Here is a 72,089-nt window from a genome sequence, read left to right on the forward strand (position 1 = left end):
TGATTGTAGTTACAAAATATCCAGGTAACAATATAAATAGGCAAATTGTATAAAATTCAATATTCAACTCCCCTGGTGGTGAGAACAACAACCTGGGTAACCCCAATTCCACGTGCGGAGATGAATACTACAACAGTCATACTATTTATTCAATATCAAGACTATAAACTTGTCGATAATTTCCTCCAAAAACCTTTTCGTGAGGACTGATGACACTAAGATGGCTGTCGATTGCGTCACGCTTGACTGATCAAAGAATCTGTTTGACATGTTGACATGTTTAAGAGCCCTTCTCCTTAGGTATAACCATCGCGAATTTCAATGAAAAAAATGGCAAATCATTCGGAAGATACAGAACTTGGAATTCAGGGCAAAAATGACCTTTTTGGGCACAAAAAAGGTCACAGGACGGCCATCTTGGCATCATAGAGGGAAACAAACATGAAAGATCAAGATAAATGCTCAAAGCGTTTTCAATATTTCCCTTGAAAACTTCAAAATGTGTAAAAAGTGCTGATTTTGGCGAACAACAATGGCTGGCAGTCGGTCATCTTCTGATTGGCCCGATTCTGATCGGGCCAGTTTTCGGGCAGAAGATGTATCTAGGGTAGATACCTGTATAAACCAAGAAGATCCATTGAAGGGTCTTCAAAACTTCCCAAAATAACTGGATTCCGTCTACGGACGGACAGACGAACGGACGAAAAGTGAACGCAATAGCCCGCTGGGACTTAAGTCCCAAGTGGGCTAAAAAGAGGCTTTGTTTAGCAATTGGTAAAATATCCGAATATTTTTTTTAGCTTAAATTTCTGAAAAATTATATAAATTATGCTAATTAGGTCACGTGATGCACATAATTAGAATGAAAATTGATTTTTATATTACCAAAATGTTTGCCCACTACATTGCCCTCTGTGGTATAGTACCCCTTTCATAACACTTACTGTATCTGTATACCAGGGCTCGGTTTTATAGAGTGGTATCAACTTTAACAAGGGGGTTAACTCATTGTAAATGAATTGAGTAAACCCCCGGGTTATAGTTAATACAAGTCTATAAAACTTGCCCCTGGGGTTTTAGTGAAATTACCAAAAATTTCTATTTCTGCTAAGTATGGTGGGTGGGTATATGGTCAGTACTGAAAGGATTAAGATTAAGATTAAGATTAATAATTGTAAGACCAGTGGTATTATAAAGATTTTATGTCCCACCTTACAGCGCGCCCTAAAGGTCAAGTGGGGAAAACGGCTCTATAACTCAGAGATACTAGGGCCAAAGTACCAAAATTGCGGAATTTAGAACGGGGTGTCAGAAAAATTCTCCCCCAGGGAAAATTTTGCGTTTTTGCATCGCCGGAGATGCAGTATCACGATCGGCATCTTTCATCTGAAAATACGACGGCAGGCATTCGTTGTGCTTCACATCCCTCGCTGCCTTCTTAAGCCGCGCGCTATCCGGGTGACGAAGAATATCTTTTTTCCCGCCACTACCGTATTTGACCTGGTCTTTACAAACGACGCAGTACGCCACGCCAGCTAAGTCTAACTTACGAATGTAGTTCGATAAGTAGTCCCCGTTACTGTCCTTACACTCTAGCCAGTGCCAGTTAAATTTATTTTTTATACCGCTGTCAATTGCCTTTATATCGGCCAACTCCCGACTGACAATCTCTCCGTGCGTGCTCATTTTGCAGACCGTCCCGCTTGACAGCTGCAGGCAAAAAGAAAGTTACAAAGCTGCGTGCCTCAGGACACAGCACGCGCATGGTTATAATTAAGATGATATTTATTAAATATCATCTTAATTATTACCACGTGCATCTTCACATTGTTGGCCATCAGCGGGACGATGTACAACGGCGCGTAAAGATAATTGGAAATGGCGTCACAACAGTGGCGCTCCACCTACGCACGCACAGATACCACCACAAGCACACATATATACATTGTAGCAGAACATCCTCGGAAACGGAGACCGAGATAAAATAACACAGAAGCGACGATGAGTACAAGCAAACGAACGCTTTTACAGTCCGTGCCATTACTGGTCGCCGCGAGGAATTCTCACCAAATTTCCGGAATTGACATCGGCGATCCTAAATTTCCGGAATTCCGGATATTTCCGGACAACTAGCATCTCTGATTACTACTTAGTGCTTGGCCTATTTTAGCTTCATACAGTTTGATCAAGATCAGAAAAGAACTGTAGCACTAGTACCAAATTGAAGCAAAAGTTGACGGACGGACGACAACGGATGATCTACCAAACCCATCAGCTCCACTGAACTTCAGTTGCAGCGGCGCTAAAAGTTTTAAGAATGGACAAATGACCTTGAAACTCACAACAACGAGAGAATATGTCATGCGCTACCATTTTGCAACTGATTTTTGTTACATAATTAATACAAATATCAATAAATAAATTCTATATAATTCAATACATTCACTCCACGAACTCGCTTCCACCAGCCCCCTGGCCTCCCGACGAATGATTTCATTACTGGCGCTTTTGCGCATGACGTCATATATCGATTTGCAAAATACTTTGTTGTTTGGTTAAATGTTCGCTGATTGGTCCATTTAACGGGAATTCCAACAGAAGCTTATGTCGTTTGTAAGGCCTACAAGCACTGTGATTGGCCCGAACTGATTCTGGTCTGCTAGTAACGACTCCAACGACTCCTGAGGTCAAGGAGTTCGGGGAATGGCTAAACTAAATCAAGCCGATCCATTGAAGCGTCAACAAAACTTCGGAAAAGAACTGGAATTCCGTCTGCACAGATGAACGGACGAAAAGTGAACGCAATGCCCCGCTGCGACTTAGGTGGTCTAATCAGCAATAAATTCATTGAGATGAAAAACACGTGCCTTTTAACTTAAGCAGCATCCTACCTTCTTCTTCTTTTTGGGGGGTTGATTTAGTTTTGCAATGCTTGTGTAAAGTGCATCCTCTTCATCGATGGTGTAGAAATCATTATATCTGCTGTTAGTCTTTGTTGTCCCAGACTTTCCGACAATAGTTTTTATTCGTTCGTAAGGGACTGATTCCCTGATTGAAGAAGCAAGAATTACTTCACCTTTAAACGGATCGTTTGATATAATTTTGTCGTGCATATCGTGCGAATCATCCTCCTGGCGGTAGGTGATGCCATCATCTTTGAGGAGTCTTGCCAGGTCTAATCTATTCACTTTAAGTGTATTCCTTGCGATCAGTCTTTCTTCTTCTGGCTCTCTAATGTGATCTAAAAGTAAATGAGAAATTCCGTAGTTGTACTTCTGATTGGCTAAGTTTTCATTTCTAACCGCCACAAACACCGATTTATAACACAGGGGCTTGTAAACTGGCTTAGATTTTACTTTGGGGTTGTTGATAATCTCGCGAGAATGGCACTAAAATTTAAACAGCAAATAAATTTGAAATAATACAGAAATACCTTGCTGCATGCGCAGCAACTTTCCGAAGTTCATGATCAGTTCAAGTTCAATTGATTTTTCATTTTAAAAATTATGTGACACGAATACAATTAGTAGAATTACATAGATAAGAAAATCAGCAATTTTTGTATTGACAGCTGTAAGAAAACTATAATATCTGCTACATACTTTGATTGACAGCTCACGAGAGCTCAGAAAGTTGCTGCGCATGCGCAGTGGTATCCACCGCATCAATACACTCACAGGCAAATACGTTTCATGCCTTGTTATTTTTATATAGTAAAGCGTCACGCCCGCCAATACTGGTCCTTAATGGCCAATTGTTTATCGGAACTTTATAAGTTAAAAAAAGAATACCTCATCCAGTTAAAAAAAGTTCACACAGGTTCATTTCAGCAGCGTACTAACATGACCCACTTTTGAAAAACTGACATTCAATGACATGTAGTGACGCCTGCGCACTCGACTGCTTTCTGGACTTTGAGAATTTCAGAGAATTTTCCCAACACATACATCATGCGCATGCGTTAAAAATGGAGACATTGGAAACATTACGGTTTTTGCCCTCAATGCTGCCATGTTTGTCACTTCAACAGTTTTTTGAGGCGACTAGCCAAATGTTTTTAGTTACTACTGTCATCAAAACATACTTTGGATTATAAATGTATGCCAAAACAACAGTCAACATCCATCGGATTACAGAACAGTAAGTTTGAGGGAGGTTGATTGTGTTTTAAGGGCTGAAATAGATGCTCAAAGCTTCAGTCGTCCAAGTAAAAATTCGGGACAAAAATTAACCTCTTTATGACACTTTGCCTGGCCCTAGACGTTGTTTCAGGAACAATGGCTAGATACTAGACTAAGAAATACCTTGTGTTTATATTCTTTAGCCAATTTATCCGCTAAAAAAACTAAAATTACCCGGTTATTGGTCATTTCCTGAAATTTTCAAAAACAAATCAAATCGTCGGAAGGAAAGCCTCGAGCGAATACCAGTGCCCTCTACAGGGAATTCCCACGAAGTAACAATAAACGTACGTAGTACCACAGGCACTCGCCGATGGGCTTGGAATACAGTTTCTGGGGTTTTTGATAGTGTATTTGTGTTTTCATTCGTTATTCTGCAATAAATCCTGAACCGTGACGAGTAGGTCTACGATTATACCCATGACTTACTTTTTTCGAGAATCGCTTCACTGTGTTTCCCTTTAAATCCTGAGAATTTAACCGCAAACAAACCATCGGAGTTATCTTTGGGGGTGGCGAGTGCCGAATACCATACCCCAGTTACCGGATCCCAGGCCTGTATAATATTCTTCATTCTTTTTTTCTGCGTGCGCGTCCTCGCCCTACTGCGTAACTCTAACAAGTGTGCGCGGTAAGCGGCCAATGCAACAGGAGCGTTAAGGCAAACAAATGTTACTAATTGTTTCTCCTACTCGGCCGGGTACGTGTACATCTATTAAGTATGAACTGTAATCAAATTTGCTGTCAGTTAATTTCTATATTTCAGGTCTGTTTTTTGTTGTTCCGACGACAGGCCTACGTATAGGGAAGCTAGATCACGGTTATATAAGGTATGGGGTAGTTCCTACGTGGGCGACCGGAAGCCCAGAAATGAGAAACAAGGAATTAATTATCTTTCGCCTTAACAACGTCGTGTACTCTGATTCGCTCGCCAGAACGAAACGCGCAAAATCGCGAACGCGTCTTTGTGCAGAACGCGTTTAAGTCGCGATTTTTGCAGCGAGAGACGCGCTTAAGGCGCGTCTCTTGTTAGCTTTGGGGATGCACCAAAAATACTTAGTCGCGATTTAGTCGCAGCCACAAGGGAGGTTTTATCTAGGCTGTACCGTATCTAATTTGTTAGATTGTTCAGATGAATTCTTAAAATCATGGATTATATAATCAGTTCGATGATAAAATGAACACAAATAATTACGGAGATTTTTTCCATATAGATCACGTATTGCCGATATTTAAATTTAACGTGAAATATAGCTGCTAAGGGATGAAAATCTTCCGACCATAGTCGGATTTCCGACCTTTTCTAACATTTTCTTTATTCCTGAGAACAGTCTAAATCACCTCAATCGCTTTGATCACCTAAATCGCGGGCGTCACATTGGAGCGCTCCGTAGTTAGGAGTGCTCCTTAAGACGGTTTTCGGCAGTTGTTGGCACAACTGTGGAGTCGGAGAAACCAATATGGCGTCTCATTCAAAAAGCGGCTCTAATTCAGGCCCAAACTATTAACATTTTTACCAAAAGGAAGTAAGTTTTTTGACTCAAAGTTACTGATTTTTGTTCCCCCAAAAAATTCTTTTTTTGAAAATATTCAGGTATATAATAGTCACTAAATTGACAAGTTACTCGGGCACTTGCTCGGCCGAGGATAATTGAAGAAGGTATTTGCTCGGCCGAGTGAGTGGTTAAATTCGGCGGTCTACTCGGCCGAGCTAACAGTATAGTAATTCCTTTACTCGGCCGAGTAAACGATAGAATTCGGCGGTCCACTCGGCCGAGCATCATTTTAAAAAGTGGTTTACTCGATCGAGTGACAGATCCAATTTTGCAATCTCACTCGACCGAGTAATTGAAATCTACTCACCAAGAGTTAGAATATGTTTTGCGCTATATACGGTGCATGGGAAAAACCTATATATTTCGTGACAAAATCAATGATACGATACATTATGTAGGTTGCGCTGTACTACGTTTTGCGTTTTTTTTAACGAATTGACGTGACCTATATTTGCCGTTTTAACGTGAGCAAATCGAGACTACTAGTATTTATTCTGAAAACCTTTTAAGAAAACGCAGTGCTTACGGCGAGACGGTGTCGGTCTTGATAACAGACAGCCACAAAATAGGTCTACTGACGCAACGTTTTTAAAGCTATATTTTCATACAATAATGACCCTCTCGTGACTGGTTTTGAATAGCAGTTACGTACGAGCAGTTCAGTTCTAATAAATGAATACGGGTTTTAATCATTTCTATCTTTTCTAAAGAAAGGGTCGTATAAATATTAAGCTTCTTATTTTGCGTGGCCTTTTATTCAATTATCCGGTCCATGTACGTAGCAAATTGTTGCATCATCACAATTTGTATTAAATAACGAACGATTATAATATAATATTATAATCGTTGCAGGGGCGGATCCAGGGGCATATTTTGACTGCCTTCTAAGAGAAATGAGGGCACCCAAAGGGGGAGCGCGGGGTAACCCCCTCGCCGGTGGGGGTTTGTGGGGTCTGCCCCAAGAAAATTTTTAATTTTCATGTCCTCAGATGCATTTTCCCAACATCTAGGACATATTTTTCTCAATCCTCACAATCCAAAATAAAGCCTTAAACACTGATGTAAGCAAAGTCTCCAACCAAAAATCCAAAATGCAGAAAGACATATGTTCAAGATTTATATATATATATATTTATTTTCAGTTTCATTTTCAGCATTTTTATGGTATGGTTACAACTTACATAATATTACAAGATTGCATAAAGTGAATATTTGTAATACATACTGGAAACAACATTTATGAAAATGGCAATTTAAATATTTCCTTATTTAATATTGCATTTTGAGATAATTATCTCAATTATATTATTATATGAGTACATTGCACTAGGATCCTGTTATATAATGTACAATGTATGCATAAAATACTATTTTCAATACCGATTTATTGCTTAAATACATATTTGAACTTTATATTTTTCAGTTAAAACACACAGACTCTCATAAATTTCAAATGAGACATACCCAGATACCAACAAATTGCACCATATTTCCACTATTTTTCAGTTAGCTCACACATTGCAAATGAGACATTTATGAAAGAAAATAAAACTACTATATACACTACAAAATAAACATTTATCTCATAAAGTTATCAATATCCAATGTTATTTTTATCAAAATAACTTTAATCTACTGATACTGAACTATATTATACTATATAATAATACTGATTGATTCAGCTCTGAATTACAATGCTGAGTAAATCATTCCAGCAAATAAATTCCAAATAATACTTTTCATAATCTGACATAATCAACCATATATTTCAAAACATTTTACCACAAACAGCTATTAAAACTTGTAATTTCTGATATTTAACGGTTTATACTGTACACAAAACCACAAGCAATAAGAATAAATTCATTAAAAAATTCCCATTAATACATATTTTGTCCTGACAGCAGTAAACCAGTCACAAAGGCAAACAACAATATCTGCTGAACACAAAACTCAATCATGTCATGAATACCAGTTCTAGTTTATTATATCTAGCAGCGCCATCTTTCTAGGATGCTGACGGGCAAATATATCAATCACTGCCTGAATGTCAATTTTCTGGGAACTATAGACTGAAAGGAGAGCTAAGCCATTCATGCGGCTTTGATTCATGGTGCTTCGCAAATAAGTTTTGAGACGTCTCAGAAGTGAGACAGAGCGTTCACACTCACATGATGTAACGGGCATAGTCCCCAGTAACACTAATGCTGCCCTGATATTGGGAAACAAGTCAGCATCTACAATGGGTAGGAGTTGTGTAAGATGTTTTGGAACTTCTTTCTTGCTTTCAGCTGTCTTTTTCCAGTAAGATTCCCAAAGATGCAGTTCAACATTCAAAGAACTAGGTGATGGCAGGTCATCAATGTACTCCATACAGAATTCTTTGAATGGCTTCGCCCATTCTTTCTTAGCTAAAACCGTTGCTGGCAACACGGAGAATGCAGAAAGAATAGTTTCCTGACCACTGAAAAAACGATCATTTATCTCGAAATACAAATGATCCAGTATTGGTATAGCAATAGCACGTTTGAAGTACTGTTCTACTGACTCAGCTGGGATGTTGCTTCGCTGAGTCTGACGACCACATGTTCGGGGTTTTTGAATGTCAACTTCAAGCAAACTGGCTAAAGCGGTAGCCTGTTGAAACCATAATAGGTAGTAGGAGTCGAGATTTGATCGATATTTCTCGATAGTATCACGGACAGCTTTTAAGCACAAATATGCACGATTGGAATCCTGGTTCGCGTACTGCAACTTTACGGTCAGACTAGTAGTCACACTCAGACATTCACGTGTCAAGATATAAGCGGCAATGAACGGAAAATTGGTAATCGCATGGTAGAGCCCATTTGCTTTTACCACAGAATCTGGATTCCAATGCTTTTCTGCATTCATTCTTATCAAATCCAGGGTTTCAACGACAGCCACCACTATATCCGAAAACACCTCCATTACATCTAGGCGTTGGACCCATCTAGTTTGACAAATGTACAACAGCTTTGAGCGCTTACTTTCAGGGCACAGTACCTTGATCTTTTCAGAGAGTGCACCTTGTCGTTTTGGGGAATTTGAAAAAAATCTCGACAATTCCCCCAAAGTGTCCATCATGTTTTTCACCTGTGCAACTGATGCAGTTTTCGTGACGCAGAGATTAAGACGATGAGATGCACAGTGTACATATTTCACTTTGGGATACTGTGTTTTAATGCGAGTTGACGCACCCTTACATACACCAGACATATTTCCAGCCCCGTCAAAACATTGTCCTCTACAATCTTTCGTGTCAAGGCCAAGGCCTTCAACTGTTTCTATCAATAGTCGGGCTATTTCTTCCCCTGATGTACCAGAATCACACCAAATAAACTGCAGGAAAGATTCGTGAACTTCACCATTCGAATCAACATATCTCAGAATGAGAGGCATCTGTTCTATGTTGCTGCAATCCGATGCCTCATCAGCTAAAATTGAGAAGTAACGGTTCATTTTTATGTCATCTATAATTGTTTTTTGAATCCATTCTTTCAAACAGTCAATCAGTTCATTCTGAATGGTTTTAGAACGATATGTACTTGTTTTTGAACATTTTTTAAAATGTTCCATCAGTGTTGCATCACCAGCATCGCATCGAAACTCCAATAACTTTTGAAAATTACCAGAATTACTTTCTAAATCCAGATGTTTCGAGTCATCACGGTGTCCACGCAATGGGATATTTTGATTCCCAAGAAATATGACAGTTTTCAAAATGGATTTCAGAATTTTGCGATTTTCAGCAATTCGTTTTTGATTTGTTGTACTCGTTAAATTGTTGACTCCAAGGGTTTGGGATTCCATTACACTGGGAAACATTTTCTCACAGCAAACTGCATCATGATGTACTTTAGAGTTATCCCTATGGGATGTAAATCTAGAACTTGCGCATGTCCAGTCAATAAAGGGAGTCGAAACTAAACGTTCTAACTTGGCATCGTTTTTTTCTAATGTGCGACCAAAGAAAACACATGGTCGACAGAAAGCACCTGATAGTTCCTCGGAATATGCCAACCAATGGAATTGTTTGAGCCAATCAGCATTAAATGAGCGGTTTTTAAGCCATATATGTCCGTTTTGGGAAATTTATACTTTTCTGTCGGCACCCACAAGTTACATAAAGCATTGTACTTTTCAGCATCTTTCATTGTCCTTGTTTTGCCAATTAACAATCCAATATCTGAAAACAAAACAACAGATAAAGTCAAATTCTGTACATGCACACATTCAAACAAGCAAAACAGAACTTACAAATATTCCTGGAAAGCTCCATAACACGCAATATTTGGCAACCATTCATTGGCCTATAAAAGTTATAACTTAATCCAGGGGCGGATTAAGGGGATACGCCGCAATCTTGCCAAATAATTTCTCCAAATGTTTCTTCAGAATAGATAATGGATCCCCCTGTTGACACATGCAGAGAATTAAATAAGAAAATTATCGCATACAAACGTACTCATCATATTATTATTATTTGTGTCACGATTCTCATAGGCAGACATGATTTGATGATGATCATTCGATGAAATCTGGGGTACCGGTACACTATCAGTTGGTACAATTACTGGAGTTTCAATCATCACTGCATTAGATGGTGGTGTAATTGATTCCCTGTCCATGATGTCAGAACTGGATGTCGTGGTTGTTTCGACGATATCATGTGGGTGGTCACCGGCTTCAGCACTCTCCGTGATGTCAGAACTGGATGTCGTGGTTGTTTCGACGATATCATGCGGATGGTCACCAGTGGCAGCATTAGAGTGATTAACTGGTTCCGCTGAACCACCATTGAAAACTAGAATACCGTAACTGCGGACATCGGCAACGGAAAACTGCGGACATCGGCATCGGAAGTTTTGATAACGACTCTCAGTTCATGCGGGTTGTAATGTGCCGGCCTGGGGTTACAGATCGTTATCTCCAGTGCCCGACTCCCCCCCCCCCCCCCCCACACGAAAACTCATCGGAAAAGGTTCACTTCGAATCACGATTATAATCTATATGCTACTTTGCTATTGTAGATTTTTTACTATCACTTAAAAATAAAAAATGCGTTCCTTTAAGAGGGACGCTTGGGATTTTTTGACTGCCTTCCGGAAGGCATGGAAGGCACCCTGGATCCGCCCCTGTATTACATTAAAGTTTGTTTCTTTTTCAAAAATCATTAATAGCATGCACTAAAGTTATTGTTCATATGATTCACGAGATATAAAAGTTACCCCTTCTTTGTTATGATGTTTGAAGGAAGAGTGCAGATGAGTGAAAATGTGTCTACGTTGAATAGTTGTAGTAACCCCTAGTTTGTCATGCATGTAGCTTAGTAGGTAGATTTCCCCTAGTTCGCCTGCCGTACGTATTGTCCCTGCGCCCTTATACAATTATATAAATAGCCTACTGCCAGAACATCTTAAACATTATTGAGATAAAACAACGAGACACACCAACAAAATGAATTCTGCCAGCCTCAAAGCATGGAAATCCGTCGAAAAAGCGATAAAACGGTATACCGAAATATCGAAAGAAGAGGCGGTAGCCGTAGTTATCTACAGGAACGTGAAAACTAAAGATCGAGGAGTTGCGATAACGGGGAGCAATGTTTTAAAAGAGTCGTTGAAAACACGGATATTGGATATTTGTGATGGAGTTACACCTGACGAGCAACCAGGAATAGTTGAAAGTGAAAACTTGATCACTTCGAATCAGTTTCCAAATATAACTGAGGTATACGGCAGAAGTTTAAATTCTCTGCCTAGTGATGACGCCAGAGTCCTGCTCACTAAATAAGTTTATTTGAGCAAAGTTTTAAGTGGAATGAGTTCTACCAGCCCACACTGGGGAGATGAATCATGTCGTGTTCAGTGGTGGCCTGAAAACCTACCGTGGAGGAATCCCCGATGTGATATTCGTCCCGTCGAGGCGCGCTCGGAACCTTACGCAGATGTTGTAAGGAGAATTTTTCAGATCGGCCTATGTTTTTCATAAGTGTGAAAACTTGACAGGTACGCAAAAATAAATTTAATTCTAACCACTAATAAAATTGTTCTAAAGCAAAAATCAAGCAATTAAGAGTATAATGCAACCGCAAAAATGTCCTTTAAGGTAGAAAAAATGGCCTTGTCTATCATTTCATCACTAATACAGTAAATTTACCATAAAAAATACCAAAGAACAAACTTGGGAATTGTGTTAATAAATTGCACACTAACCATCGAAGAGAATTCATTAGGTGACCATGAGCGGGCCTAGAATTTTGGGCATTAACTAATTTTGCCTTTTGAAAACATGTGAACTCAAGCATGATACGTCAAATTTAAGGTTTTAAATGAATAATACAAATAATTAAATCAAAGTAGAGCCATTATTTGTTATCAAATTTTACAGATTTTCCGGAAATGTGAGCTACTGGTTTGAGATAATAAAAACATATGGGTTGCGTCTATTCTTTTTTGAGAGAATTTATCTTTGTTGTTATAAAGATAAATCCTCTCAAACAGTATTATTTTATTTTCAGGAGACCCTGTACATGGTACTGAAGAAGTAGTCAATCAACCTGCAGCAACCACCTATATTACTGAATCAGGTAGTCTAAAATGAAAAATGAATTCAAGTTAATACCCTTAATAATTGAACTAAATTGATTAGCCATCAGAAATATTGTTAACCTGTTACAAATTGTAGTGTTGTTCACTTGTAAATTGTGAACACCAGCCCATTATACCTTAAATGTCAGTTTTCATGCATCAACACTTTTTATATCCAGTTTCTAGCATCGGTGAACTCGAGCAGCCAAACATTTAATATTTCTTAATCAAATTGTTCATTAATTTGTGATTGCTTCGTTTCTTATATTGTAGAAGCTTTAGGTTCATCTCTACCAGCATTTGTCCGAGTCAGTGATCATGAATGCTATCGAGAATGGAGGAATTTCAGATGTCATTGCATTCAACATCACTGGATACCCTGGTATGTACATGTTTAACAATTATTTCATTTATTCATTAGGCCACACCAGAAGAAAACCGTTTCTCAGCCCGACCAACCCGATATTTAGTCGTTTCAAATAATCATTTCAAATTTGTTTTCTATAGAAAAAAATCCCTACCTACCTACCTACCAATTTCTGTGATTGCCCCGCCTGAGAAAAGTTTTTTTCTTATGTGGCCTTACATGTAGCCTCATCCAATATCATTGACTGCATGAAAAAGGGCCAAATAATAACATTATTCCTTTTCCGTCCACATGATGAAGTTTTTTTACCTCTTCCTCTGGAAGATTTGATTTTTGTGGGCAGACAATCTAATTAATGAAAAAGCCTCATTGTTATGATTATGCATGTACTTTAATTGTGAATGTCATACCATATCAATTTCAGATTTAGATGTCTCGGCACTCCACTCTACTGAAATGTCAGAAGAAACGGGCAATAAGACGTATGTCTTGGAAGAGAAGATGGAGAGGACCAAAAGGAAGAGGAAATTGACAGAAAAAAAAGCAGGATTACAGCCAGAAGAAAAAACGAATTCACTAAACCAAATTATTATCATTAACCATATTATTATTAATCATTTATTTTAATAAAATTCAATTTATAGATTCAGATATCAAATTTATTATACTTTCGTTCTTTTATCTCGGTTTTTTATTGCGAGGAACAAAGAAAGTGACGCATAAAGGTCTCAGGCTTCATATATGCTAACTGTGATTCTAACTGTTCGTTGACTTGGCTGTTGATATTTGTGACATCCACATTCGCTTTGTACAAGTCGAGAGAATATCCATCGCACCTGTAATTATAGTAGATTCAACATATCAAAAATGTTTCAATACAGTATGAACTCTTTACAATGATACTGCTTTAACCACAAAGGATTGATACTCCCAAACTAAAATGAAAAGACGTATTCAATTTATTTAGACTCCACTCTGGAATTGTGGGGGACCAAAAATGTGTGTTTATATGAGGATACTATAAATGGCGGAAAAGTGACACCAACTTTATATATCTGTACGAATCAGGCGCAGTAACATAATATTTACCCTGTGTGATTTTTCCAGTGTAAGCGGTCATCACAGAACATTGTATTTCTGAAGAATTCTGGTTCTCTACAAAATAATCAAAACAAGAAAGATGATTCACTCGATTTTTCATATCTATGAATAAGTTTCTTACGGACAATTTGTCAACTGAAGTGAAAACACTTACCTATTTAAACAGTACTGATGTAGTTTACAAGCATTGTCGTACACGATAAGGTTAGGAGGTTTCGAAAACCTTGTCTTGAAGATGCTGAATGGGTGCTTCGGCGATTCGTGGCACCCACGGACATTTTCGAACCAATTGTTTGCTCGACTGACAGGGTCAGAACGAACGAACTACTGATATATTGGCCGAGTGTGACTGCAGAATTTAATAAGTCACTCGGCCGAGTAGATTGGCGAATTCTATCGTTTACTCGGCCGAGTAAAGAACTTAAGTTTTACTGAGCTCGGCCGAGTGGATCGTCGAATTCGAACAATCACTCGGCCGAGTAAACAACTTTCTGACATAATGCTCGGTCGAGCAAATGCCCGGGTAACTTGTCAATTGGGACCGTATTTTATAGCTCAAATATTTTCAGACTTTTTCAATATGGGCCGTTTTCATCCCTGAGATGACGGGTTTTCTGCAAAGCCATTGAGAATGATGGGAATTGAAATAAAAAATGAAATGAAATGAGTAGTAAATTGAAATACCGATACATAGAATAAAATGCATTGACAGATTCGAACCTAATATGCCACCACTGTGTAAACGTCAAATATGATTCAGCTTTGAAACCGAACATACGCGGACGTATAATCAACAAATATGAATTTATTTGACCAGGCATTTATTTTGGCATTCAAACATCATGATACTGTATCATCACCATGCTTAAAAATGGATCCGTCCTATTAAGAACTCATCTTAAGCACCTGCTGAGTCGATCGATTGAGTGAATTTACAGATAAGGACGTATTATGATTTTGAATAGATTTAAGAAGTTAATCTATTTATTGAAATATTTGAATAAATACATATGGTGTAGTGTAGATTCAATCAATAATTTATGAATTGATTTGGTCTGGGTTTCCCGCTGATGTTGATTTCGGCTTTTATGGATTGCAAATTCTATAGTGATAAACAATTTATACCTGCAACATGTGTGTAAATCAAACCTATTCCACTAGTTGCGCGTGTTTCCTTATAAACAGGTGAGTCACTCATGATCTGAGTAATTATGAAAATAATGTTCATTTAGTTATAGAAATTCATTGCCTTTTTGAAAATTCTATAATATTTGTTCCGTCCTAATTTTTATGACTGTATGAACCAATGATATGCTTTGTAAATATTATGTAATAAAATAAATTTGAATTTGAGTTAAATTTGAATATGAGAATCCAGCATAACTTGTGTTTTTAGGGTTTTCTGTTTCTTCACAGAAAACCCTATCGAAATTCGCGTGATTATTATTAGGGTTTTCTGACTTTCGTCGAAAACCCTCTTGTAATTCTGTTGATTATTATTATTAGGGTTTTCTGTTACATCACAGAAAACCCTATTGAGATTCGCGTGTTTCTTATTATTAGGGTTTTCTGTTATTTCACAGAAAACCCGATTGATATCCGCGTGATTATTATTATTATTATTTTCTTCCACACTATTTTTACCAAAAGAACATAGGCTTTGTTACCTTACCGCTGTTTCATATACAATCCATATAATATCGTTCAGCTCACTGAGATCTACAAATAGCCCGCGTGTTTTTTCACGAATCATCGTTACGAAAGCGCTGTCGGGCCGTAAACATCGAAAATTTAGCCCCATTCAATGGGGCGACATGTTTTTCGAGTCGTCATCCCGAAATCAACCCGCAGGCCGACTGTCACTTCGATTATCAATTCAAGTATAAATGAACTCATTTATTGCCGCAGACTTCACATTCAGTCGCGGTCTTCAAACAGTGATTTTAACAATAGCCCATTTTCCTCATCAAATCATATTACCGATATACAGGAAATTTACTACTTTAGATTTTAAAAGCACTGTCGAGCCGTTAACATCGACGAATCGACGTGTGGCACTACATCGTCGTTCCGGGGATCAGCTGCGAGTTTCACCTCATCATGAGAATCAAATCGAGTACAAATTAATTTATTACTACCAGTGATTTGGCTGCGGGCGTCAAGCAGTTAGTTTAGCAATACCTATTTTTCTATATCAAATTAACCGTGTAGCCTATTCAATAAGATAAATCATAAGTGTACCGGGGAGTCGTAGGCCTAAACGAAATACGCCGAAGAGATATAGCGGAGAAAAGCTGTTATGTCGACGAGGTATCAAAATAAAAGAATATATTACTTTATTCGGCCGCGGGCTTCAACCTCTAATTCAATATTTTGGTTTTATCGCCCGCGACAATTCATTATTTTGGTTTTATCGCCCGCGACAATTTTTTTTTCTTTTTGTCGCGGTTTTATCGCCTGCGACACTTCAATATTTTGGTTTTATCGCCTGCGACAATTCATTATTTTGGTATTTGGAAATTTACTCGGTCTGGTATATGTTGGATTACTGTGTATGCCATTTGTCAGGACAATAAACAGAAGACAACTTAGGATACTACCTTGCGTGACTCCACTAGTTTGACAGACTTATTCCAAGATGAGGCGTTCCGTTGATTTTAGCTACAAGTTTTCGTTCAGAGATAACTGCTGAGCCATTTGGGCGACCTATCATTGATACTGTTTCCTAATAGCCTTGCCACTGTTGTCGATACAATTCGTCTGATATCATTCAGCTCACTTCGATCTACAAATACCCCGTGCGTATTTTGAAGAATCATCGTTACAAAAGCACTGTCGGGCCCCATTCAACGAGCCGACATGTTTTTCTAAGTCCTCTTTCCGAAATCTACCGCACGTTTCTTGTCACATCAATTATCAATTCAAGCATAAATTAACAAATTTATTACCCAAATATTGCACATTCTGTCGCGGTTTTTAAAAACTGATTTTAACAATAGCCCATTTTCCTCATCAAATCGTATTACCGATATACAGGAAATTTACTACTTTAGATTTTAAAAGCACTGTCGAGCCGTTAACATCGACGAATCGACGTGTGGCACTACATCGTCGTTCCGGGGATCAGCTGCGAGTTTCACCTCATCATGAGAATCAAATCGAGTACAAATTAATTTATTACTACCAGTGATTTGGCTGCGGGCGTCAAGCAGTTAGTTTAGCAATACCTATTTTTCTATATCAAATTAACCGTGTAGCCTATTCAATAAGATAAATCATAAGTGTACCGGGGAGTCGTAGGCCTAAACGAAATACGCCGAAGAGATATAGCGGAGAAAAGCTGTTAGACGAGGTATCAAAATAAAAGAATATATTACTTTATTCGGCCGCGGGCTTCAACCTCTATATCAATACCATCAATACTCTATATTTCCTACAGTACATACCGATCATTGTCAAATGCACAAGGTATTTACTAAATACAAGTATATAACACACTCCTATCCGTATGCTGGACTCACACTTGACATTCGGAGTAAGCGTTCGCTGTGGGGGAAAGGGATCGTTCGCTGTGTCGCTTGAAGTGTTTATCGAGTTTGACGCGGCTTTAGGCCTACCGGTACTGAGCTTTACTGTATCAAACAAACACTACAATTGTTGCGTTTATTAACGGACTCATTGGATTGAACTTCAAAACAAAATTTACGATATTTAGGTGGGTTGTTAAATTCAATAGGCCTACGACCAATCTGTCCGGATGTTAGGCCTACGCATATACATAGGCCTACATAGGCTAGTAGCCTCTACTAGGTTAAGCGTTCGCTGTGGGGGAAAGGAGATCGTTCGCTGTGTCGCTTGAAGTGTTTATCGAGTTTTACGCGACCTTAAGGCTTTAGTATGGTGGCTGATAAGGGCCATGCGTAAAAAAACACGTATATGCAAATGAGGGCGACATGATGACAAAACGACAAAACTAAAATAACGCGACAAAACAATAATTTTGGTTTTGTCGCCCGCGACAATTCATTATTTTGGTTTCATCGCCCGCGACAATTCATTATTTTGGTTTTATCGCCAGCGACAATTCATTATTTTGGTTTTATCGCCCGCAACAATTCATTAGTTTGGTTTTATCGCCCGCGACAATTCATTATTTTGGTTTTGTCGCACGCGACAATTCTTGATTTTGGTTTTATCGCCCGCGACATTTTGGTTTTATCACCAACGACAATTCATTATTTTGGTTTTATCGCCCGCGACAATTCATTATTTTGGTTTTATCGCCCGCGACAATTCATTAGTTTGGTTTTGTCGCCCACGACAATTCAATATTTTGGTTTTGTCCCACGCGACAATTCAATATTTTGGTTTTATCGCCCGCGACAATTCATTTTTTTGGTTTTGTCGCCCGCGACAATTCAATATTTTGGTTTTATCGCCGCAACAATTCATTATTTTGGTTTTATCGCCCGCGACAATTTTCTTTCTTTTTGTCGCGGTTTTATCGCCTGCGACACTTCAATATTTTGGTTTTATCGCCTGCAACAATTCATTATTTTGGTTTTATCGCCCGCGACAATTTTTATTTTGTCGGGGTTTGATCGCACGCGACAATTCATTATTTTGGTTTTATCGCCCGCAACAATTCATTATTTTGGTTTTGTCGCCCGCGACAATTCAAGATTTTGGTTTTTCTGCCGCGACAATTCATTTTTTGGATTTGTCGCCCGCGACAATACAATATTTTGGTTTTATCGCCAGCGACAATTCATTATTTTGGTTTTATCGCCCGCGACAATTCATTATTTTGGTTTTATCGCCCGCGACAATTTTTTTTCTTTTTGTTGCGGTTTTAGCGCCTGCGACACTTCAATATTTTGGTTTTATCACTGGCGTCCTCATCTTTCAGCAACGCCAGTCACATGGATTCGTACGTGTTCTACTTTCTGCGACGCGACCAACCGACGCGCTCTTGCCACTGGCAGAAACTAGTCGCACACAATCGTATTGCAAGCGACTTGCATCGAAACTTGCGATGCAACGCGAGGATCGCATCGTGTCACAAGAACAACCTACGTCTGGCTTTAAGTTACTGTGGAGCACCAGAAATATCTTTTTTTTCGTTCAAAAGACCTTTCGCTTGAAAATTCTTTCGTCGGAACAAAATTTATTTCGTTCGAACCAATAATATTCTATACAATTGAACCAATTTGAAAAAATCGTTAGAACAAAGTTGAACAAACTTTTTTTTGTCCAAACGAAAGGTTTTTTGTTCGAACAATCATTCAATTGAACAGAATCGTTTTAATTTGAACAGAATTTTCTTGTCAGAACATTAAGTTTTTCGTTCGAACAAGTATATTGAAAAAAGTTTTTTCTCCGAACCGAAAGTATTAAGTATTTCGTTCAATCGAACAGAATTGTTTTCATTCAAACATTCGTTCGAAAAAAATTGTTTTCGCTCAACCAATTTTTTTTTCATTTCAACAATAACATAGCTTTTTATTCGAACACATTTTTGTCAGAATGAAGAAAATTTTTGGTTCATGCAAAAAGCGTATTGTTCGATCAAACAGAATTATTTTGATTGGAACAAGATTTTCTTGTTGGAACATTAAGTTTTTTGGTCGAACAGCATGTTAAGGTCGATTTGGAAATTTACTCGGTCTGGTATATGTTGGATTACTGTGTATGCCATTTGTCAGGACAATAAACAGAAGACAACTTAGGATACTACCTTGCGTGACTCCACTAGTTTGACCGACTCATTCCAAGATGAGGCGTTCCGTTGATTTTAGCTACAAGTTTTCGTTCAGAGATAACTGCTGAGCCATTTGGGCGACCTATCATTGATACTGTTTCCTAATAGCCTGTTTAGTAACGGCTGATGTTGTGCCTTATCAAATGCTTCGTCGAAATCCACCGTTGAACAGGATTCTTAGACTGTGCAGAAAACCCGTTATCGCTGCTTTGCAGCTATATTTATTATTATTTTCTTCCACACTATTTTTACCAAAAGAACATAGGCTTTGTTACCTTACCGCTGTTTCATATACAATCCATATAATATCGTTCAGCTCACTGAGATCTACAAATAGCCCGCGTGTTTTTTCACGAATCATCGTTACAAAAGCGCTGTCGGGCCGTTAACATCGAAAATTTAGCCCCATTCAATGGGGCGACATGTTTTTCGAGTCTACTTTCTCTTTCGACTTGCCGGAGACTACTATCTGCAATGTATTGCACGCTTTGATTTGTCTGGCCTATAGGAGTCGAACGATATTTTCCCATACACAGGCTTGGCTTTAGTGTAGATGAAGGCTAGGCACTGCACATTGTGGATTGACTGGAACTCTTAACTCACAAAATTAAACGAGTCAACAATAAAGATCCAATAATTGGACGTTTGTCTTACTATATTATTTAACAGCTTGAAATAATACATAACACATTCTGCAAGAGTACACAAAGGAAATCAGTTCTTACATTATATCAGAATCAATAGTTCGCTTAACTCTGGCTAGAATTCTGGTTCCATTGCTTCATATTCTAATGAAATCCACTAGCATACCTTAGAATATCGCTTAGGTTAAGACTAAAAATTAGGTACCAGGAAAGACGGGGAAGTAAAGTGGGTGTACTGTACATCCGCAATTGACTTATTTCTCTCTGGTTGAATCAAGTTATTACTGAAATAGCATTCGAATAGCCATTTTATTTTTAAAAATTGTGTCGTTCAGCTATCCTGCTGCAAATTTCGCAGATGAAGTTTACTGGTGCCATCTGATTTCTCAGTATCTAAAAATATTTGCACATTCTTACCCCGAGTCTAAAAATAGAAAAGGGTGCAATTAAGTAGGAAATAAAAGAATAGTGGCTAATACACCCTGGACTATATAGCCTATGGGGTGGGTGGGCCTAGTTTGAGGTCCGAGGGAACAGCACTTTGTAAATAAATACTGAAATTAAACTTACAAAACACCCAGTACTTGAGATGATGTACTTGACAAGAAGTGTGTCCAGCTAAGCAAATCAACTTTGTCTATGATTCCTCCTTTTATAGATACAGTAGCAGTCTAAAAATAAGAATCGGTACATTTTTCTAACAGTTGGTATGTCATTTCTTCAAAAAAAACTAATTATTATCACACCACAGCAAATGAATTATTCACAGTTGTTGAATGGTTTGCCCGATTTAGATTAATTGGTTGACGCTAATTAGTATGACCCATACGTAGGGGCCTAATGCATGCCATTGGCGTCAATCCATTCCATTCCACGGTGAATTAGAAAGAAATTTAATTAGATCCCTTTTGTCCAAAAGCTGCATCATTTATATAACTAGCTGTCAAATTTAATTTACCTCCTTCAGAGAATACCATAGTCCGTCGCCCGTGTTGACAAAAGAAAAGTTGCTCGTGACGTAATCATGTTTTATACATGAACGGTCAGATAAGATTTTTTGCGTCTTGCAGAAGTAAACCATATTCTTGGAATATTGAGCATAGTGTTTAAGTTGGCTTGCACGGCTTGTGAATGGGTTTTCCTCATTATGCTGCCTGAATGCATTTAAACATCCGGATTTCAAGCGAATTAATTTGTCCAACAAATGGCCCTCTAGAAGTATGCTCCATACATACTGTCCATGCATGTCTCTGTAACCGAAGGTAGAGACTAAAACACGGTTCAAGACTCGGCAGCGGACACCGGCGCGGAAAATATTTCAAAACGTGTATTGAAGGTACCTAGCACGATTTCAGCGTTTTTCGGGAATTCCCTGAAATTTCGGCGTTGTTCGGAAATTCCCTGAAATTTCAGCGTTTTTATTTCAGTGTTTCAGCTTTTTCAGCGAAGTTCAGGAACCGGTAGGAATGACCGTCATTAGTTAATGTTATTTTTCCCGCACGGCTGTATCATTTTCGATACTTATAGGTAGTGTTTCATTGTCTAAGCGATAGCTGAAAAATAAGCAATTCTACACAATTTGTGCCTTTGAAGGAATGGGAATCTTATTAGCATGAATCAAAAAGGATTGAAGAAAGAGATTTATTGTATACACCCGATAGATTCTATCACAATACAATAATATACCCCGTGCGGAATTATTTCACTAGTGAAATGGACCCTCACATGGTGAGTACTAATTGAGTTCAAATTATTGTTGATATGTCATAAAGATGATGTGATGCAGCTGGGATTACTGTACGGGAGAGACTCAATACAGATGTATCGTCAGAAATGAGACCAAAAAGAATTATGCAAAAACCTTTTTGAAGGAAGCAACATAAACAATTTCTAAAAACGCTGCTTTTACTCTCATGGTTTAGAATTAGTTAGACTGAAACCCAGGGGATGGCAGCACCAGCTGGATAGTGCCTCTCGGTGGAATAAAGCTGTCTTATCTATATCTATAGCCAAGCTTCGACGGTAATCCACAGGCAGTCAAGTAGATTTACGAAGACATTGATTGACCCATCACTAGGCACCACAGTCTAAATTCAAGAATTGATCGCTTTTGTTCCAAAGATGAGGCACAATTAGTGTTTTTAGGCAAGAGCACGGGAGATTAAAATGCATATAGGTAATCCTCATGAAAACATGTACGGCCCAGTTTCTTGATGAGTACAACTGCAAAAATGGATAGAAAATCAAGGCATATAACTGAAAAAATGTTCTTTCATAGATAGACAAGATCTGTTTATTGTAACATATCTAAAAAATTACAAGCTCATAATTTTCTTGCTTGAGAAATGTATGACTTATGCTTGGAAATGAATACAGGGTTGCCAATCTCTGAAATGTGCTATCAGTAATAATTTTTTTTCTGTAACGTTTCATTGAAAAATGAAAGAAAATGTTCAAATTAATCAGTAATCAACAGCAAGCTCCCCAGTAACATCTCTCACATTTCTGTTAAAATCAATCAATAATCAACAGTGAGATCATCAGTAACATCCTTCAACAACTTTATGCATCAAACAAATCAAATGGGATCATTATATCTTTCAATTCTACAATTTTAAATATATCAGTCCATAAATCAACAGTGTTATTAGGGGCAGAGTAGAGCGGTTTACCTTTCACAGGTGGATAGAAATCGCCGACAGCTATTATACTGACATTACCAAATGGTGAATAATCTGCGCACTGTTTAATCTGTCGCAATCTTCCATGCACATACCCAAGCATTTTATGATCAACCATTGAAATTTCATCAATTATAACAATTCGAAGACTGTTGAATTTCATTCGTAATTCTGATATTTTTTCATCACCTAGAGGAACATATGGTAATTTTGCCCCTATGTTTATAGCAAAAGGTGTTGTGTATAGTTGTAGCCCCTATGTTGTAGGCAGCAACACCTGTTGGTGCGATCAGGCAAACAGTTACATCATCAGGGTTTGTAGCAGTCTTAGCAAGTATTCGTGATGCCTCATAATTAATAGCCTTAATAAGGTGTGATTTTCCTGTACCAGCGCCTCCAGTTAAAAATAAATGAAATGGTTGCGGATTCCTTCCGTTTACAAAATCGATACACCACTGTCTGACTCTGTAAAATACCTCTTTCTGCTGAATGTTTAAAGAGCGAATTGTTTTCCAGGCAGAGTATTTGTTCATTGAATTTGATTTTTCAATTGCATAGTTTCGTGTAGATATTTGTCCATCGGGGTCTTGTAAATCTGGAATATCATTAGGGTCACTTTCATCATCATCTATAGAAGAACGAGATGTAGATTCATCATTAGTCTCAAGTCGTTCATGTTAAGATTCAGGTGCAATTTGGGCCCATGCATCTTCATATTCATCACACATGTTCAACATTTCATAGGCCATGTCAAATGTGTCAATATCTGCTTCAAACCAACTGCGATGTTCATTGACAATTTCTTTGACACTTACTAACGGCCCTAATCCTATACGCACATGTCCTGTTTCATAGAAATTTTCATAAGTTTCAAATCCTGGGGGTTTCAATTGTATATCCTGTCGATACGGCAGAAATAATTGTAGACTGGTTTGAAAGTGTTTTTCTGGTTGTTTCGTTTGAGAAAATCGGGCATATCTGACAACTGCAGGGGCTGTGTTTGTTCGCTCTCTGATATATCCAGTGTCATTTTTCAATGCTATGCTGCTTTCATTCACTTGTGATTTGGCTAAAATTCTGTATTTAGAGCAAAACTGTGCGAGACACATTTTTTCCTCATCATCAGGGCGATTTTGATAGCGTTCTACAATACCTGTCATCCATACGTCATCATCATTCAAATCATGATCAGCGTTACGTGATTGCAATACACTCAAGGGTTTGCTCAATTTAATGATATTGTCACCAGTTGGAATAAACTGAACTTTTCTTGAACCTTCTTTCATTATTAAATTACATACGCGATACACTGCTTCTTGTGCAGAGACTTCACGATTATGTAGGGAGGTTGACCCAAGAGATTTAATGGCTTGTTTAGCGCTTTGATTATCCTCTGCAGCCTCCGCCCTGGTGTGTTCTAACAAAAGACCCATTTCTCGCTCACTCTTTGAGATATATGACACAATAAATACTACGCATGCGAATGCATCAGTCACATATTGGATGTCCATATTTGCTTGCCAGGCTCTCAATAATGCAGGATTGTATTGATTTACCCAACATTCATTTGGTTCTCTTTTCAACACAACACCATTTTTACGCGATAGACAACGATAAGCTTCTTCAAACATATCTTGTGTGATACCAATTGATCTGAATAATGATTCTGTTGTTGTTAACTCAGTTAACTCTGTATTCATTATTTTCCACACAGTACCAAGTATCTATTTTGCTCTAGCTGGGCTCATTGCATTCATAGCTGCATCATGTTGTATTTTCTGAATTTCTTCATCTGGTTCATTGCTTGTTGGAGGGGCTTCATATTTCATTTGAGTTAGAAATGTTTGTAGGGATGGATTTCTGGGGAAATTGAACCTGCATACAGTACCTTTTTTACGACATGTCTTAGAATGTCTTTTACTATGCATTTGGACACTGGTGGCAACCTCATGCAATTCAGGATCTTTGGATTCTTCAGGCAATCTGCAGGTTATGTATCTATCTACAAACTCAGTGACATCAACGTCATCATCGATTCCTGACTTAGGTGCATCTTTCACCCATATCAAAGCATGAACATGTGGGCTGCCGCGCATCTGGAATTCTACACGATAAAAGTAGTCCTGTATTTCACCAATCGGTTGTGCAGGGGACTTGATAACAGTGTTGAGGAACGTACGAAATCTATGATCAAACATCCTGGCTGCAGTTACTGGGTTTCGTCTCAATATACCACATTTCACGGACCATGACATGTCTCTCACAGGCTTATCACAACCATCAACTCCAATTATAGCCTCTAAATGGTCCTCCCATCTCATTTCAGCTGCAGAGAATGACACAAAGAATGTTGGCACACCTAATTGTCTTACCATAGCCAGCAAGTCTTTTTGAGCAGCTTCCCAGAACGGAGGTGTTCCTCTGATAGGTTTTAAAAACTTATAACCGTCATTATGTTTCAACAATTCGTTCATATTTTCAATGTTTTTCAAAGTATTCAAGTCAATATTCAAACTTTTCTTACCATCTTTCACTCCTTTCCGCAATGCAATTGAGACATTTGAGTTGACCTGGTTGATTTCAGACAAACACTGTGCATAAATTATGTAATCCGTGTTTCTCGAGAATCTAGGGTCGGCATTCATTAAACGTGTGTGTAAGTAGCGTGATAAAGTAATCCTGTGTCCTCGAATATCATGATATGTAAATCTACCTGTCGGAAAGAGAGTGGGGAAACACCTGGCCTCCTCATTCTCAGTACCAGTCAAAATGTTTATTGGGCTATTATCTTCAGCAGGAGCCACACACAAAATGTCGTCGAAATGTGCGTCAAGAATTTCCTGGCCGATATTAATTGGTTGCAGGCAGGATTTCATGTACATTCCATGCAGATTTTCAGCATCAGTTTCTTCCTGGTAGTTGACATCATTTTGTCCTTGTGCTGTGGAATTATTGTCAAGATTGGGCAGTTCTTCATTTTCAATTGTTTCTGTATCTAATATCTCATCCTCAAGGGATCATCTCTCAGATACTTCATTGACTTCTTCAAGCGGGTTATTCCACTCATAGTTTAATTTCACATCTCGATAATGCGGATTAATTGATTTCAATGTACACAACGCGTCCATTATCTTTTTCTGCTCAACGAATTGATACTTGTAATGTCCTTTGAATGTAAGTTTTCGTTTCAATTTTACCTTCATTATTTGATCATCAGAAGAATTTCGTGGTAATATGTCTGTTGTTTTTTTTACATTGCTCGGAACACATACGACTGGCCCATGAGATCCGTGCTGACCTTGTTTCGGTAAAGCTATCATTTTAATGAATGGTATGTTTATTGAAACGAGATGAACTTCTAGCGAATTCAGTTGTGTGAGCATATCGGGAATACTTTCTAATTGCAAGTTATTTACAGCAGCTTCACAAGGTACAGTAGCTGACAGTAATTTACTGTGACAACAATGACATATCCATGATTTTCCACAGGGTTGATCTTTCAAGATACATGACTGAGAGCAAGTATTGCTACATGTATGTAGATAGGTATCTGTTATGCATTCTCGCGCAACAGCTTGTGTTTGGAACGTGTTTGGAACTGCGAGTACTATACATGCTAACATCCAATCTTTTCACCTGATTATGAAAAAGTAAACGTTGACAAACAGCACATACATATTCAGGGCCTCTCTTTGCTGTGTCCCGAAATATTGATATCACATAATTGAAATCCAATTTCTTCACCTTTTCATTTTCCCGCCTAAAATTATTTTGGCCTTTGATAAAATTTTTGAATATCGGGTCGTGTGCATACCTATCTATACTGTGGGTTATTCACAATATGTTGATGGTCCAAATTAGTTTTGTATTTGTCAATGCTGTAGCATTTGACCCTTTCTTGATGCTGAATGTCCTTTCGATATTTCCCAATACTGTATGTCTTAACGTGGTCTCGATGCTCAATGTCGTTCCGATATTTCTCAATACTGTATGTCTTAACTTGGTCTCGATGCTCAGTGTCGTTCTGATATTTCTCAATACTGCATGTCTTAACTTGGTTTCGATGCTCAGTGTCCTTTCGATATTTCTCAATAATGTATGTCTTAACTTGGTCTCGATGCTCAGTGTCGTTCTGATATTTCACAATACTGTATGTCTTTACTTGGTCTCGATGCTCAGTGTCATACTGATATTTTGCAAAACTGCATTTCCTGACTTGTTCTCGATGCTGAGAGTCACTTTTATATTTCTGTATACTGTACGCTTTCACCTGATTTCGAAATACATCATCCTGTTTATAGTTCATAGCGGCTTTCCTTTTCAGATTATTACAATAGTTACGATCATCGTGGTATTTCTTAACAGTATTTAATTTAATCTGCTGGCGGAATTCCAAACTGTTGCTGTACTTCATTTTTTTTCCCTGTGTTTTGGTTTTGGCGATAAGATTCATCGTTCTCATATTTTAGAGATGCATACGTTATCATCTTGTTGCGATACAGTTTATCCTGCCGATAGTGCTGATTATCGTAACGCCTTTTGACTGCTTTCCTGTTCCTGATTTGATCTTCACGTTTGTTATTGGTGGCATAATTTATTGAATTATACTCGTTCCCGCACCATGCGCATATTTTATCATATACATCAGAACAGTTTACGCACACAACAACCTCATAGTGCATACCACTACTGTTTCTAAGATAAATATTACCATTGGATTCATATTGATGTTTAACAGTGGCTAAAACTGAACCTGAAAATTGTTGCCATTGGTCATCTATATGCGTATAGATATCTATATGCAGTAAATCAGCTGTGGCCAATGTTTCAACTTCAGTCGCCCATGTCTGTACGTATTTCAACCGGGATGCTTCAATATATTGATCTACAGTAATATCTGGATTTCTCAAATGCGGTTGAAACCTCTTTGCGTTGTGTTTCATGTGGTTTACTACTTTTGTACGTATGACCCTGTGATAGTTTTCAGTTCCACAGATAGAATAAGAGATAGCTCTGAAAAAACAGTTACCATCACCTTTTATCTTATGGGTACTGCATGGTGAGCCGAGCGGTCCAGTATATGCAGGCATACAGTCATATCCTAGTTCAGCCATTGGAATACCTACAACAGATCGTGCTGGTATATCTAGAATAGAGCATAATGACAAACACTGCACTTTTTCTAGAGGTCTGTATACTAGTGAGGTGTGATGTATGGAGCTACCCACAACTATAACATCATCATCAAAGACTTCATTTAAATGGGACGGTTTTGGTCGATTGAGGCTGCGTGTGGTTAATGTTTCTCCTGTAAGATCCTTTTGATCACAGCAGTTTATATCAACACCTGTTATTTCATATTGCATCGGTTCAATTAAATTCATAGAGGCGGTAAGTCTGTGACAATGTTTTTCTAATTCATTTAAACTTCTATGACTTACTATCACGGCAAATCCATCAGCAGTCATCATTCCATTTGAGTCACGTGAATGAGAGTCGAATACCCAGTACACACCATCCTGATTCAAAACACAAAATGTATTACCAGCAAATGTAACAAAGCAAGCATCATATTCATCTAGTATTGTGTGTAAACATTCAGACAATTCCATAATTACACCAAACTTTCCGGCTTTCTTATGCAGAAGGCAGTTTGAATAGGCCACTGAACAGTGTTTTCAATAAGAGCCAGGTCCCAGACCTGTCTGTTGTTTGTAAAGGACCTGCCTGTTTTTCAAACCAGCTTTCATTTCAGGGACTGTGACAAATGGGACCCTCCTCTTTTACAAAGGGACCTGGCTTGTTAATTTCTTAATGAAAACACTACTGAAGTAAGTGGATATTTTGCTGCTGCAACATTATTTTAGTAATTACAACAAAAATTACAGCAAAATGTACCTGTAAATGCTAACTGGAATATTCAGTTTTCAGTAAAATATCCACTACTTGCTCGTAGGGCTGGCAGGCGATGCCTATAGGACATGCATGATCGTTAGAATAAAGCGTTCATAATAATTAGTGTCAACAAGCGTCATCCAGCGTCAACCGATCAGAATTCAACGTCAAGGGGTTGATTTAGGAACCCAAGTCTATCTAAAGTTAGGGACATACGAGTGTATTTTTTCGCCTGATCGCGACGATTAAATTCGCCAGCGAATTAGTACGTCTGATACGAGTGGGTACAGGTAGCGATCAAACCAAAATTCAGTCAGTGACTGCCACTTAGTGCGAGAGAGTTAACAAATCACATGATATCAACAATGCATCCTAGTGGTTGATAAAAATGCCATTTTATGGATCGCTCGGCGAAATTCGCCGAGTGCGGGCAGACGAGCTAATTTGCGGACCATTCGATCGGCGTAAATATCAAACAAGTTTGTTTGATACGGGCGATTCGCCGGGCAATAGTCGGCCGACGAAATCATCATCATCATCACCGTGAGTGGTGACACGAGCGATTTTTTTAGTCGATTTATAAAGTTGCCGTGATCGGGCAAAAAAATACGCTTGTGTGTCCCTACAGCAACATGAATTAAAATTAAAACTGACCAAAATAAGTAATTCGTGGAAAATGACTAACGAACTGCAAGATAAGCCTAATTTGTCAATTGACTTAGGCCTGGTATTGTCATTCCCGGCAGAAAATTTATTTAGAAATGCTAATAAGTTATTAATTTGTCGCTTGTTGACGTTTTTAAATCTTGACACAAAACGTTGAAACTTGGGTTGTTGACGCGCCGCTAATTTAGTAATTAGCATACCCAAAATAAAGTACTATTTTCTGATTAACCTACCTATCAAATTCGAAGGCCCTAATGCGGAGAAAATCTGATGCCAGGTTTATTAACACACGGCGAAGTTAGAACTGCCGAGTTAGACGAGACTAGTTAGTAGAGGATTATATAAGATTAAGATGCCTGCCTTCTCTCTCCAAATTTCGTCGATAACAATTTACCGACTCAGTGGGCCTAGCTGCGGCGCTCGTGCGCGTGTAGTTTACCAGTTTACTGGAAGCTCAGTGAAACGACACGATTGTTCACAGCGACGCTTCGCGCAATCCACAGGGACTTGTCACGATTGATAATGGATGAGACCAATGATGGGGGTACCAGTATCCCTGCTACTGTATAATAAAATAACAAGGGTGGCAACAAATTTTCAATCTGACAATGACTTCTCCACTTCAATCGACTGTAATTCCAAAAATTCTGAACCGATTCACATGAAATAAGCTTTAATACAACCTAGAAGACTTTCTGCTTCGAACGAGCCTTCAACCACCACTCTTGGACAATTATCTCACAACGAAATCACCTTTTTTTGACGAGAGATAGCTCAAAATGGAGGTCTACCGATTCTATGGTGGACAGCAAAATGGTCGTTTTTTTCACTTCAAACGATGATTTCTATGTGAGATCTTAGAGAAAACCCCAACAAACCATACATTTTTTAAAACTACGCGGTCATACTTGTACGCTTATTTCATTTATTTGTATAATCCACGCGATGGGTGAGCTCACAAGCTCAAAATCGAAAATGAGGACGAACACGGCGTTCAACTTGTCATCAACTGGGCGGCCATTTATCACGTGATATCGTAGTAACGGGCTAAATATTTCACGCGCACTGATTGGCTTAGAGATTTCGAAAAACATTACAAAATTTATTAAAAGTTCTGTTAATTAATAAAATATCCGTATTATGAAAATATAGTGCAACATTCGTCTGAGGGGTGGTATTATTAGTAAATATTTCCTTTTTTCAAGTCTACAGACGTAGACTTGTCGCGGTTCTATTAACATAGCCCGAACCTATTCACGTCACGTGATTAATGGCCGTCAGCGCGATAGTGCGAGGTGACTTTTTCGTATATTTGTTCGATTTTGAGCTTGTGAGCTCACCCATCGCGTGGATTATACAAATAAATGAGATAAGCGTACAGGTATGACCGCGTAGTTTTAAAAAATGTATGGTTTGTTGGGGTTATCTCTAAGATTTCACATAGAAATCATCGTTTGAAGTGAAAAATACGACCATTTTGCTGTCCACCATAGAATCGGTACACCTCCAATTTGAGCTATCTCTCGTCCAAAAACGGAGATTTCGTTGTGAGATAATTGTCCTAGAGTGGAAGTTAAAGGCTCGTTCGAAGCAGAAAGTCTTCTAGGTTGTATTAAAGCTTATTTCATGTGAATCGGTTGAGAATTTTTGGAATTACAGTCGATTGAAGTGGAGAAGTCATTGTCAGATTGACAATTTGTTGCCACCCTAGTTTTTTATATTATACAGGGATAGTGGACCTGGTCATTGATATTGGTTTTATTCATTCACTATCAATTGTGACAAGTCCCTGTGTCGCAATCAAACAGAAAGTTAGCATCAGAAGGATGGATCACTTTCAACGTACACAAAATGGCGATCGCCCTTCCGTTGAATTGAATTGCCGTTGTAGGGAATCGGCATACGAAACGGACGGCACTCGGACGATAGTCCGATCCGCGCAACAATCCGACGACCATCGTAACACCCCGAAATTGTTTATAGCATTGCAAACACTATTTTATTTAATAACGTATCATGAATAAAATTTAAAGATTGGGCTTCATGTATCAGGTAGGCTGTATGAATTTTTTTTCAGTTAAAAATGTAGCAAAATTGAAATTCTTGTTGTTGATATAATTCATTTGTTATATAGGCATTTCATTGATCAAATGAATATGAAGATCAGGAGAGCTAATCAGCTGCTTGAAGAAGTTTGTCAGGTAGGGCCTAAATTGTCATTGTTGTTGTGATGACATATTCTATGTCTTCAACATTTTTTAACAGAAATCACTTTTATTCACTGGTATTTTCTGTTTTAGGTTTATGGTTTTACAACATTTATCAGTCATGATGACTTTGATGAATATCTAAATGACTTTTTGTGTGCCGATGGATTTCATTTTAGTCGGCTTGGTATCAAGAAGATGGCGGCTTCTTTATTTGAAAACATGAGATGGTAAGCAGAATAGTATTTAATTGTAACCGCAAACATGGAGTTTTTCATTAAGACCTTTATCTCATGTGTGACCTGTTACTCGGGTTGGTTTTCTATAAGATCAATAAGCAGTAGTGTTTGCAGCTTTCGTTATCTGACTATATGGGTTATTGTGGTTGACAATTCTTCGAAAATACTGTTTGCTAATTATCTACCAACCGACCAACCAGTAGTTTGACCTAATAAAAAACATGCATTTTGTAATACATCGGTTGAGAATTTTTGGAATTACAGTCGATTGAAGTGGAGAAGTCATTGTCAGATTGACAATTTGTTGCCACCCTTGTTTTTTATATTATACAGGGATAGTGGACCTGGTCATTGATATTGGTTTTATTCATTCACTATCAATTGTGACAAGTCCCTGTGGCGCAATCAAACAGAAAGTTAGCATCAGAAGGATGGATCACTTTCAACGTACACAAAATGGCGATCGCCCTTCCGTTGAATTGAATTGCCGTTGTAGGGAATCGGCATACGAAACGGACGGCACTCGGACGATAGTCCGATCCGCGCAACAATCCGACGACCATCGTAACACCCCGAAATTGTTTATAGCATTGCAAACACTATTTTATTTAATAACGTATCATGAATAAAATTTGAAGATTGGGATTCGCTTGGAAATATGACACATATATTTCATGTAAATCGGTCACTTGAAAGAAGAAACAATTAATTAGACCGTTTGAATTTGATTTGTATTTATTTAATTCCGGGATTATAGACTGGTTGCCTGTCCCATTCAAATTGAAGATAGATACCGGTAACCAGTCTACCTGGATTAAAGCTGTATAGGCAACAAACTCCACATTCACGAATTACGTGGCTGTCAGATTGCAAAAACCGTTTAATAAACAGACCGCATTCAAGCAAAAAATGGATGCTGAAACCGATTTTTCAAAATGTACGCCCCTAGTGGTTAAAATAGGAACTAATCATGTGAGGGGTTCGTTCCATTTAGTAACCAGGTACATGTGAATGAATTTTTATAGAAATCCATTGATACTCCTAGTCGATATAGATGAAAATGCGTTTTCCAGGGTATTTATAACTGCTTAAGATAAAGTAATGAAATATCGAATGCTTTCATCTTTTGTCTCTCCAAATAAGAAAATTATCATTTTGCCGTAATCTGGCCAATATTAACACTTGGTGAGAAAATACTTGTGAAAAGATAGTTGGATTTATGCTAACAACTTTTTTATTAACCTTGAATAATGTAACCGAAATAACTGATATTGATTTTCATTACAGGGCCGAAGTCCAGTGAATGTGCGGGATGAGATGGTGTGCCTTTTCAGCAGACTACGATCATTCAACCCACAGTGCCTGATATATGTATCAGGTAGGCTGTATGAATTTTTTTCAGTTAAAAATGTAGCAAAATTGAAATTCTTGTTGTTGATATAATTCATTTGTTATATAGGCATTTCATTGATCAAATGAATATGAAGATCAGGAGAGCTAATCAGCTGCTTGAAGAAGTTTGTCAGGTAGGGCCTAAATTGTCATTGTTGTTGTGATGACATATTCTATGTCTTCAACATTTTTTAACAGAAATCACTTTTATTCACTGGTATTTTCTGTTTTAGGTTTATGGTTTTACAACATTTATCAGTCATGATGACTTTGATGAATATCTAAATGACTTTTTGTGTGCCGATGGATTTCATTTTAGTCGGCTTGGTATCAAGAAGATGGCGGCTTCTTTATTTGAAAACATGAGATGGTAAGCAGAATAGTATTTAATTGTAACCGCAAACATGGAGTTTTTCATTAAGACCTTTATCTCATGTGTGACCAGTTACTCGGGTTGGTTTTCTATAAGATCAATAAGCAGTTGTGTTTGCAGCTTTCGTTATCTGACTATATGGGTTATTGTGGTTGACAATTCTTCGAAAATACTGTTTGCTAATTATCTACCAACCGACCAACCAGTAGTTTGACCTAATAGAAAACATGCATTTTGTAATACAATGATATGTATGTTGTCAACTTTTCAGGAATTTACATGATTGCTATTGAACTGCTGGATGTTTAATTTTTTTTAAATTACTATCTAAAGGAAACCGATGCAAGTGTGTGAGGAGAATTTTGCTGCAGATGACTATGACTTCAACTATCCTCCCTTATCTAATTTCACACGTCCAGTGGAAGTAACCAATGAATTTCCACGTTCATACTCGAGTGTTTGTGCTTTGCAGCCAGCATTATGTAAGTATAAGAATGATACTTAAAATGGCATTTTCAGTTTAACGCATTGGAACATGTAATGAAAAATATTGGATTATTTTCATTGATTTCAAGCTGAACCAAAATCTGAAAGTGTAGTGATCTCATGTAGACGAACGAGAATCATTTCAAGGGTTAAAACTGACAAATCAACGAGTACCCGACAATCTAAGAAGAAACATCTCAGAAGACGACATGTGAGGAAACAGACAACAGTGAAGAACACTGATTTTAGGACTACAAACCGGTAAATAATCATGATTCCAGATACCATTTCTTCAGAATATTCAATGTACCGCAATGTAACCTTTCTATTTTTCAGGTGTGATTGTTTAACTGTGGAGAAAGTAAAGAAGGATATTTGGATTGGTGAGCAGTCTTCAACATATGCAGCTGTTCGTCAACCTGCTAAGAGACTGGAGTGTTGGTGCAACAAATTTCATTATGAAAATGACATGGAATTGTTAGATCATGTGATAGATCACCATGTATCAAGGTAAAAACATTGTAAAGCAAAGCTGAAATTATTTCTAAAACTTATTACTGTATTTTCAATGAATATGAGTATCTTACTTATATTCATTGCCTTACTAAGGCAGAATACGCAACAGCTGCACTAATGAATTACGGAATAATAAGTTATTAGGCTCTTAATAATCTTTTTGGTCATTTTACTGTTAGTATGATGTTGTTTGACTTGTCTACTTATGAAGTTGTGAATATAATTAATGCGAGATTTTAAATTTCCTTTCAGAGAAAAATTGCTGATAGGAAATATAGAACAGAATTGTAGGAGCAAGAAACCTAATGACATTACATCAAGGTAAATATCAATTTGGGTGGTCATGAAACAATAACATTTCCCTGATTGATACTGATGGAAATTATTTTTAAGGTCAAGCGGTGGTGGATATGAAGAGGAAGTTATATTGATCAGCGATGATGAAACCAGCGACGTGAATGCAGAGACTACAACTAATGAGACAACAACACTCAGCGATGGACTTGAGCATTTTTCAACATTCAATATTCCAGAAACCAGATCATCAACTAGTGTCGATTTTGTTATTTGTTCTGAAGAGTGCGAGAAAGCAGATCAGTCAAGATACACACCACCTTTAAACCAGCTAAACCACATCAAAACTCAACTTCAAGATAGACTGACAAGTGGAACAGGGCACGCACATGTAAAACTTGATTATGGATGCTTTAGTTTGGGTGAGATAAACAGGTTTATTTATATTTTAACTATTGTCAAAGCAAAGACAAATGAATTTAAGAAAGTATGTGACTGGTTTAATTCTGAGCCCTCCAACCACCCTCTTACAGAAACAGTCACCAGTGTTAATAATTTAAGATATTTCTTTGAGTGTGTAACTAAAATGGCCGATGAAAGATTCATTCAACTTATGAATTACAGTGCTCAAGTTGATGAATTGCAAACTATGTATTTAGATAAATGGTATGAAGGTTCGATTATGCATGGCTTTGCCAGTTTGATTAATCATACCTCTCCCCATGTGTTTGCTGATATTATGAATCAGACATTTTCCCTGTTAATTTCTGACCGTCTTTTAAAAAGGTTTGGAACTATTGAACAATGTGATAGAATGATTCTTTTCCTTCATGTTGGTTGCATTAATATTACTGTTTTAAATGCTCACAATGCTAATCATTGGGCCCTTGCGGTTTATGATAAGGCTAACAACAAGCTTTTTTATTTGGACACATTGGGATGGTCCTGTCCAATAGCATTAGTGGCTAATATCAATGAATTATGTTCAAATTTAAAACTACCATTGCCCACTCTAATTTGTTGCCATGATGCTGAACAGCATAATACAAGCCGCCCAACTGTCAATTGTGGTAGGTGATGTGCACCTCTTTATCGGATTCAAACATGTGGTTCTGTCTGCGGTCCATCTGCTGTTCTCATTGGATGTCTTGCTGACCAGGATATTGAGGAATTTTCAAACCTAACTAGTTTCAGTCCTGTATCTTCAAAACTTGCGTATTTACGTGATATAAGCAAACATTCACATTTTATACGCAAAGTTCTTATTGACTGGATAATTGGACAATCAATTCAGTTGAGTCATATTTTTTCGACTGAATCTCCAGTGATGCGAACAGAGAATCGTTTAGCATCTAAACTGAAGCGGAAATGTACGAAAATAATCTCAATTCCTGATGATGATGATGATGATGATGATGATGATGATGATGGTGATGGTGATGGTGATGGTGATGGTGATGGTGATGGTGATGGTGATGGTGATGGTGAGAAAAACGTCATTCAAAGATGATGATAAAATTACTCCAGTATGCCATAATATGTCCACAGTAAGTCATTCAGAATATACACACATTGACCTCAAGAAATCTCAAGGCCCTACTAGAAACAGCCCTGTAGTAGATGGAAAATGTTTTAACAAGGTAAGTGACTTGATAAGAGGGAAACCAATGATTCATCATCGATACAGGTACAATAAGCATACATTGGAATTGAAAGTCACTTTGAAAACTGGAAAGCGGTTGCATAAGACATTCTTATGTACAGATGCTGGTAATGATGATAAAGTTTCAATGGATAAAATCAATGAGTTTTTGAACAATGGGGAGGCTTGTAATTGGATTCTAGAATCAAATAAAATTCAGTGGTAAGAAGATGGTGTATTAGAAACTGGTGTAGAAACCAAAAATTATTTCAGTAAATTTACATTTGATATCACCAAAAAAGTAAAAATGTTTGACAATAAAAATGTGCGTGCTGTTTATCCAGGGAATCAAACAGCTATGAAGGTATCGGTTACAGAAAAGGCTGGATGGGGGAAAACTCATAGATTTGATGAAAAATATGAGTTCATATCAGGAATCAATGAAAAACCTGATGGAAAAATTGTTGAATTGATCATAAAATGTTCATCGAAATCAAATGATTGTCGCTCCGCATGTGGTGAATTACTTAGTAGTTTAGACAGATCAACAAAAGCTATGAACTGTACTGCATGTGGTCTAAACTTAGAATTGCCTAATAACATTTGTGAACACTGTGCATCTACGTCGAGTCAGAAATGGATTTTAGATGTTAATGGTAGAAAACTTTGTAGTACTTGCTACAATTATAAATTGAGAACAAACAGGGATCGGCCAGCCCAGATAAGATTAAATAATCAATCAAAACGCTTTCATCACCCTCATCTAGTTTGCGATTGGAAATTAAAGCTTGTCTTATATGGTGATAACCTTTCAATGTGGAAGGTATATAAACATTGCGATAATGATAAATATCATAAGAATGTTCCTGTACAATTAAATAAGCGTCCATCCCTGGCAACCAGAGATAAATGGGATCAACAACGAATTGTACTTAAAGCTACTCCAAAACAAGTTCTTTCTGCTACAAACAATCAACAGAAAGTCCATTTGTCAAATGAAAATGAGGAAAGCTCCTCATCAAATCATACATTAAAGCAAGTAAGTGATCGATTGCGTTATATCGATAGGGAGGCTGTTAGAAAAAGTATGCGAAGCCAAGATGATATCCCTTTGATTGGCTCAGATTGGCGCAATACTGAAAAACTATTAGAGACTGAAGTAGAATCGGTGATTTTATTTCAAAGAGGAGATCGCAGTTTTAAAAGAAATTATCATTTTGTATTAGCTCCTGAAAAAAATCTTTCATATTTATCAAAGTTTGGGCGTTCGGTTATAGGAATGGATGTTAAACATGATTTCAATGCAGTTAGATTTAAAACAAGCTTTATTACATTTACTGATAGTTTAAATGAAGGTCGTATAGCAGCAGCTTCAGTGAGCAATTCCGATGATGCAGATTCGCATGCTCTGTCGCTTCAGATTTTATGTGCTAATACACCTTGTCAAAGAAAAGAATGTCAACATCCTAGAAAGTTCTATATATACAATGATGGCTGTGGTTTTTTCTCAATCCGTCCATGTTCTTTCATTCAAGCCCTTTCTCCTCTGGTTCAACATGACAAAGATACTGCCCTTAAAAGGGGAGCATCATTAAATGGTTTGCTGTCTGTACTGTGTAATTTTCATGCTTTACAGTGAATTCGACGTACTTTGAATGACAATTCACAATTGAAATTGCTTATCAGGCCATTAGAGAAAGGATTTAAATGTGTTATGCGCTCATGGGATGAACCTTCTCGCAATATCCTTGCTAAAGAATTTCTTAAATTTATAAAGAATAATATCCCTTCAAATTTACTAAGCGATGACTCAAAAAAAAAATTTGATAAATTATCTTGAGACAAATAGGTTTTCATCCGAAACATGGTCAGACATATTTAATGCTGCGCCATTATATCGTACCATAGCTACTGAACGTCACAATCCCCTTCTTATGACAGACAATGTTACTGAACGAAAATTCAAAGATATAGATTCAACGTATTTAAGCAATCATCTCAACCGTTTGATTTCAATTTTTGTAGTAAAAATACTCCGTTATGTATTTGATAATGATTTAAAAGCGGCCAATTTAAATTACCAAAAATCTTCAGAGAAGATTCGAACTATACGAAAGAAGACATAAGTGCGAGAAACCTGTGATAGAGCACTTGAATTAGTAAAGGGTGGATTTTTGGTTGCGTGTGATGGAGATGGTTGGGGTGTTTTTGAAAGTCCTCGTAGAAAGTCGAATAGAAATAAATGCGGGTCTGAAGATCTATCAGATGAGCCGCTGCCTGATCAATTTTTGAAAGTGTCAGAATGTTAGAAGATAGATTACCATCAAGTACACCTATAAGTAGTCAGTTTCTCTCCTCCTGTGATTTTAATCAGATCTCTAATGAACACAGTTATGATATGATCAGCAAATGTCGCAGTTATGTTGGAGACTTAGATTCACTTGCTGCGAGACTTTATTTTAAGTATTTATTCACCTTGGTTCCGGATGCAATACAAGAGAAAATAGGCGATAATTCTCATATAGTTAATCTTCAACTAGGTATTTGTAGCAGCGAAGCATTTATTATGAAGGGTCAACCTTACTTCTGCAAACATCTATTTGCCCTAATGGCTCACAACAAGAAACTAAACAGTGTTGAAGCAATCATTTTTTTCTCAGAGTTTAAAAAAAATCATATACTTTGATAGTTCATTTAAAAATGTTGACTGCCTTCCGGAAGTCATGGAAGGCAACCTGGATCCGCCCCTGATAAATTAGGAAAAACGGTACTCGATGAAAAGATTGACTTGTCACAAAATGTAATTAGTGAACCAAAATAAACCAGCTGAAAGTGAATTGCAAGTGAATCATAATAAAGAAAACCCCGACTTAGGTATTGATAATGAAGATGATATTGGTAATGATGACTCGACTGTAGATAAAAAAAACATGTGAAGTTACTTCAGACCTAAAAGAAACAAATAAAAGTGTTCCTGTCAACACAAATAAGACAGTTCTATGTTCGTTATGCGTAAAAAATAATTCTGAATCTCCTTATATTTGTTCAAGTCGTCCGGAGCTTGATAAACATATATCTGTTGTCCATGACCTAAAACTTATCATGTGCTCAATATGTTGGGCATCGGGTGTTACTTTATCTTTTCCTAGTATACCACATTTAGAAAAACATGTTAAACTTGTACATAAATTCAATAGAGTTAAAAGAGTTAAATACTCAAAGACTAGAAATAAGAATGTCACAGAAAAAATATCAGAGGTAAATAAATGTAACAATGAAGTCGATTTGGAGAAATTAACAAACAATATTGGTTCCCCTGGTATTCGAAATATTGCTAAGTTAAAACTAAAAGATGTCTGTAAAGATAAGAAAGAGAAAAGTCCATCTGAGATTATGGCAGAAACAAAAATACAAACACAATGGAGGTGTCCTGTATGCAAACAGAATTGTAGCTCTAACCCAAGTAAACATCAATCAATTGGGTGCGATACATGTGACCAATGGTTTCACTGGAAATATGTTGGTTTGACTGATGAACCATTGACTGAGAAATGGTTTTGTCTTTGCTGTGACCCGAACATGTAAATTCCTTCGATTTTGCTTTGAGAAAGTTGCGGAGCGAGTACCTGGGAATAAAAACGTGGGAAGGGTGATTTCTCTGTGACTTTTTTGAAGTGCAGCAATTCTCTTACAAGAAAAACAAGAAATCAAAGTCTGTCACTCCAGGGCTGACGTTTTCTTTTTTTACCGCATTATGTGATAGTAGATTTCATTGAGTGAAAATTGTTATGTGATAGTAGATTTCATTGAATGAGAGTGGTTAAGTGATAGTAGATTTCATTGAGTGAGAGTTGTTATGTGATAGTAGATTTCATTGAGTGAGAGTTGTTATGTGATAGATTTCATTGAGTGAGAGTTGTTATGTGATAGTAGATTTCATTGAGTGAAAATTGTTATGTGATAGTAGATTTAATTGAGTGAGAGTTGTTATGTGATAGTAGATTTCATTGAGTGAGAGTTGTTATGTGATAGTAGATTTCATTGAGTGAGAGTTGTTATGTGATAGTAGATTTCATTGAGATCTAATGTTTAATACAAACTTGTGGATTCATCAACATCTTTCTTTTTTCAGATGGATTTATCTGCATGTGGGTTTATTTATCCCTTTTCTTATTCTGCCCATCCCTCTCAACATGTACCCTCATGTATTTACATTCCATCACATTGTGTTGCGTAATAGTTATTGAAATAAATATACAGCTGTACAATTTAAACTTTCATCTCTTTTAGCTTTATATGGTATTGTATATTGTATAACAATTATCAAAATTAATATTCAATTTAAACTTTTATCTTTTAGCTTTATATGAAAAGGTAATGAAATTCATGTTTTAACTATATACATGTACTACACATTCACTTGTAAACATTCTTGCACGCGTACAATATTCTTCGTGCTGGTTTCTTACTGGTGCTTTTGTTGCTTAGGTTTAATATCTCACATCTCTATGTACAGTCAACCCCCCTCCTCGATATACTGCGCCCAAATCGGTGCAGGACAATTTTCGCTGTGTAAAGAGTATGGCAGTATATCGGCGTGTGTTTTACTATATATTTGTATGGAGTAATACATAGAGCAAACCTGGTCGTAGGCATGTGTGGCGGTATATGGGAGGGCGGGGCGGTATATAGGGGTAGACTGTACTTCTTTCACTTTAATATTATTTATATGATTTATTCCAGTGGTATTGTTTTCTCTTTACATCTTTGTTGTTCTTGTTTTACTTTGATTATAGACGTATTGTTTTTCTATACATCTGTGTTGTACTTTTTCTACTTTGATATATTATTTATTATAGATGTATTGTTTTTCCCTACAATTTTGTTGTACTTGTTTAAGTTATGTATTGTTTTTATAAATCCTCGGTAGAGAGTCGAGTTAAATAACCATAAAAGCGTAAACATGATGCATCTCATTTTCAAATGAGGAAATAAGTTTATAAATAATGAACGTTTTCATAAAACAAGTGACTACAAATGGATAACAAGATACCTTGTTCCTGAAAACGTTCTTTATTAATGAACTTATTTACTCGATTGAAAATGAGATTCATCGTGTTTATACTTTTATGGTTATTGTTTTTATACTTACATCTTCGGTGTACTTTCTCACTTCAATGCATAAATTGATTCAAGATGTATTGTTTTTTTACATTGTCAGTGTACTGTTGACTTGAATGTATGTATGTTTTCTACGTGTATGTTTTTTAGATGCCCCAAAAGACATGTGTACTTTAAGATCATGTAAATCAAATGATCTTCAACCTTGTAATTATGGCTATTTCCAAAATCTCGATGTATTAATTAGGCAGCCAAGAAAATTCACCCCAATCAGTCGCTTGCCGGTTCAGACTGACTGAAGATTGTTTCGAATGAACCGGAACCGAATTTCCCAATTATGTACTTCGATTTAAACAAAAAATTCTGTAAACTCGACCGCCGATCACACAACTATATCTGTACTTCGATTTCCGATTTCGAAATTAAACCCCCTGTTTCGCTCCCGGCAGGTGTGGTGGGTTTGTCTCAATCGAAAGATCGAACGAAATTTACCAACCAAATAAATAACAGGGACAATCCCTATTTTAAGATAAAAAAATATCATGTAAATCAAAAAATAATCTAAAACCAATTGCTTAAATGATGTGTTTTGGTTTTGCATCAGTGTCTTTGTACACTATAGATAGGTAAACATTGAAGTTACTGGTATTGCTGTTAGCATTTATGTTGACAAAACTATAATGGTATCCCCTAACTATTTTCTAATGTACATGTACTAGAAGTTAAGCTAGAATAATTTTGGAGCTTGGTGCATTATTTTCCACAGATAACTTAGTAGATCATTGTGCAGTATTATGAGAATAAGTTGGTATTATTGCATTCACAATTAATTATGATTAAAATTAATTACAATTTATTAATATTGGTATTATTGCAATCACAGAGGTACTTTTATTTCACTGCTTTTGTGGCTGTTGTGGGGTGAGTACCTGGGAACTAAAACGTGGGAAGGGTACTTTCTTCATGACTTCCTAGAGGTAGTGGTTTAATTTTTACCACTAGAAACTTGTTTGATAAAAACATTCTGTCAACTATATGTCTAGATAATCTCATCTTATGTTTATACGAACAAGTGAATTATTAAAATAAATTGATTCCATTCATATTATATATTTCTCTAGTTATTCAATCAATCAGGAGCCTAGTTCCATAGGTGTGAGTTATGATTCGACCAATTTTAACCCACAACCAACACAACAGGATCACAGCATTCTACGATTTTGCCAATAATTGCTTAAGAGGATCATTTGTATTTTTGAGGATGACAGGTGTTCAAGTGGGCTTCCTGTAAGCTGAAGATATAGGTCTATACCGGTACATTGAAAAAAATGATGTATTTTTCTGTTACTCATTCGGGATTCGAACCTTGCACATACATACACCCTGGGTTTATCAAAGTTTATTATTTCATATTCGGGATGCTATAACATTTTTACACGGCAAACAATAAACCAGTGACACTTACATCATTAAAGTTCATGTCGAAACGGTTTGAAATACGATGGGTAATTTTCGGGATTCGAACCTAATAGCGCCACTTAAAAGATGAACCAGCGCAATAAGATCAATATTTCATCAATATTTTACGGGATTCGAACCTAATAGAAATTGCGTAGAAACTACAGCGACTTATAGTCATTAAAGTTCACATGCTGTTCACATGTAGTGACGCATGCGCCCTCTGCCGATTTCTCGACTTAGAGCAATTTCCTGCACTGACTAATGCACATGCGTCAGCTAGAAACGGAGACTTGGGGAACTTTACGGTTTTTGCGATAACTATAAGATTACGCAGAGCAAAACAGTTCCGTCGGTTCCGCGATGTTTATAGTTCCACTTGATAGTAGTGTAAATTTTATTTGTTTCACAGCTATGATTTTCTAATATTTAACATTAAAAATTTAAAAAAGTAGTTTCACAATAGATGATTTGATAGCAAAGGTAAAGGGAGTAAAAATTCAGTTAGCGTAAGGATACGCAACAGAGTGATGACGCCTTTAGACTGGTTACCTGTCCTATTCAATATCATACTCGCTTGCCAGTGGTCCAGTATGGCTCTCCGAACGAACTCGCTTCCACCAGCAGAATGGCTTTAGCTTAGTGGCCGGCTATTTATACTGTGCTCAAATGTATTTGTAAAATACGTATGGAGGACGATTTTGAATGTCGACCAGTCACTGTCTGAGAGGAATTAAATGTCTTTGCACAGATATTATTGCTATTAGTATTAAACTACCAGTAGCAATTATCAAAAGAAATATACTGTTTCAGGTGGTTTTGCAAAATCATTGAAGACATCATTGAAATCATTTAAAGCCTCTAGAAATATTATTTCTTGAGTTATAGAGGTACCAGTTATAAAGAATGCATACGCCATATATATTAAGGAGTAAAAAGTAAACAAAAAACATTTTCTTTATTTTGAAAAGAAAACATTGCAATATGAAATAAAGTACATGTAGATGTAAATTATAACATAGAATCATGGATGATGAAAAATTGAATTACAATAAATAAATTGTACAGTCATCATGTAATCAAATATCAAACATCACAGTGTTAAAATAGGACAATTTTTACACAAACCAAATTTAGCTAAAGCAACATTCGTGAATCATATAATTAGAACAATTAAATTTGTACGGTAACAGAAATGACATAATGAGTCATAGTCATGTTGAACAATTTCATGTAAAATCAGAGCGGAGTGAAGTAAACATAAACTTACATGTAAAATGAAGAGATTAAAAGTTTAGGAATTTTCAATTTTGCATGTATAAGTCAAAATTGTTTCTATAGAACTTAGAAATTAAGATTGATTTGAAGTTAGAAATTGTGTTACGGTTTCACAAGTCGCAGTTTGGGTTTTTTATACGTTAAGCGTTGTAGTAGGGCAACCAAAAAGAATAACAGTAATAAGCAAGTTTTCAATAATACTTTTGAAGTATAATACAGGTCTTTCTAAAGATAAAGTTTGGACTAAATTGTGTTCTGGCAACCATTTTTTGGTTCATGTGCCTTTTGCATAAGTATAGGTCAGACACAAGCCTAGAAGCAACCAATTGACGTAACAGCTTGTCCTCAGAAAGTAATGTTGATAAATAACGACGGCAAAAATGATTATCACATATCTGCAACTGTTATTTAGTAGGATGCAACATCTTTTTAAATAAATACATATATTACTAAAGGAAATACACACGGAGTAGGAAATGAAAGTGTTGACAATATATAAATTATACAGACACACTATCTAATGAGAATATATATGAATAAAGAAATATATTTGATTAAATATATTTCAATGATGCTAATATTTGATTCTAGCGTATCGACATATTCTTTGTTTTACATAAACTTCTTGTCAGTTGGATTCCTGTGTTCGATGAATAGTTGCAAGAAGTGGCATATTCAGAATACAACAACGAGTCTATAACAGTATTTAAGTAATGCTTCTTAAATGTATATTGTTGAGTGAGCGTTGCAGCTTGTTAATTGCTGAAATGATAAAACATTTTTGTAAATAAATTAGGAATTATAAGGCTAACTAAATCACATAAGTGCATATTAATGTTACATGAATGCAATGACAATTACCTGATTTATAGTCAATTCAGACACATGACTCGAATGAACTCATCTTAGGGATGCGAGCAACATCCCATTTATACAGGAATGCAACAGTTGTTTGTTGAGTTGTAGGTATAGTTGTGTTAAGTTGTTGCAGCAAGTTGTACTTCCACAGTACCAGACAGCGGAGTCAAGCTGGTTGAATCAATTTAAGACCAGCATATATAATTAAAGAAAGCTGTCTCTACATGTATTTCCTGAAAGTTAGCAAGATATTGAAATGAGTAATCATTGAGATAGAAAAATGGAAACTTCTTTATATGCACAGGACTATTTTACCTCTTTTTACCTCTTGAACCATGAGTTAAATATCATTATAGATGTAAATGGTATGTTTTGAAATAACTGTTTCAAGTAATGTTTCTTATGTTTTCTTTTGTTGGGTCTGCATTGCAGCTTGTTAATTGCGAAAATGATCAATATAAAAGTTAACAATTTTTGCAAATAAATTGAGATTTATAAGGAAAAGTAAGAGTATATCAATGAGTAATGAATGAATAAACATTACAAGTACCTGATTTAAATTCAATTCAGACATATGACTCTAATGGGTTGTTAAGAATATGAGCAACATCACATTTATACAAAGCAACAGTACTTTACGGCTGTAGAGTTGTTGGTATACTAGTTGTGTAAACTTGTTGCAGCCTTTGTAGTTCGACAGGAATAGATTGCGGACTCAAGCTGGTTAGAGTAATTGAGAACTGGCAAGTAGAATAATAGGAAGTTATATCTAATTCTTAAAAGTTAGCAAGATACCGAAAATCACTAACAAATGAAATTGAAACATGCTAATTAGGGTTTTCTGTTACATCACAGAAAACCCTATTGAGATTCGCGTGTTTCTTCTTATTATTATTTTATGTCACACTATTTTCACTAAAAGAACTAAGGCTTTGTTACCTTGCCGATGTTGTCGATACAATCCGTATGATATCGTTCAGCTTACTGAGATCTACAAATACTCCGCGTGTTTTTTCACGAATCATCGTTATAAAAGCACTGTCGGGCCGTAAACATCGAAAATTTAGCCCCATTCAATGGGCGACATGTTTTTCGAGTCGTCATCCCGAAATCAACCCGCAGGCCGATATTCACTTCGAATATCAATTCAAGTATAAATGAACTAATTTATTGCCGCAGACTTCACATTCCGCCGCGGTCTTCAAACAGTAATTTTAACAATAGCTCATTTTCTTCATCAAATAATTTTACCGATACACTGGAAATTTACTACTTTAGATTTTAAAAGCACTGTCGAGCCGTAAACATCGACGAATCGACGTGTGTCACTACATCGTCGTTCCGTGGATCAGCTGCGAGTTTCTCCTCATCATGAGAATCAAATCGAGTGCTAATTAATTTATTACTACCAGTGATTTGGCTGCGGGTTTCAAGGAGTTAGTTTAACAATACCTATTTTTCATTACCGAATTAACTGTGTATTTACTAAGATAAATCTTTAGTGTACTGGGGAGTCGTAGGCCTAAACTAAACACGCCGAAGAGATATAACAGAGAAAAGTTGTTATGTCGACGAGGTATCAAAATAAAAGAATAATTACTTTATTCGGCCGCGGGCTTCAACCTCTATATCAATACCATCAATACTCTATATTTCCTACAGTACATACCGATCATTGTCAAATGCACAAGCTTTTTACTAAATACAAGTATATAACACACTCCTATCCGTATGCTGGACTCACACTTGACATTCGGAGTAAGCGTTCGCTGTGGGGGAAAGGAGATCGTTCGCTGTGTCGCTTGAAGATTGAGTTTTACGCGACCTTAAGGTTTTAGGCCTACCGGAAATGACCTTTAATGTCTCAAACAAACACAGTATAATTGTTGCGTTTATAAACGGACTCATTGGATTGAACTTCAAAACAAAATTTACGATATCTAGGAGGGTTGTTATTCAATAGGCCTACGACCAATCTGTCCGGATGTTAGGCCTACGCATATACATAGGCCTACGTAGGCTGGTAGCCTCTACTAGGTTAAAGCTAAGTTCACTGTAAATGAGGAATCAGATTTATTAAAATGCATGTGTAATTAGTGAGTAACTGGTTCTGACTTGCAACGATCAATCACCATTATCAAATTTATTGGCAAAAATGAAGATTTTTTTTAAATTCCGTCTGAGCAGACAGCTTTATAAGCCAATGATGAAAAAACTAAAATGAAAAGTCTGGCTTATAAAGCTGAGTTTTTTCATCATAAATGAAACTGGTATTTCATTAATTCCTTATAACTTAAGCCGGACGTAGGTCGGCTTTGCGACGGCTTGTGACTCACTGGGACGCCATTCACGGCAACCGCCAGCGACGATTGTGTCGCAACTACTCATCGACCTACGCTCCCTTGCGACGGGTTGCGACTGTCAGCAACGCCAGTCACAAGGAGTCGCACCTGTTCTACTTTCTGCGCCGCGACGCGACTGTCACAACCGACCTACGCGCTCTTGCGATTGGCAGAAACTATAGTCGAAAAAAGTTACTGACAATCGTATCGCAACCGACTTGCATCGAAACTTGCGATGCAACGCAATGATCGCATCGCAGTAATAGGGATAATAGGCTTTCAAGCCAAAGGTCGAACGGTCGAGCTCGTAAAAAATGAAAAACATGAAAATAATAACAATTTCTACTTGAATTACTCGCGAAACTCATAAAAATGAAAAATAAATTCTCACACGCTCGAATTTATTTTTCATTTACTCACCCGCCCGTTCAACCTTTAGCTTGAAAGCCTATTATCCCTATTACTCTTAAAATATTTATATACATAAATAAAATATATATGAATAACATATAAATTGATAGATTATTCAATATAAAAGTGTGAGCTCTTATTGAATAGATATAAAAGTATATATTTACAACATTATTTCAATATTCATATTTGTGTGAGTTAGATTTTTAAACATTAAAAGTGTTAGTAAAGTGTGATTGAAATAATGCATAATATAAATCATTGAACTTCTAAAATCAATTTAGTAAAAAAATATGTATAATAAATGGAACCAGAACAACCACAAATTATCAATATTACAAATAACAATGGTGTCATAAATATATGTTACAAGAAGTGTTCTAAATGTGAATTAGATAAATTAGCTATAACAGAATTTAATAAGCGTAAGATTAGCAAAGATGGTTTTCAATATTGCTGTAAAACTTGTTTTAAACTATATACCAAACAATATTGAGAAGATAATAGAGAAGCTTATAATGATTATATGACAGAATATATGAGAGAAAGATATCAAACAGATCTTAATTTTAGATTAAAACAATGTTTAAGATCTAGATTAACACAATTATTCAACAAAGAAACACATTCAGAAACACTATCTAGTTTATTGGGTTGTTCAGATGAATTCTTAGAATCATGGATAATATATCAATTCGATGATAAAATGAATATAGATAATTATGGTGAATACTTTCATATTGATCACGTGTTGCCGATTTCTAAATTTGACATGAGTGATGATTATAATAAGAAGCTAATATGGAACTGGAAAAATTTAAGGCCTTTAGAAAAGAAGGAAAACATAATTAAATCTAATAAACTAGATTTACAGTTATATTTAGATCAACTGGATAAAGCAAAGACATTTGTTGAATTATGGAATAGTATTTCACAGAATCAACCGCATTCTGAGGTTTTGATCAGTGGTTAGAAAGCTGGCAATTCTATTTGAGCTTTGTATGTATATAATACATAGCTTTTGCTTACTACTAAAACATATGTTGCCAAATATATCTTGTTTTCAATTCTAAAGAATTAATTAACTTCATCATAAAGAACATCTGTGCAGAAGTAATTAGTTTGGTCAGGGAAGTGTCATCACACTTCCCTGGTTTGGTCAAACGTGCGCCACGTCGGCAGTTAGAAATCAACTTTCACATAAATAGTACGTATTGGATATTCTCTCTCAAAACACAGTTTACAGTTCTAAATCTAAATATTAGTACATATATTATGAAGTAGGGAAACCTTTAAACATATTTAAGTACAGGAATTCATTTTCACAACATCTTTTAGATTAAAATGGAATACAGAGATCAACCAGAAATTCTAAGCCAACCAACGTATGAGGAACCAGAAACGACGGATAGTGAAACTCAGGAATCAATAGAAATGGAGGATGAAACTCTCGTAATTGACGAACAAACTTCACAAAAATTACAAGAGCATTTGGACTATCATCAAGAAATGGTGAAAATTCTGAGTGATGTAATACATAATAAACAATTACCGCGCGAACTACAATTACCAAAATTACCAGCAACGCGACTTGAATTGCTGTTGGGACTCAAAGAATCGAAAACTAAGAAAATGAGTGGAGATATCAGTGCCGGCTTTGAAAGAAAACTGGGAAGAGTAGGTGGATTAATAAAATATGAAAAATTCAAAATATTAGGATTAGCATTTAGTGAAGTAGTAAGATATTTACCAGAAATTGAAGAAATGATTGGAAACAATCCAGGAATTAAAGAATTCTGGACAAAATTATAGATTATAACACAGGTCTTTGTAATATAGATATCAAAAATGTAATCTCGATTGTATATATTTGTTTTAATATTGTATTGTTTACTGTTAACTAAGTATTGCGCAATAACCGGTCCGATTGGACCGCATTTCTATTGTTCTCCATTGTTCTATTATTGATCGTTGTTGACTGAAACAGCTGCTCAATATTGATTGGTTACAGTTCTATGTTTGAATGTTGTAGTTTACAGAATAAAAATATAACTGTGTATTGCGCAATAACCGGTCCGATTGGACCGCATTTCTATTGTTCTCCATTGTTCTATTATCGATCGCTAAAATTTACATAATAAATATATGTGTTTATGAAATAGAATTCCACCAGTCGTTTCTTTGAGTTTATTTTCAGTTTGAGGATTTATTATCGATGATCCGAAATGACTTATCTGGACAGTTATAATTACTGCTCCTAATAGATAGACAATAGTAGTGAGATATTAAATCCTAATTTAAATAAAATATAATAAAAAAACAATAACTTCAATTAGCTAGTGAATTCTATTATATTTTTAATATTTTCTTTTGGTAATTCTAATTGACATTAGATTGAATAGATTTTGAATAGATTTGAATAGAAATTCTTTAACTTTAACTAACCTAGTCAATTTAGTATTAACCCAAAGAGATACTAGTATCATTTGAAGAATACTTATTATATTTTCTTGTTATTTTTATCCTATATAAATGTCAAAGAAATCTAATAAGAATAGTATTGATATTGAAAAGACATTAGATGATTTGGGTATAAGTGATAATAAAGATACAGTTGTAACTAATTGTGCTCAAGTTAATTGTAATATAGATTATGAATACTATTTATATTGTAAGCATCATCTTGAATTATTAATTGCTGGCGGGAAATCTAAGGATTTCTTGGGAAAAATAATAACTTTTCAAGAATTAGATGCTATGAAACCCGATAAAGTAATAAAATATTTTAAGATTTATGAAGAAGCTAGATTAGCTAGAATAAATGATTCTATTTCAGATGGTATTGTCAAATGTTATTCTAAGTTATGTAACCAGTTAATACCAATCAATGATGAAAATAAATTATATAGTGATTTGAAAAATGACTACTTAGTTATGACTGAATTACAAAAATGGGTCGGTTATGCTTCATTTCAATTAGGATCGGTTATGACATTAATTTCTACTGGTGTCATTACATTTTCGAACATCAAGCCTATGGAATGTAAATCAGGTAAGAATGAAACAGATGTACTACAACCAAACGTCGAAACAGAAAATGAATCAGAACAAAAATTAACTAAAATAAATGAGTGATGGCGTTAAGAAAAAGGCTAGATCCGAGAAACAAATTAAATGGGCAAGAGAATTAGGTAAAAGATCTTCAGAATTAAAAAAAACTAAGAAAAAGAAATTAACTGATATAAATGAATCACAGACTTTATCTGATATTAATTCAAATAATAATCCATCTAATTCTTCTAATAGTGGAAGAAATAATTACTTATATATTACAATTGGTAACAGTTATTATATTATCCGGTGTAATATATAAATCAAAATTCAAATCTGATGATAAAGATGATTCCGATGATAATCAGAAACTTAGTTATCCGTGTACAGACAATAAACCTATTATATCAGAAAATAAGTCAAATCCTAAAACCATTGAAACTAATTCTAAATTATTATTAATGGATTAAAATAAGATGAAAAAAGAAGAATATTTAAGAGAGTTATATTATAACCCGGAAAGTGAAGTATCATATTCTAACGTTACAGAATTATGGGATAAAATTAAATCTGATAATGGTGGTATAAAATATAGTGAATTGAAATCATGGTTACAAAATCAACCAACATATCAAATCCACAAGAAAATGGATAAAACTTATTTAACAAGAAAAGTTATGGTTTCATATATCGATCAACAATGGCAAGCTGATTTAATTGACATGAAGAACTTGGAAGAATACAACAAAGGATATTTCTGGATACTGAATGTTATAGACATATTCAGTAGATACGCATGGTCAATTCCAATCAAAAATATAACTGGAATAGAAGTTACAAATGCTTTTAAATCTATATTTAAAGAAGCTATTCCAGATAAGATACAATTTGATGAAGGTAAGGAATTTTATAACAAACATTTTAAAAAACTATTATCTGATAACAATGTAGATTATTTTTCAACACACTCAGATAAAAAAGCATCTATTATAGAAAGATGTAATAAAACATTGAAAACTAGAATGTGGAAATATTTTACTGCTAATGAAACATATAAATATATCGATGAGTCTATAAATATATTAGATGATTTAGTGAAAGGTTATAATAATTCTAAACATAGTTCTATAAATATGAAACCTATACAAGCTAGAAAAGAAGATAATTCAGAAATAGTTTGGAATAATTTGTATGGTGCGTTTGTTACACATGATTTCGGTGAACCTAAATTTAAAATAGGACAACACGTAAGAATATCTAAATATAGAAAAACATTTTATAAAGGTAATACCCCAAGAATTATCACTTGTACCAAATCCAGATGAAATAGAATACAAAATAGAAAGAGTATTGAAAACAAAAACTCTTAAAAGAAAAAAGTTTGGTGAAATATAAAGGGTACGATGATAAATTTAATGAATGGATTTTATCTAGTAAAATTAAAAGAATAAATGAATAAAGATTTATTTATATTCGAACCGCATAATATGTTAGTTACTGGTGTAACCAATTGTGGTAAAACACATTTCATATTAGATTTGTTAGAAACTATTTATAAGATAATATAATATTATTCTGCCCCACTTATGAAATGAATAAAACATATAATAGAGATATAGTTAAGATAAAAAAGTTTATTATATTAAATCCTAAAACAGTAATAGAAAATTTAGATAATTGTATAAAAATAGCAATTGATACTTATAAAGGATCAAATACATTATTCATTATAGATGATTGCACAAATTTACATGATTCAAAAGTTAGAGAAAGTGAGTTATGTTATCTAGCTTTCTCTGGGAGACATTTTGGGATAACAACATGGGTTTTAAATCAAAAATATAATTCAATTGTTAAAGACTTTAGGGAGAATATAAGATTTCTAGTTTTATTTTATAACAAAGATAGAAAATCTATGCAACAATCATTGGAAGAAAATCAAATTATACCTACTGAATTACATGATGAATATATGAATAAATTAAAGAATAATCAAGGTTCAAAATTATTACTGAGACTTCAATTTCCCTATGAATATAAGTTTATAAAATAACTATTTATATATCTATGTATTAGATACCCTATTAGATACCCTAATACCTGATACCCTATTAGATACCCTAATACCTGATACCCTATTAGACACCTTAAATACTTAAAACCCCCTTTTTTAAAATAAATATTATTCATATAATTTTTAACCAATTTATTTTTATTTTTTCAACTAATATATGAATAAGTTTGAAAATAATAAAGGTTATTTATTATTACTGAGGTTTCAATATAAATTTAAAAAAGAAATATAATTTAAGGTATTTTCAAATAATATATATTAGATACGTATTAGATACGTATTAGATACCCTATTAGATACCTTAATACTAAAAACCCCCTTTTTTATTCACTATTATTTTATACAATTTTCAACTAATATTATTATTTGGGTTAAATATAATTAATATCTTAATCACTTTCACTATCATACCCTAACAATTTTCTCAATTTCTCTACCGAATTTTCTTCTTCAAATTCTTTATTATTTTTATGCTTATTCTTCACCCTTTTTACCGTATCATCAATAGTTGTTTCACTGTTATGCTTACTCATCCTTTCTATCACATCATCAATAGTTTCTTCTTTATGTTTCATAGAATCTTTATTATCAATATGCTTATCTGTAACTATATCACCATGTGGGTGCCGTATGGCGCCATTTTCATTATCATCTTTATTAGTGTTTGATCCTAATATTTCATTTACAGTGTTTGATCCTAATATTTTATTAGCATCGGTTAAATCTAATTCATCTTTATTAGGTGTTGCTAATAATAAATCTTCATATATTTTTTCACCATTTACTTTTTTATTTGAAACAAATTTTGTAACATATCTAAATGGGTGTTCTATAAATTCTCTTAAACCAACACGTTCTATAACATTAGTAATTTGTATTTTTGTATTCATATGTTTATTCCAATTTGATGGGGCGTTTGAAAATTCACCTTTACAATAATCACAATAATTTCTATTTTCACTAACATTTAATATTATTGCATTATTTGATGTAGAAGGTATTACATTATTAGATGTAGTAGGTATTACATTATTAGATGTAGTAGGTATTACATTATTAGATGTAGTAGGTATTACATTATTAGATGTAGTAGGTATTACATTATTAGATGTAGTAGGTATTACATTATTAGATGTAGAAGGTATTACATTATTATCAATTACATTACTTAAATTATCAACAACTTCACTTTTATTATTATCGATTTCTATTAGTTTAGTTTTATAAATTTTGAAAATAGGATCAAATATCAAAGCTATATTACAAGGTATTACATAATATAAACCATCATTATTTTCATGTGTATCGATGTATGGAATATGTTTATATACTTTACCTCCTTCCATGTATTATATATATTTTTATTAAAGTTAAAATTTTAATACTTAACACTATCTAATTGTGTATTTACAATATTTAATTGCGCGTCAGATATAATATAAATGTGCATTTTGAAATTTATTCTTTGTCATGAATAATTGTATTCCATCTTTAGTGTTTTGTAATTTTTTTCCAGAACCATGTAATGAATTATCCTCTGTTGTTCTAAAATCTAACCATAATGCATATTTATTACCGGTATAATAATCAATTTGATTAATATTACAATTTTCAGATGATTTCACTTTTTCATTCATAAAATGTTTTCTAATTTCTGGCCATTGATCAATCATTCTCATTCCTTGACAAAATATTTTATTTGCTATTCCTTCGATAGTTATTTCTACTTTTGTTATTTCAGGATTATAATACTTATCAACCTGTATTGCACCATTAGTATATGTTGCAATAGTAAAAAATATTAATATACCTTAAATAGATCTTCTTGGGAAGTTAATAATCTCATTAATTATTTCATCATTTGCATTAATACTTACGGTTTTAAATTTATCAATATAATCATATAATAATGAAAATCCTTGATTGTATTGAGTTTGAATTATACTTGAAATATTTTCATCAGTTACTGTGTCATATTCTAAACATATATTCGATAATTTATAACTCATATCTTTAACAACGCTAGATAATACAATTTCATTAACAGTAGCAAATGTTATTTCGAATATAACATCTTCTTGAATTGCATATTTATATAAAGGTGCATTATTATTTATCAATTCAAAGTCTAATGGAATTTTATATTTGCGTCCATATATACTTTATATAAATTTATCTACAGCATTAGTTAATATTGCATAATGTGCTTCTGATCTTAATTTATTTTCGTTTTCTGATTGGATTCCTTGAAATATCATATTATTTCTGTTTTCTTTAGTTAACCATAAATCTTTATAATGCATAAATAAATTATAATCATCTAATGAGAAAACTGTTTCTGGACCAATCTTTATTGTTAACTTTTTAATCAAATACCTTCCAACATTATCAACAACATAATTATTATTATTACCAGTTACTTTTATATCAGCTGATAAATAAATACTATTTGGAACATAAAAAGTATTTTGTGTTAATCGAGGAATTCTAACGTATAAAGTTTCATCGGGATTAATATTAAAAGGGTTATGAGTAATTATATGATGTGATCTTTCTGCTTTAATAGCATTAGATATTCTAGAAATCTTAGAAGGACTTATATAACTCCCACTCATTTATTTAACAAAAAAATTAATTATTTATTTTTTATCATATTCACTAACCCAAAAATAATAGCACTTACAACTGTAATTAAAAATAAAATAATATGTTCAGTAGCAAAGTTAATAATGTTTCCTGCAGATTTCAATATAAAACCAACAATTGATGCAATAATTCCTGGTAAAGCTGCAGCAGATTTTTTAGATAGTTCCCATAAATATTTTGCTAATTTCTTTAAACCATCTTTAACTTTATCTTGTATAGAATTATTATCATTTGGGGGTTTATCTGGTTTATTGGGAGTAGAAGTAGATTTCAGTGAATTTGATATAGCTAAACCAATTGTTCTAAATAACATAGTTACAGCTGTTAGAATTGAAAGAATTGTTATTCCTTCAAACTTAAATAATAATTTTATTCTATCTTTCAATGTTATTTTAGAATTTGGTTTTATTAGATATCTTTTAAAAACATCTTTTAATCTATCAATATTATAATCATATGATTTTAATTATAATTTAATTTCTTCTTTTTGTAATTCTATGTTATATTCTAAATCATCTTTTTCTTTTTCTAAACGTAATTCTTTTTGTCTATATTCTATTTCATCAATAACTTTATTATCTCTATCTAATTTTAATTGTTCTATTTCTTTATTCTTATCAGTTAAGTCTTTTTCTAAAAATCTAATTTTAAAATCTCTTATTTCTTTTTCATGCGCAATTTTATCAGACGCAAGTCTTATACTAATAATTTCTCTAATTGCTTTATCAGAAAATATATCTAAATCTTCTAATTGTTGATCTGTTGCATCAAGTAATCCCTTCGGTAAAAGTTTTTCAGTTTGAACTTCTCTTGAATTAGGTCTACTAGTTTCTTGTTCTAAATTATTATCGATTGTTTCAAATAATTTATTAATTCTTTGTTTAAATACTCTTTCATTTTTAATAATTTCTTCTTGTGTTACATCTTCTATTTCATTACTATTTCTTATTCTTTTAATTCTAGATAGTAATGAGTCAGACTTAAGCAAAGTTGATTCTGCTAATATTTTTTTTTGTTTTTTATAAGAGACATTTCATAATCTTCTCCACCTTCTGCCATTTACATAATAAAAAATTAAAATTTAAAATATAATATTCCTCCGATTACAATTCGTATACAGGTTATAGCTAATTTAACATTTTCATGGGATTTATTATCATCATTAAGTTTAATTATATCATGCTGAATAATATCAGTTTTTATATTTTCTGATGTATTATAATCTTTTATTTTAGAATCATTATTTAATTTAATATTATTAGTTTTAGTTTCTGTTGATTGAATGTGTTTTTTATTTTTTTCACCTTCCATTAATTTTGGAGCAGTAATAATCTTTTTATTTATATCATTCAATCCAAATGAATTATTTATTATTGCAGTTTTAATTAGATTATTATAACCAATTATATTTCCCATCTTTAATACTAAATCATTAGAAATAACAAATAGATTAGGGCCTATACAATAATTTAATCTAATATGTGATTTATCTAAATAATTTTGATATCTTACAATGTTTTCCGGAATCGATCTATTTTTATCATTATGAATTGAATCTTCAAATAATACTTTGAATTGTTTCTGCGCATCGAATGAAGTGTTATCATTTCCAATTATTGGGGATCTTGTTTCAACTTGCGCACCTAGAATACATATCAAATAAGTTCTAATAGATTGATTTATTCTTTGTATACCAGCTTTAGTAAAACCTTCACTATTTTCTAAAATGAAATTAACCCAACCATTATTGTTTTGTTGTTGTATATTATTATAATATTTTGGTAATTCATTCCAATTTAGTGTTCTTATATCTGAATTTGTCATTATTTTTCCAAATTCTTTAGTATATAATATTCCTTATCCACCCATTGTTCCAATTTTTGCTCTAAAATCTTTATTTGAATTAATATTAAATTCATTACATATTTTATAAAACTTAGAAAAATTAATATTATTATTCAATTCTTTAAAATATTTTGAACCTGGTAAAGGACATTCTAATTCATCTAATATTAATTTTATTTGAAAATATGTATGAAATCTAAAAAGTGATAACATCAATGGTAAACTTGGTTTGTTTAAATGATCATTCCATCTAATTCCACATCCTGTTGTAGCACAATAAACAGCAAAATTTAATTGGTTCTGCCAATACTTCATATTTGATTTTAATAACCATTGTTTTGCCTCATTTAAATTTTTGAAATTAATTGTATACACATGAAATATATTTTCCATCTTCACATTAAAATTATTACTTTCAGTAACATAAATATATAAATCAATTAATGAATTTAAAACTTCATTTCTATATGTTATATCTTTATTAAAATCTATTGCTGGAATATTATATTGGAAAGCTTTTGGAAAACTATCTGCCATTTATATAATTAAAAAATTAATAATTAACTAATTCTTTTAATAATTTATCTTGTTCTTCAACTGTTATATGACCATTTAAACTTATTATATAATCTAGTGTATTCTTTAATTTATTAATTTCTTTTATATTAGTTTAAATTTTATCTTTATTACTTTTTATATTCAATTTTGAACTTATACCAGTTAATACACTTGAACTTAATCCTAATACACCAATTGATATAGCTAAAGGTGTTAATGGACTGAATATTGCTAGAAATGTTATTACAGAACTAATTGTAACCGAACCACTTATAATCAAATAATATATAATTTTAGATTTTAAATATTTTTTCTTTTTAACTTTTAAGTCACTTTCAAATTCTAATATTTGTTTTTCTAAATATGTTTTTAATTTAGTTTTATTTATATCATGAGGAATAATGTCAATATCATCAACTTTATCTTCCATTTATTTAGCAAAAAAAATTACTAATTAGTAAATTTATATGCTACAAATATAACAATAACAGTTCCACCTAAAATCCATATTATTTCATATTTCTTCTGTTCATTACTTGGGGTATAATAATCTGATAATTTAGGTTTGTATAGATGTAATTTTTCTTTATTGGTTACGGCGTTATATAAACTCATTGCATCATCAACTGATTGAAAATCTCTATGTGAAATCTTCTGATCATATAATTCCTTGTTAATATAATCCATATAGTTTTGCCTCTTTTCTCTATATTCTTCTGCTGCTTTATTGTATTTCTCTAATGCTAAGTTATGTCTTTTTTGTTCTGTTAATGATCCATTTTTATCAATATGCTTAAATAAATAACCACCACCAGTAAATGCTAAAGCGTTAACAATTGCTGATCCTATAATAGTTTTAACTGCAGAAGCCGTTTATTTAGTAAAATAATTATGTATTTATATGGGAGGAATATATTTTTGTTTTTCCAAATAATCAATAGTTAAATTAGATAAAGTAACTGCTAATGTTAATTTTAAAATATCATTTATATCAAATCAATCAACACACTTCCCATTTTAAATACTTTTTTAATACCATTGAATAACCAACAGTTCCAACTGATAGTAATGCTCCATTATATAATCCAGTTATTATCCACTTATTATCACTCATTTATTTATCAAAAAAATTACTATCATCAAAATATATCTTATTTACGATTAATTCAACATTTATTTCATTACTAGTTTCATTTGTATATATTTCAATTATTATTCTTTTAATATCATCGATGATAAAATCTTCATCTAATTCATAAAATCTTAAAGATTCTCTAATCAAATTAGTAATCTTTTCTACATTTAAAGTTTCTTTATCTATTGTTGTTTCATACTCAAATGTTGTTTCATTAGAAAATGCAATATTTTTGATATTTGTAATTACATCATTAACGTTAAATTTCATTTCTTTCTCACGTTTAAAATCAAATCCAAAACATATACTCGGTCCAAGAGTTATATTCATTTATATAATGAAAAAATTACTCTTTACATCTTATAATTAATTCATAAATTACAGGAAAGTTATTCAAATCAATTAAATAACCATTGTGATTTCTTATTTCTAATTTAAAATTATTAAATTTAGGAATGCAAGGTTTGAAATCACATTCTGTTAACTTATAATTTATTTGCGTTCCAAATTGTTTAACATTCTTTAATGGTAAAATATTTAGTATACTAGAATTACAAATTGTATCTTTAGTTGCTTCGAATGTTTTTGTAGGATCGATTAAATTGCAATAAATATAAAGGTGTGTAAAAGGTATTATATTTGAATTACCATCTACGTTTCCTGTAACGGTATCTGGTACAATTCCTAACAGTTTAGCTATAGGTTTTTTTACCATAAATGCATGTTGACTTTCATCATATACCTTTATTTTAATTTTATTTGTGCTATCACTTTTTATAAATCTAATTAAAAATTTATCATCTTTTCTAATTTTCAACCGTGCTCTTCTATTAATTTCTTGAGCTAGTGTTTCTAAATTGTATAATCCTGGTTTTAAAATTAGATGAAACCATTTATCTACATTTCTAATATGAATTAAAAAAGTATTATCTACAATAGTTTTATCCGTTATATTATAAAAAGAATTACATAAACTTATATTAACTAATTTTAAATCTACACAATTTTTATATTCCCTATCCAATCGAACTAGTAAATTATGAGATTTATAATTTGTAAGTTTTCTAGAATCAACAAATATTCTGTATTCTTTTAATTCCGCCATTTATTTTACATATTTTCTTATTCGAAATCTATTTCATGGTGCCCCTTTTCATTCTTACCTTTGTATACGAAATAGAAATCACCAGAACATAATTCTTCTAGATCTTCACTTGATAATCTATGAAATCTATCTGGTAAATATGTTCTGAATTTATATGTATTTCCTTTTAATCCTTCATATTCTAAGTGTATAACTAATTTATCTCCATAGTTATTAGTAACTGTATCAATATTTGTAATTAGATATTTCTTATGGATTGTTAATTCTGTTAACTTTTTGAATTTATAATCTACTGATTTGACATTTGAAGTATCTTTTTTTCTATCCAGAAATAATTTGTTGTTCTCACTGTGTGCTTGTTTACTCTCCATTTTAATAACATATTTTTATTAAAATTTGATTAACACGTTAGAATTCTTTTCCTTATCTCGTTCTCTTTTGTTTCTTCTCTTTTAAATTTTAAGTATTCATCTAAATTACAACCATATGCAACTGTATGAATTCCATCATCTAAAATATATCTTTTATCATCAAATGGGTTTAGACTTATCTTTTCAATTTCTTCAATAAACATTTCATGATCTTCAGATCTTAAACATCTCATCTTATGTTTTCAAACTTCTTCATTGAATATACAATTGATGTAATCTTTGAAATGAATAGTCTTTTCTACTACACTTTTGGTTATTCCTTTTAACTTTTTAGCTTCATGTTCTTTAGTTTTATATGAATACATTTTAGATCTAATACCAACGAACTCTATCATTTCTTCACCACCTAACTCATCCTTAAACTTCCCTGGAACTTTTTTATTATCATCGCTAAACAATTCATGAGTTTTAGAATAATTGCTGAAATCAAAATGATGTTTTGATGTTTTTAAATCATCAGTTATGTTATCAGTTTTTATCTTTAATATGTAACTGTCGGTATCAAAATATAAGATTTCTATATGCTTTTCTCCAAAATGAGGTTGTAATATGTTATAATAAAATTCATACATTAGTAATTTTGATAATTCTAAAACTGAAGCGCCAACATAGATTGGTTTATTAAATTTCATTGATGTTCTTCTCATCTTAACTGCAGCTAAATTTTCATCAAATATTCTGTTACCAATGAACTTAGGATATGATTGTAAATGTCTAATTCTTTTACCATTACTGACTAACTCAATATCATTTCTATTTCTAATATTTTCACAAGTCTTACCATAGAATGCATTATTCATTAACTTGAAGAAATCTTTTTCGAAATCAGTTTTAGCTTCAGTTCTCTGTTTGGTGTTAAAATCTATATATTTTTCTAACCACTTAGATTGGCTAAATGAATATATCTATGTACTTTTTTTAGAACCATTCCTTGATTCAAATAAAACTTTAACATTCTGTAATGTACTACATAATTATATTTATCTTCTTGAGTTACCATTAACTTTTCTGTATGAATATGATTTTCAGGTTTAATTCTTTTTTGATAATTTGATAATTCTTCATGAGTTACAGTTTTATGTTCGGGACAGTAAGCTAGATTTCTAGATTTAAATTTAATATGTTCAGGATATTCTAAATCTACAACAAAGAAGTAACCAGTATCTGAATCATCTGCAATATCTAGAATTCTTTTCTTCCAATCAAATTTATCATTATTTTCATTCTGTAAAACTTCAGTTAATTCAAATACTCCATAAGGTTGTGGTTCCATCATTGCCCAACCATACAAATTATTTGCATCTATATATAATAACTTATATCCAGGGTTATCATTTACATTGAAATATCTATCACCTAATACACCTGAAACTCCTCCTCTTATAGATTTTTCAAATAATAATAATTGATCTATATTTGTTAACAAATCCATTTTTATATTTGTAAATTTTAATCCACAATCCCATGTTAACCCTGGTGATGAATAACAATGACATGGATCAATATTGAAATATTTTAGGTTTACATCTCTAAACCTTTCGAATATATCCGATAATAATAATACATCTGATTTTAAATATAAATCTACTAATTGCCCATGATTTTCTATTTTGAAATGATTCCAAATATTCAATGTTCTATTATATACTTCATCTTTAACATATTCATTTTTTAATTCATCATAAAATTGTTCTTTTATTAATTCAGTTATGTTAAAATCATTATGTGATTTATAGAAAGAATATGGAATTGCTCCTTTATATCTCATTAATTGGAATTCATCATTATTTGGGTAATGTTGCTTTAATATTTTTAATTCATCATCAACTAATGATTTTGATAAGTTATCTAATGAACTATTTAAAAATCTATATGAATCTATAAATCTTAGGCAACCAAATTGGAATGATATATAATTCTCAGATGTTTTAGCTAACATTTTAAATTTATAAGTTGGTATTTTATCTTTTGATCTATTTGAATTTAATATTTCTATTTCATTATTGATTTCTTCTATTTTATGACATAACTGTTTGATGAATAAATGAGCATCATATCCTGATAAATTATGAAATATTACTGGTACAAAATTAATTTTCTTAGTTTGTAAGTTACAATTCTCATGTGCAGCGCCTCTAAACTTCAAATGATCATGGTCTCTTACTTTTTTATCTTTATAATTAAATATCTTTTCACAATAATAACATTTATCTGCAAACGCAAATGCTTCTTTAACTTCTTCTGTCATTATAATATCTATATTTGTATTCAATAATTTACTAAATGTTATTTCATATTCAATTAATAAGTCACAAAAATGATTGATAACATTTTCATTTCTGTAATGATAATATTCACTTTCAATTAGTTCTGGATAATCAGATTTTATATATAACCCGAAAGCTGCAGCTGATTGATGAATCTTTTTAATTGTATTTGTTTTTGGTGTTTCATCTGAAAAATCATTTTCATTAGAATTTAAGTTCTTTCTTTTATAATATATTTTATTTCTATCTTGATCAGTTAATTCTTTATTTAATGATTCAAAATCTCCATATATTACAAATGGTACTTTATTTTTGTAATCATATTTTTTGAATTCTAATATTTTATCCTTTTCATTTGGTAAAACTAATTAAAAATAATCAAGATTTTCGCATAATTGTTTATGATTTAATAATGTACTTTCATTACTGAATCTATGTAAACATTTTCTACATAGATATATTTTATTATGGTGATCACTTTCTGTTCTAAAGAATAAATCTATTTGTTTAATCCACATATAATGATTCTCATAATATAATATATCTATAACATCATTTGAATCATAATCTTTTGATAGGTATAAAGGTTCTAATGTATAATGTTTTATGTTGTTACCTTTTGTATTTGGTAATTTGATTAAATCAAATACATTTATTCTTAAATTATTATCTCTCTATTTTTGGGATGTTTTTAATTATAACAGGATACTTATCTATATTATAATTATTTTCAAATGGTTTATAATGAGTTAATCTAAAACTATGTTGTTTATAATCTTCAACTGGATGTAAACAACTTATTATAGCCCATAGAAAACATTTATCATCTTCATTTTGTACACTTATAACAGCATTAGTTTTAAATGGTAGTTTAATATAACTTGATGCTTCAATATCTGGTTCTTTATAATATGATACATTATTTTCATCAATTGGTTTTGATTTAGTTAACTTATTATATTTTGTGTTATAAACATGTAAAGTCATAAATATTATTTCATCAAATATTAAACCAGATCCTTCAAAATATTTCTCTTCTATTTTAGTTTTTACGTCATTATAACATTTATCTAATTTATCATCTTTAATATGTTGTTTTGAAATAATATGTTGTGAATGAGAATTTATATTATATATTGGTTTATCTTCAGATTTTATAAACTTTACTTTAACTGATATACTTATTTTAGGATATTCAACATCAGTTATTATTTTTATTATTTCTTTCATATTTTCTAAATGTTTTTTATTTTCTTCTAATGTTTTTCCTTTATGAAATTTAAACTCGATAGCTGCTGGGCCAATATCACTTTTAAATGCTTCGGTTATCTCTATATCTTTTTTATTATCTAATGAATTAATATATTTTCTTACATCTTCCATGTATGGTCTTTTATTGTTTAATTTATTTTTTATGCTTTTAATTGTCTTCTGTTTCTTATCACTATCTTTATCAAGATAATCTTCACCTAAAATATCATTATTCTTATTTCCAATATGACTTTTAGATTTTAAATGTTCTTTATAATATCTTTTATCACTGAATGATTGATTACATGTATCACATTCGTATGTTTCTTTTTCATTCTTTAATTCTTCTAATTTAGTTTCTAATATATCATCTTTATATTCTAGTTTCAATTTATTCTCTAAATGTGTTTTAGTTTTATTGTGTCTTGCTTTTTGGGATCTATCTATATTGATATTACATGTTGGGCAGTAGTTCTTATTTGCTTCCATTTTAATACTAAATTTTTTATTAAAATTGATTTTAGAAGTTCAATGATTTATATCATACATTATTTCAATCACACTTTACTAACACTTTTAATGTTTAAAAATCTAACTCACACAAATATGAATATTGAAATAATGTTGTAAATATATACTTTTATATCTATTCAATAAGAGCTCACACTTTTATATTGAATAATCTATCAATTTATATGTTATTCATATATATTTTATTCATGTATATAAATATTTTAAGAGTAATAGGGATAATAGGCTTTCAAGCTAAAGGTTGAACGGGCGGGTGAGTAAAAAATGAAAAACATGAAAATAATAACAATTTCTACTTGAATTAGGAGTGAAACTCATAAAAATGAAAAATAAATTCGAGAGTGTGAGAATTTATTTTTCATTTTTATGAGTTTCGCGAGTAATTCAAGTAGAAATTGTTATTATTTTCATGTTTTTCATTTTTCACGAGCTCGACCGTTCGACCTTTGGCTTGAAAGTCTATTATCCCTAATACTCATCGCTTCGAAAGGCCGACCTACGTCCGGCTTTAAGTTACTGCGGAGGACCAGAAATATCTTCTTTTTCGCTCAAAAGACCTTTCTCTTGATATTTCGTCGGAACAAAATTTATTTCGTTCGAACTAATAATATTCTGTTCGATTCAACCAATTTGAAAAAATCGTTAGAACAAAGTTGAACAAACTTTTCTGTCCAAACAAAAGGTTTTTCGTTCGAACGATCGTTCGATCGAACAGGATCGTTTTAATTTGAACAGAATTTTCTTGTCAGATCATTAAGTTTTTCGTTTGAACAAGTATATTGTAAAACGTTTTTTCTCCGAACCGAAAGTAGTCCGTTCAATTGAAAAGAATTGTTTTCATCCAAACATTCGTTCGAAAAAAATTGTTTTCACTCAACCAAATTTTTTTCCGGGACAAAAAGTTGTTCATTTCAACAATAACATAGCTTTTTATTTCAAACACATTTTTTTTCAGAATGAAGAAAAGTTTTTGCTCAAACAAAAAGCGTATTGTTCGATCAAATAGAATTGTTTTCATTCGAACAAGATTTTCTTGTCGGAACATTAAGTTTTTGGGTCAAACAGCGTGTTATGGTCGTTTTGGTAATTTACTCGGTCTGGTATATTTTGGATTACTGTGTATGTCATTTGTCAGGACATTAAACAGAAGACGACTTAGGATACTACCTTGCGTGACTCCACTAGTTAGACCGACTTATTCCAAGGTGAGGCGTTCCGTTGATTTCGGGTACAAGTTTTCGTTCAGAGATAACTGCTGAGCCATTTGGGCGACCTATCATTGATACTGTTTCCTAATAGCCTGTTTAGTAATGGCTGATGTTGTGCCTTATCAAATGTTTTGTCGAAATCCACCGTTGAACAGCATTCTAAGACTGTGCAGAAAACCCATTATCGCTGCTTTGCAGTTATATTTTCAATTAGATTTGTACAGGACTATTTTACCTGTTGAGATACAAGTTAAATATCTTCATAGATGTAAATGTTTTGAAGTTGCTGTTGCTGTTTCTTGCATGCATTGATACAAACTATTGAATCGCTTATTGTTGTATGTGAACTGCAAAAGATAAATCATTTACTAAGATTAAATGTTTCATCAAAAGATAAACTTGATTGTTGGACTCAAATTACATGAAAATTGTGAATAGAAAATATAGTCGGTATTTCGTGAGAATCTCGGATCAGCATTCATCAATTGAGTATGTAAATATCGTGTGAGAGTGATTTTTCCCACCTACAAATGATTACTGACGACAACAAGATGACTGCCGTCATAATTGGTTTATCGAAAATACCTTTCTCAGGTATAAAACATCCTTTTCCAAAGAATACCGATCACAAATTGCAATGAGAAAAAGCAAACCAGTAGGAAGCTCCAGGACTCAGACTTGGGGCCAAAATTGACATTTTTGGGAACTAAAAAGGTCATAGGACAACGATCTTGAGTCTTAATTGACCCAATTTTTCTTATGTTGATGGGCCCTTGTGGGACTCAAATATATACGAAAGATCAAGGTAATTGATCAAAGCGTCTACAAAATTTCCCTCAAAAATGTGTACAAAGTGCTGATTTTAGCGAAAAACAATGGTTGCCAGTCAGCCATTTTGATTCTGACAGGGCCAGTTTTTGGGCTGAAGTAGTGTCTAGGGTAGTTAAATGTGTAATCCAAATATCAAGACATTACATTGAAGCGTCTTTAGAACTTCCCAAAATAACTGGATTCTGTCTACGGACGGACAACCGGACTGACGAAAAGTGAACGCAATATAGCCTGCTGCAACTAAAGTCCCAAGTGGGCTAAAAAGTAATAAAATCCACTGTCAGAAGAATACTTTTGAGAAGACAGTGTTTTTTCTAGAAAAAGAAAAACAAATTCTTGATTAACATACCCATTTTAGTGATTGTCCCGCCCAAGAAAATGTTTTTCTTTTGGCATGCCCTTGAAATAATGACCTTAATCTACTTTCAGTAACTTACTTTTTCTCGAATTGTCATATCGATGCATCTTCTTCAATATGAAAGGCCATGTACAAGAAGCTGGTGAATGATGTGTAGTCAATGCAGCATTATTAATGTGACATAGACCAACAAAGTTACATTGCATATAATTGTCCATTTAGGTTAGACAGCTATTCTTCAATGGGCAGTATCTGTCCATTGAAATTGAATTCTGGTATCTTGGTGACATTTGATACAATTAGGGTTGGTAAAAGTTGATGATCCTCTAAGCAAGGTTAATGTGTTTGATAATTCATTGTCTGGAAATAAATATTCAATCATTGGTCATTTCATATGAATCAAAATTAAAATTATTGTTTAAAGTTATATGCAATTTCATCATTTAAATAACAACTGAATCATTTAAACATGATGAGCCAAGGCAAAACTAATATAAACAGGTGATAATTTCTAAGTAATTATGATTCGTATAGTGTATCATTACATTATGTGATTGATATATATTATCAATTTAATTATTTTGTGTGCAGGTTTATGCATCATCTGTGGTATAATAGCATAGATCTTAATTTCATAACAACCATATCAATAAAATAATGTATGAATAATTCACATTAAAAAGTCACGCAGTGTGTCTTAACAGTAGTATCATTTATCAATACTTGTGTATTGAACAGTCAATTGTAATTACCTTATGTTGACAGAAAATGGTTATTTTGTGATTAACCTCCATTTCTGTTCAATCAAGATTCATTAGTTAACATCTAAATTAGATATCTTCAGGCAATATCAACAGGCTCTGTCTTAAAATACATTATATAGTAACAGGATTACAAATGGATGGTCATTGTGAACATGTTGTTTAGGCGCTTTCATTCTTGTTTACAAATACTAGATCATTTCATTACAGTGGAATCCTAGGGAAATAATATTGTGATGACTGTAGAAAGTTGGTATTATATAAAAGTGTGGTCGGCCAAAACCAGTGACATAGACATGATCAACAAGTGTACCAGCGTTGGTAGTTGGCAAAGTAACACATTGTGCATATCCAAATGTTTCAAGCATATTTGCAACACTGGAAGATATTAATATATTTTCATTGAAATCACCAACAATAGCTATTTTATCAGAGTGAGCTTTTAATTCACGAATAACATTTCTCAGAGCCAATTTGAATTGGGTTACATTGTATGAAGATGGACGGTATATGACAGCAAATGCTATTCCGGTCTTGTGATCCTTTATGGCCAAACATTCAATATTATTTGTTTGAAGTGGAATCTGGTCATAATGTGATGTAATTTTAGCATAAATACCGACACCACCGTGAATCTGTGTTTTCAGTACATGTTGAATATCGTAACTCATAGATCTTGTCTGATGGTGGAAGTTATACCCTTGAATGTCGACTCTGTTGGGATCATCAGTTAACCAGGTTTCAGTGATACAAATATAATCTATTCCAGAAAGCCTTTCATCATTGGCAATATCATTATGGTGGGCAGGTAAACCTTCAGTATTATGTAAAGCCATAGTGGGGGTACACTCGTTACATAGATCATTTTCAGTTTGTAAAAAAGGAGTCATATTCTCAATGCTAGGTTTAATGAGCTCATTGCAAAAAATTGCCTTGGGCGAATAATCTTCAAGAATTAAACCTTCAATAGATGTCACTCGACTCAGTGCTACGTATGCTTGACCAGGTGAGAAGATCTTTTTCAAAGAAACTACTGCATTTTGTGTTGTGACTCCTTGAACTTTATGAACTGTACAGGCCCAAGCTAATTTCAATGGGAATTGCCGACACGCGCCTTTATTTTTCATCGCTGATTCCTCAACTCGTACCATTGGTGTATTATTTTCAGGCAAATTAGAAACATTAGAGGTACTACGTAGTTCCTGACCAATTTTTTTATCATCAAAAATCACATATACCGTTGTACATTCGTGGTCATCATCAAATGATATATGCGACACAGTGGCAAGAACTCCATTGACTAATCCATCTGAAACATTGATAATTTTAGTCAGCATTACTCTTGCATTTTAGCCAATAATAAGCTTTTTGTTAGTGACATGTTTTTATTGCTTATGTGGTAGTTAACTTTTTTTTATCAATCTGCCAGTTCTTGGATCTTTAGTCAAATCATGTAAAGCAATTACAACAATGTCAGTGCAGTTTTCTGTCAACATGGCAGTATTAACGTCGTCCGCTTGTTTGTTCGTTGAGTAAATACCTAAAGCAATAGTACTGCTTTCACCTGTAATTCTGTCTTTCATGGATTTGTCATCTGTATCTGATAGCACGTCTTGTTTCTTTTTTGTTCTTAGTCGATTCAACATCGCTGCAAATTCACTGCCTTTTTGTCGCATTATTTCTCGTAATCCTACAATTTCAAATACGTTAGTCCATAAATCAACACCATTATCAGGCGGAGAATACAGAGGTTTACCTTTGACTGGAGGCAGTTGATAGAAATCACCGACAGCTATAACACTGACATTACCAAATGGAGGATAATCAGGACATTGTTTTATTTGCCTCAATCTTCCGTGTACATAACCAGGCATTTTATGATCAACCATAGATATTTCATCAATTATCACTATTTGGAGACTGTTGAATTTCACATGTAATTCTGATATTTTGTCATCACTCAAAGGCACATATGGTAATTTTACTGTGATGTTAATGGCAAAGGTATTATGAATTGTAGTCGCACCGATATTGTATGCGGCGACACCTGTTGGTGCAGTCAAACAAACAGTTACATCATCAGGGTTTTGGCAGTTGGTGCAAGAATTTGTGATGCCTCATAATTGATGGCCTTAATCAAATGTGATTTACCTGTACCGGCTCCACCAGTTAAGAATATATGAAATGGTTTAGGGTTGTGACCATTACGAATGTCAATACACCACTGTCTTACTTTATAGAAGACCTCTTTCTGCTGATTGTTCAATGATCGAATTATTTTCCATGCAGTGTCTTTTGAGATGGATGAATTTGAATTCTCTATTGCATTGTCTCCTGGTGATTTTTTCTGTGGTATTCTGTACATCAGGTATATCATTAGGGTCATTTTCATCGTCATCGTGGGTATTAGATTGAGATTCAGCAATAGCCTCATGTCTTTCATGTTCACATTCCGGTGCTATTTGAGTCCACGCATCCTCGTACTCATCATTTGTATTCAACATTTCTTGCGCCATGTCAAATGTTTCAATATCTGCTTCAAACCAACTACAATGTTTGTCTACAATATGCTTAACAGCTGTTAATGGTGCTAAACCTATACATACATGTCCTGTTTCATAGAATACTTCGAATGTTTCAATACCGGGTGGTTTTAATTGTTCATCACAACGATATGGTAGAAATAATTGTAGACTTGTTAGATAATGTTTTTCAGGTTGTTTTGTTTTTGAGAATCTAGCATACCTGACAACTGCTGGAACTGTGTTGGTTCTTTTTCTGATATATCCACTCTCATTTTTCAATGCTATGCTGCTTTCATTCACTTGAGATTTCGCAAGAACCCGATATTCAGAGCAGAATTGAGCCAGACACATTTGTTCAAATTCGTCATCATCTGGTCGATTTTGATATCGTTTACGATGCCAGTCATCCATACATCATCATCAGTCAAATCCTTAATCGCACTTTTAGATTGTAATACACTTAGTGGTTTACTAAATTCTATGATATTGTCACCTGTAGGTATAAATTGAACATAAATCGAGATCCTTCTTTCTTTTTAAGATTACAAACTCGATACACTGCTTCTTGAGCTGACACCTTACGATTATGGAGATAAGTTTATCCTAAAGATTTCATGGCTTGTTTTGCGCTTTGATTATTATCTGCGGCCTCTGCTCTTGTCTGTTCTAATAAAAGACCCATTTCTCGTTCACTCTTTGAGATATACGATAAAATATATACTACACATGCAAATGCATCAGTCACATACTGGATGTCCATGTTAGCCTGCCAGGCTCTCAATAATGAAGGATTATATTGATTTACCCAAAATGCATTTGTTCTTTTTTCAAAACAACACTATTCTTTCGTGATTAACAACGATAAGCTTCTTCAAACATATCTTGCGTGATATTAATTGATCTGAATAGTGATTCTGTAGTTGTTAAATCAGTATCTTCTTTGTTCATCAATTCCCACACATTTTGCAATATCTCTTTCGCTTGATCAGGGCTCATTGCATTGCTAGCTGCCTCAAATCGTGCATCTGATGTTTCTTCATTATTTGATGCATTAGTAGGTGGTGGTTCATATCTTTCTTGAGTCAAAAATGTTTGTAATGAAGGATTCTTTGGGAAATTAAACCTACATTTAGTGCCTTTTTACGGCATGTTTTTGAGTGTTTTTTTGCTGTGCATCTGGACGCTGGTTGCAGTTTCATGTAGTTCAGGATCTTCAGATTGATCAGGTAATTTACAGGTAATATATTGATCTACAAATGAAGTCACATCAGCGTCGTCATCAATTCCTGATTTAGGTGCATCTTTTACCCATATTAGTGCATGGACATGAGGGCTGCCTCTCATCTGGAATCAACTCGAAAGAAATAGTCTTGAATATCACCAATAGGTTGCGCTGGGGATTTGATAACATCATTAAGGAATGTATGAA

At 33.8% G+C, this 72,089-nt stretch overlaps 4 protein-coding genes across 4 annotated transcripts; 1 reads left to right on the forward strand and 3 right to left on the reverse strand.

Moving 5' to 3' along the window:
* Positions 1–7,714: 7,714 nt before the first annotated feature.
* On the reverse strand, positions 7,715–9,586 carry LOC141914584 (52 kDa repressor of the inhibitor of the protein kinase-like). Its single transcript, XM_074805812.1, has one exon. The coding sequence runs from the start codon at positions 9,584–9,586 to the stop codon at positions 7,715–7,717; it is 1,872 nt and encodes a 623-aa protein (XP_074661913.1).
* On the reverse strand, positions 9,439–10,399 carry LOC141914588 (uncharacterized). The gene is made up of 2 exons (XM_074805815.1): positions 10,227–10,399; positions 9,439–9,947 (listed from the first exon to the last, which is right to left on the reverse strand). The coding sequence occupies exons 1-2, from the start codon at positions 10,387–10,389 to the stop codon at positions 9,715–9,717; spliced, it is 396 nt and encodes a 131-aa protein (XP_074661916.1). The 5' UTR covers positions 10,390–10,399; the 3' UTR covers positions 9,439–9,714.
* Positions 10,400–13,474: 3,075 nt separating this feature from the next.
* LOC141914585 (uncharacterized) lies at positions 13,475–24,605 on the reverse strand. Its single transcript, XM_074805813.1, has 5 exons — positions 23,630–24,605; positions 23,183–23,533; positions 22,897–23,094; positions 13,808–13,873; positions 13,475–13,554 (listed from the first exon to the last, which is right to left on the reverse strand). Exons 1-5 carry the CDS (start codon positions 24,603–24,605, stop codon positions 13,475–13,477), a joined length of 1,671 nt encoding a protein of 556 aa, XP_074661914.1.
* A 7,195-nt stretch (positions 24,606–31,800) lies between these two features.
* Positions 31,801–41,028, forward strand: LOC141914587 (uncharacterized). The gene is made up of 10 exons (XM_074805814.1): positions 31,801–31,903; positions 32,246–33,290; positions 33,372–33,438; positions 33,624–33,674; positions 34,011–34,159; positions 34,253–34,424; positions 34,500–34,673; positions 34,932–35,000; positions 35,073–35,395; positions 40,976–41,028. The coding sequence occupies exons 4-10, from the start codon at positions 33,643–33,645 to the stop codon at positions 41,008–41,010; spliced, it is 954 nt and encodes a 317-aa protein (XP_074661915.1). The 5' UTR covers positions 31,801–31,903; positions 32,246–33,290; positions 33,372–33,438; positions 33,624–33,642; the 3' UTR covers positions 41,011–41,028.
* The last annotated feature ends 31,061 nt before the right edge of the window (positions 41,029–72,089 follow it).

This window comes from Tubulanus polymorphus, unplaced genomic scaffold (assembly GCF_964204645.1).
Source record: "Tubulanus polymorphus unplaced genomic scaffold, tnTubPoly1.2 scaffold_50, whole genome shotgun sequence".
NCBI lineage: Eukaryota > Metazoa > Nemertea > Palaeonemertea > Tubulaniformes > Tubulanidae > Tubulanus > Tubulanus polymorphus.

Coding starts and splice junctions, on each gene's coding strand:
- LOC141914584 (XM_074805812.1), bottom strand. CDS start 9,586: ATGTTTCCCAGTGTAATGGAATCCCAAACCCTTGGAGTCAACAATTTA.
- LOC141914588 (XM_074805815.1), bottom strand. CDS start 10,389: ATGGACAGGGAATCAATTACACCACCATCTAATGCAGTGATGATTGAA. Junction 9,948..10,226: donor AAATAATAATAATATGATGA/GTACGTTTGTAT, acceptor TTTTGTTTTCAG/ATATTGGATTGTTAATTGGC.
- LOC141914585 (XM_074805813.1), bottom strand. CDS start 24,605: ATGAATACAGAGTTAACTGAGTTAACAACAACAGAATCATTATTCAGA. Junction 13,874..22,896: donor TTTCTATCCACCTGTGAAAG/GTAAACCGCTCT, acceptor ATTATTTTGTAG/AGAACCAGAATTCTTCAGAA. Junction 13,555..13,807: donor CACTGGAAAAATCACACAGG/GTAAATATTATG, acceptor CTATAATTACAG/GTGCGATGGATATTCTCTCG.
- LOC141914587 (XM_074805814.1), top strand. CDS start 33,643: ATGGCGGCTTCTTTATTTGAAAACATGAGATG. Junction 34,425..34,499: donor GATTTTAGGACTACAAACCG/GTAAATAATCAT, acceptor TCTATTTTTCAG/GTGTGATTGTTTAACTGTGG. Junction 35,396..40,975: donor TTATGGATGCTTTAGTTTGG/GTGAGATAAACA, acceptor TTTATCTTTTAG/CTTTATATGAAAAGGTAATG.